Consider the following 69,279-nt stretch of genomic DNA (forward strand, 5'->3'; position numbering starts at 1 on the left):
CCTAGAATAGCTTTGGTAAATATTGTCAGAAATCAGGGTGGGCTAACTGTTTGTGTAACATGATACTAAATTTAATTTATATCAGCTGACAGTTTTTTGTTTTTTTTTAAATTTAAAAATAGATAAAGTTTTACAACTTAGTAACAGGCCGGGATATTTACTGTAAAATTATCAATAGTATAACAGGTTGTTTTCACTCTCTTCAACTCTCTTTCAAACGCTTAATCAAAGGTTCTACTGATAAGTAGAAATTCCTGTAAAACTGTAAAATGTACAAAGTAGTATCATTGTGTCTATGCGTTGGTGGGATGTCTATCCAAGCTTAATGCTATCTAGATCTAGTTTAATTCAATTACCATTTAATTTATGACCTGTCAGCTAAAGAGCTAACGAGTGGGTGTGCGAGTTATCCTGGCAACAACAAGTCTGTCACAGTGACATTTTAGTAGAATGAACTGTTCTCCCCTTTCATGTTTTTAATTTTCAGGATTTTATCTTAGTGCCAAATAAATGTATAATTCTTACTTTTAAGAGTGCTGTTTCCTCTGTGCTGTGTGATGGAAGGAGCACTGAGAATAAACTGGGAAGCTTCCCACCCACTCTGCAGTGTTGGAGGATGAGAAGCCGTGGAGGGTCAGTCTTCCATCATGCAGAGTGGGTTGTTGAGAGGCAAATACAGCCTTAATTGCAGCGGCTCTATTCTTTGTTGGTTTCCCACAGCTGCCAGAAGGAGGTGGATGGTGGAAAAAAAAGTAACATGATGCAACAGCTGCACTTCCTTTCCTTGAGCCATAACAGATATTTAGACCTAGATGTTTTCTGCCGTTGACTCGTGCATCTCCAAAGTCTCATCTTCTCTAACTTGATGAAGACTGATCTCACTGGAGTTTGAAAATTGTTAGATTAAACCCAAGATTTCTGTCTGCCAAAATGTCTCTCAGCCCACACAGGAGAATGTAATTTAATGTTGTTATGAAAACAAACATCAGTAAATATATTCTTTTTTTGTGTGTGGACATTTGGTTCTGTAGGTCAATTAGGTCAAATAGTCTCTCAAAAAACAAACCCCAAAAGCTCCCAAAACAAAGTCTTCTTCGCTGGTTACCTGCTGTAATAAAAGATGTAGATGAAAGCTGCAGACAAAAATATGTCTTTCTGGAGCAGTTTTAATACACATCATCTGCATGTTCTGCTGTGGTGAATTATCGTCATAGATAAACTGAGAAAATGTGTATTGTTATCAGTTGATGTGTTTCTTATGGGAATATAACCACTCATTTAGGCAAGGAACGATGTAAAGAGTTTGTTGTCACAATCAGTCATTGTCTTGGGAAGTGAGCATTCATGTTGAAAATGGCGGGAAATGTGCCTTTAATCTTGCCCTCCTTGGTCTGGGGGATATGAAATCTAATCAAGACAGAACAAGTCAAGGAAACCAATCTTAGCATCTTCTTGATATTATATCAATCTTTCCACAGCAAAATCAGATAGGTGAGACAGTCTCATGTTATTGTTTTGATGGGTGTAGACAGCTTAAAGGTTGGAGAAGTGAATTTGTGAATGGAAGATCCCTGGTAGGAAAACCCCGCCCTGACTAGGAAAGACTGAGAGCGGAAACTGGTTTTAGAATCAGGGTGGATTAGACTGTAATTGAAACTATATTGTCTGGCTGCCCTAAGTGAACCTGTGCAATGGAGTCTGTGAGAATTTTTCATTACTTTAAAAAGAATTTTTGAAAAATGAAAGTACAGAAATGTACAGAGAAATGTCTGTTTTTACTTCACTTAAACTCCGTTATTTCACTTTTACATACATTATATTAACATTCAATAAATAGTTAAAACACTATAATGTAGTTATAACCTGATATAAGGAAATATTAAGTGTTAATTAGTGCATTTGTCAATAATTAATATTAAAAACATGAACTAGTGTATAAACAATTAATAAAAACACAGTATTCATTCACAGGTGGGTTTAAAACTATTTATAAATGTCTACTTACCATTTAGCTGGCCTTTATTAGTATAGTATTTACCCAGTATAATATTTTATGCAGCATTATACTTCTACTCTCTACGCAACATTTCACAGGGAAATATACTTTCACCCCACTAAATTCACACTGCTGCAGTTGCTAGTTACTTTTCAGATTAAAAATTTACAGCTATAACATAAGTTAAGATCATAAAATGAACATGAACTATGAATTTTCTTCTTTCTGACTCCATGGATTAATCTCTCAACCATCCAGATTGGTCTCGTGACCATGAGTGGTATATAAAATGATTAAAAGCATGTCTACCTTAACCAGCTACAGCAGTAAAATGCTGCTTAAACAATCAAGCATCAGTATTAATAATCTATATTATGAAAATATAGTGCTCACAAGGGCCATTCTTCTAAAACTTGAGTAGGATTTTTATTTTTCTTATTACTACTTCTACAACTGATCATATTACTATATGCTACTATACTATACTATACTACTATACTACTATACTATATCATTCGTTATTTGTTACAGATGATTCACATAAGACGTTGACAAATGCATTTAAAAACGCATAAAAGGTCCTTATTGTCTTACATTTTCTTACATTTCATTCACTTGCAGTATGAATAATAATAGTTAAAGTATTTGTTATTTGTTTATATATATTGTTAAATGTTGCATTTTCCTCTATTATTTAGACAGCCAAACTAATAATGCTATAAGCAGGCAGTGTAATGTTTCCCCTTTCTCTGCTGTGTCTGCACACTGTGAGGATGTTGTCAAAATCAGCAACATATGAACGGAGTAGTTTGATGAGAGGCACAAATATCTCCCGACTGCCAGGAGATCGTTTGTAGATGAATCAGCAAATGTGACTCACAGGTTCAAAGAAACTGAACACTGATTTGAATCACATTTAAGGGATCGTCACTCTTGTGAGGCAGTTAAGACCAGTGTCAATGGCCACCAGTATATATGACTGTCTACTGTCAGCTCTTCTATCTCTTTAAGTAATTTTGCTTGTAGAGACGCATCCTCCAGCTGAGCACATCACTCAGTAGTACTAGCTGCTCCAGTCTCCACTCCTGCAGACATACAGTATTTGATTACAGCAACAGGCTGATTGGATTACACGAGGAACTGACTCAAATACCTACAGCAAACACAGAGCAACTGGAGGACTTCCTGTCAGCCTGGCTTACCACACTGAAATGATCCATGAAAGGACACAGTCACAAACTATTAAGACTTATCAAAAACCCCTTGGCAACATCTAAATCGCCAATGTCATATCTTCACTTCAAAGGATTATTTCTCTTTCAGGCTGCTGCTGTTTGTCTCTGTTCTCTAACAGAGGTGTCCTGTTTAGCCTTAGCTCACCTCTTACCGGTGAACATTGTTGGTTTCTAGGTTTCAGCTGAATATCATTGTGACTGTATTATAACTTTTATTGAAAAGACTGTGATAGGAGCAAAGGACAGTTTATATAGGTGTAAAAACAAAACAATATTTCATTTTACTACAAGGTGTATTTGAGTTTGCCCATGTTGTAACATACAAATCAAGCTGAGAGTCGTTTAACCCCTGATGGACCAGTTAACATTTGTTAGACAGACAGTAATATGAGCATTTGGCATCTGCATTAAATGCCTGTCTGTATTAGTGCAACATGTGTAAACATAAATGAAAAAAAGAAAAATTAAATACACTTCGTCAAAACATCTACACCTAGAAAGCTAATGGAGATGATAATCAGAAAATAGCCCAACCACAAACTGTAGAGTAACTGCATCCAGCTAGGCCTACTGGTTTTATTTGGATTGCAGTTATTTTATATTAACAAACAATACAGACAAGGAACACATTCTCATTAACTTCTTGAGGCCTTTCACGATAATTTTTTGGCGTACAAAAAACACACACACCTGTCTTGTCCAGGTGCTGAGTCCCAACACTGATAAATACTGTACAGAATAATAGAGATTTTAATACATTAGAAGAGCCCAAATATCCAGCAATTATACAACAGTTAGTTCCGACCAAGTAATTTGATTGGATGAGAGGCATTCCATGAGCGCTGATAGCGTATAACAGCGCTAGGACTTTTAACTACTTGTATCACTCCGCTTCACAGGTGTTCCATTAACCGTTAATTAGTGTTACATTGACGGTCGTTATCTATGTTAGCCTGTAACAAACTTTGCACCGCAAAGATAAATATATTTACAGAAATGACATTTGAATTAAATGATGTGTGGTCGTCAGAAGACGATGAAGGGAAGAAGCCTGGATACTTCAGCGCACTCCTGAGGTAACGTGTAGACAAAGTGGCAAGCTAGTGTGCACTGTGCAGGTCTAGAAAATGTTTTTGTGTTAATTCGCAACAGTCCAGTACCAGTCCAGTTGCGGAACTAGGCCCATAAAAATCCTAATTTGTCGTTGCTTATTAAATATGGTACTTCTAAAACTGTTATGTATAAAAGTATAAAATGTATTAAAGCAATATCACACTCGAGGTCGTGATGTTGTACTGACATACAGCTGTAATTCGGTCAGTTACAGGCCCATTACCGAAGAAGACATCACAGCCGTGCTGATATTCAGTACATCACTCCCTCTCGTGTGATATTGCGTTAATAATCATTTTGACATCGTAACTACTGCTACAGACCTGAAAGGAGACTCTTGGAGCTTCTTTGCTGCCCTCATGTGGCATAAACAGCTTATAACATGCAGTGGCAGGCAGCTGTCATTTTCAGCCTATAGCCACAGATTTGCACACAAAGATTTTTGTATGAATTTGACCATACAGGTTTTAATTCCTTGTGAAGTTATGTTTTTTCGGCATTTTGGAGAATCATCTGGTGAGCAGTACCCACAAAACAAAGGATGCGTTTTTATTAATAATTACATTTTATTACGTAAATGACAATTTTGACAGTCTGGTCAAAGACAGTGCTAAACGGGTATTTTGGTTGGGTGGAACAAAACCATGCATGCTTTTGACACCACTCCTGTTCCTGTGCATGGGTTTATGTTTTTGTACATTTCTTGAATTAATTAACTGATTTGACCAGAGACAGACACCCACCTGCCCAGCCCGACCCCCAACCCCCCCCCCCCAATCCCTAGCTCTACAGAGTTTCCCTTCAGCCCCAGTTGCACTGGTCATCATCTGTATAAGTCAGGATGTCTGTGACCAGGCCGGTGCCGATGGTTCTGTTTCCGTCTCTCAGAGTGAACCTCTGGCCTTTCTCCAGAACCATTGGCTGACGGAGCGTCAGAGTCAAGGAAGTGTCCTCTCCCGGCATCACCATTTCCTGAAACAAGACAAGAACAACAAATAGGAGAGTTGTTGCTATTCTTTAAAATCCTGTTGTTGTACTATGCTGTTTACAAATGTGAGAAGCTGAACAGTACAAGAGTTTATGTTGGGAAAACTTAAGAGTTTTATGCTTTTTAATAAACTACTGTATGCCACCGCCATATCCTCATTTACAGATTTGATGTGACACACACACACGATTGGACACATCTACACCACCACACACACACACACACACACACACACACACACACACACACACACACACACACACCTTGTCAGCAGGCAGAGTGACTTTGCAGGTCATGTCCCAGGTGAGAGAGAACATAACGGGCATGAAGTTGGTGACAAACGGTTTATGTCTGCCTCCCTCCTCTTTACTCAGAATGTACACCTGTAAGACAAGAAGCACATATATGTCCACACACATACAAACACACATGTGGCTGGTCAAAGATGTGACTGTTGACCCATCTCTAGGTAAAAATGAGCCATTTAGATTAGCTGATTGTTCAGAAATTTTTACAAAGGAGTCAATGACAACTATCTGTATCTTTGTTCTCTCAGACCTGGGCTTTGACTTTCTGGTGAGGCATGATGGATCCTGGTTTGCTCATCACCATCCCTCTGCGCACATCCTCCCTCTTCAGGCCTCGGACCAGAGCACCCAAGTTATCTCCTGCCTCTGCCCGATCCAGAGACTTGTGGAACATCTCAATACCTGAGCCAGACAGGACAGACAGCAAGGTCAGATACTTGTCTATACACCAACACTCATACAATATAACATGTTTGGACACACCAGTACATCAGACACACAACCTAACTTGTCCTAGTAATCAGCTGCAATTACACATATAATGTTAACAAGCTTCTTCTTATAACCTATTGAGTGCTTGAGGCCACTTTCAAAAGTATTCCTGATGCACACAAACAAGTGAGACATTCAAGAAAAAAAAAAACACAAGAAAGTGTCTTAGCAATGTATTGGGCCACCTTTCATAAATAATTATAAATTCAACAATTTATGATATTATTTACCATTCTTTCAAAAGGAATTCCTTCATTGGTGTTTTAATGTAGAGCTTTCTCTTTCACTCACCTGTAACCACAGACTTGAAGCTGCGATTGTGACCTATAAACTCACAGTCGTCTCCTTTCTTGATGATACCCCTCTCCATGGTGCCTGACACCACCGTGCCCCTGCCTGAAAAACACAATTGATAACCCTCAAGTAGACATCAGCATCAACTGTCTCAGTGCATCACAACTTTGAGACAAATGTCTGCAATCTTGGGATACAGCATTTTACAGAGATAATATTTTGCCACTAAAGCTTAAACACTTTACACAGGGAACTACAACAAAGAAAAGTTACAATCTTATTATGAGAAACTAACATCCCCAATATTTGTCCTCAAACTGGGTTTAGCCTTACAGATCAGTGTTAGCAAGAGCTCTATGCATTCAGTATTTCCTTACCTGGGATAGAATAAACCCCTTCAATGGGCAGGAGAAAGGGTTTCTCCAGCTCTCTCTTGGGCAGAGGAACGTAAGAATCCACAATTTCTAGCAGTTTCATCACTGCATTCACACCCAGCTCAGGCTCTTTGTTCTGAGATGGAGCAAAGAAAGAAAAAACATTCAATCACATCACATCAAATGTTCTGCAGTTAGTCAAATTTTGGCTAATTCTTTTGCTGACTGAAGTAGCTAATTGATCAAACCCCACTGAAATTATCAACTGCCAGTATGTCCTCACCTCCAGGGCGCAGAGGGCAGATCCTATTACAACAGGTGTGTTCTCGCCATCATAGCCAAATTCTGTGAGCAGCTCGCGGATCTCAATCTCCACCAGCTCCAGCATCTCCTTGTCCTCCACAGCGTCGGCCTTGTTGATGAAAACCACCACATGCTCGACACCAATCTGCCTGGCCAACAGGAGGTGCTCGCGTGTCTGAGGCATCTGGCCATCGGTGGCTGCCACCACCAGGATGCAGCCGTCCATCTGAGCTGTGCCTGTAATCATATTCTGAAAAAGGAAAGCGGACCTTATTCTAATAAGTTCAAAATGACAATGAGGCTGCATCATATTCAGTGTTTTCTTGGTCTGGTTGCATGCAGGTGGAAAAAAATTGCTGATTACCTTGACATAGTCAGCATGACCAGGGCAGTCTGTGTGAGCGTAATGTCTGTTGGCTGTGGTGTATTCTACATGAGAGGCATTAATGGTGATTCCTCTGGCCTTCTCCTCAGGGGCATTGTCAATGTCTTCGTACTTCTTGTAACGAGCACCACCAGCGTCGGCAAGCACTAAAGAAGGGAGGTCACATCACTCAGATCATGTTTTGGCACTAGAAAACTAAGGAGGTCAGAGGTCAGTGTAAGGAATTCATGCTCTGGGCTTAATTCAGTTATTAAATGTGTCAGATTTACATTCATTTGGGCGAGAGCAAAAGCTTGGACATCAATGATTCTACCTTTTGTGATGGCTGCAGTCAGGGTGGTCTTGCCGTGATCAACATGGCCAATTGTTCCAATATTCACATGGGGCTTGTCTCGGTTGTATGTCTTCTTAGCCTCTGCAGCAAAGGTTCGCCGACTCAGAGGCACAGCACACTACAGACAAAGACAAAGTTATACAGTTAGAAAATAAATAATAAACAGTTGGTAGACTGCAGTTTGTGTGCATACTCACCAATCTGTAGGAGCTGTGCAGGAGGCTTGGTGAAGAGAGCTGAAGGGCTAAGAAGAAAGAATCAAAATATGAGAATTTAAAAACAAATAACGTAGTTGATGCTGTAATAAACTGTTTTTTTTTTTGTCACAATACAAGCATTGAAACTTTGTGAAGGTATTTTAGGCCCACGACTGACATTAAACTATTATTTTACTCTTTCAGTCTCAGTGCAAAATACATTCATGCACAACACCCACTCAATTTGGCCAGCAGGCTGTAAGGGACTGAACGTTTTGTTGTTCCCTCTATATCTGTTTCAATCAGTGCAGACATCTCTTAATAGAGATGCCTCCCACACCCTATTAGCAATGAGTGCCTCACACATCTTTGCGAACTATCCGATCCAAATCTCTCCCAGAGTTCGAAACCACAAAGTCACAACTCTCACATTGGGATGGAAAATCTGGCGCTCTATAGGCAACTATTAAGGAAAAATTAATTTGAGGACCTCTGAAATAATCAGACTCTGAATGGACTTTTGCTTCAGTCACATTTTACTACGAAATTATATTATTAATTCATGGCCACAACCATAACTACTAGTTGTCTTCTAGGAATGTACTACATTCCTTTATGAGAGGGTCACATAAGCTACATTCATTTTATTTAAAAATAATAAACACTGTTATATAAACATAACTGGGAATCTAAAGCTGCAAGGCACATGCATTGATAAATGTCCATCATAATGTACTGATGACGGGAATAGGACTAATTCAGAGTTTTGAATCAGTTTATAAAACCATGCAAGTTACATCTGCAGTTTCAAGCAGCTCTGCAGCAGCTGAAAGTAAGCTAACAAACCCTTTGAACCAGAGGGGAGAACTCGACTGTGTCATCCTCCCTCAAATAAGCTGCTGTTAGTTACAGTTAGAGAAGACTTCGGTACCTGCCCAGCTGCTTTTAATATAAATATTATTTTAATAACTGTTCAGCAGCCAGACGTTATCTTCTGCTAGATGTATCGTTAGCTAACATTCAGTGGTAACGTGACCTTGCTCTGCTATCAGAAGAGACAGCATCATCTTTTTGTACATGTTCGTATATTTCTATGGGTACAATCAACCTATCCTATTATGTGCATAATAAAACAGGGCATTGTGAGTCCACAATTGTCAGAAATGCACACAGAGACAGATTAAGTAATTAAACAATTTTACCGGAGAAACATGCTCGCAACCCCACAAGCGCCGCCATCTTCAATGGTTAGACAAACCAAAGATGATCGAGACCAAGATAGTATCCGGCCAACTCCAAAGCTGTTGCTTAAAGCAGCAAAACGTCGATGCAAAATAGAGTTTTAAAGTTGTTGAGATTAATACCAAATAAGGAAGTAAGATGTTGGTATTATTGGTGTTGAAATTTTATACTATTTATCAGTCGTGTATTTTAACATATAAAATAATAAGCGATAATAACATGTAAATTGTCACATACATTGTAACAGATAATATTGCATATTTGACACGGTTCTTCTGGGATTATTATGAGGTAGTTCTCTTACTTTGACTAATAGTCTCTGAATGTCGCTCGTGCAAACGTCACTGATTTACCTTAAATACGCTGATATGATCAAGCTTGCCGTTGTGACTTTTAAATTACGTTGTCGTACTGCTGTCAGTTGTACTATATTGTAATTTTTGAAGGACTAAATTGACGTAGGAAATGCGAGGACAAAAATGACCCTGTGCAGAGAAAAGAGCACGGAAAGAAACCCTTTTGCATGCCGATTTAGTTCAACATTTACGGTAAAAAATGGCAGCCTCCTTGCCACTCGTGCTAGCTAGAATGTTCTAGCATATTCATGTTTCTGTGTTTACAGGGGGAGTAAAGTTGTTCCTAAATCAAGCAGAACCCGTGTATCCATTTATTCAACTCATTTGTACAGGACTCTTGAAAAGGTGAGTTGAGAATAATCTAATTCTGCTAACGTCATTAAATGGTATCCGTAGCAAAGTGTGAATCTTTAATGCTAGCATGTTAGATATGTCAAGCCTCTGTGTTAATGTTGTTTTTGTTAGTTAGTATAACTCTGGTGGAAACTAATTAGCTGTTCCTAACTGTTGTCCTGGAAGTAGTGCTAAGCCTCAGCAGAGTAGAGCCAGGTAAACTTGTGGATTAAGTCAAAAAGCTGACTGCTACGTTTCTGAAATCCACACTCATTTTTCAACTTTTTTTTTTCCAGCAGTACACATCATGGCAGAAAACAATCAGAACAGAAGATATCCGCAAAATCTTCAGGGGGTTCTGCAGCTGGCAGTAGAGGCTGGATCAGCTGCAGAGGGACCTACCCCTGTTGAACCCATGTCAGAGGAGGTAAGTGCCATTATAAATGTCAAACCTGAGAAGGCTTTGGGCAGATACTACACATTACACCTTGTTAGGTCCAGACTTCCGAGTTCACCTCAGGACATAAGAGCAGTTTGATAAAGACATGTAACATGTTTTTTTTTTGTTTTTTTTTATAGTGAAAATTCTAGCATGTGTTCCTTAACATTATGATGGTACTTGACAGTATATATAGAATATGTTATAGATGAGTAGAGCTTAAACAGTTAGTCAATTCACAGAAAATTAATCAGCTATTATTTAGATAATTTATTAATTGCTTTAACTCACCGGTTTCACACTTTCCCCCCAAATTTGAATATATTTTGGTTTTCTTGATAATGGTCAGCCAAAATAAGCTATTTGAATATGGCAACTCAGTCTGTGGGAAATTGTAAAAGACAGCTATTCTGTCGTCATCCATTACTTCCTCTGAAATCAACCCCTTTCCAAAATGAAGTCCATTTAGGCCTAGATCAGTTACTCTTTAATTTGATTTTAAAAAGATAGGTTTGGGTGAGACAGTTATGATTGCCTGAGTACTTTTTTTAATTTTATTTGGACCCATAATGACCACCACCTTGCATCAAAGGTAATTGAGAAACATTATCACGCTCCTTTGTTCCAGAGGAAAACATGGCTGAGAGAAGCTCTTGCAGAAGTTTGCAAAGGGCCAATGGATGAAGTGGAGCAGATGAAGCAGTGCTTGGCAGTCCTATGCAAAGAGGGAATGAGTGAAAGTGAGAGAGAGGGAGAGGAGGAGAGGGATGAAGAGGAGGATGAAGATGAGCGAGAATCAGCCTTTGAGATGCTGTCAGAGTTGTGTGAGAACTTGGACAATGCTAGAGGTTTGTATTAAATGGTATTGTATTTGATATTTGATATAACCTGGAGTGGCTATACGGAGGTAATAAGTACAAATGCAGTTTGTTTTCTCTGTCCTGAACTTGTCCTCTCTTCCTCTGCTTCACAGACCTAATGATTCTGGGTGGGCTGGAGTTGTGCCTCTCCAAGTATCTGTGTCATGTCCAAAGTGGGCTAAGGTGGCGTGCTGCCCAGCTGATCGCTTCCTGTGCACAGAACATGCCCCAAGTGCAGGAACACTTGCTTAGCATGGAGGCACTGCCAAAGCTGCTGCAGCTGACGGACTCAGACCCCCACCCCACTGTCAGAGTAAAAGCCCTTTATGCTGTCTCATGTGAGTATCTCAAGTTAACTCACAGGTAGACGGTGCTGCAACAATTTACCATTTAACATTTAAACTAAATTGAAATGCTGTCTGCATTCATGCAGGCTGACATTCAGCATGCAGTACATCTCAGAATAAAACTGTAACTGTATCCTGTTGTGACTTTAGGTCTGGTCCGAGAGCAGGAGACAGGTCTCCAGGCTTTCCTCTCCCATGATGGTTTCTCAGTGTTAATGCGAGGCATGCAGTCTGAGAATGAGAAGGTCAGGACCAAGTCAGCTTTCCTTCTGCTCAACCTGCTCACGTCACATCCTGAACAGAAAGGTATGAATGAGAGAGGCATTTAAACTGCACAGTGCCTTTTATACTAAGCAGATAATGTGATAATGCAATCAAAAAGCCCCAAAGATGATAGTCAGACCATCATACAGTCCTTCAACCTTGCAATCAGTAGTAAAAAGCAACTAAATATGAATAAAAATGAGCTTAGAAAATAAAACTGATCTCTGCTTTTATCTTCTCTAGCTGTTGTTAGAAAGGGACCTCCATTTTGGCGGTGAAGGACACGGTTCTTCATTTTACAGTTTAATTATAGAAGATCATCAGCTTGTAGTGTCAGTAAACCAGTTTAATAACGTAATAGTAAAGCTCTCACATATCACTGGTCTTTATACACTCAGGCCAACTGGTTCACTCTATCCTCCCCCAGATCAGTGCACTGGCACACATTCATCTATGTGAATCTATATTATATAAAGTCTGTGAATAGCTATGTTGTTTGTCGTCAGCTATTCTCTTAGTGAATTAAAATCATCTACTGGCTGCTAATGTTTTGGGGTAATTCAGAGTAGACTGTAGTTATTTTTGTGGTTTTAGACACTCCTGTGTTGTTTTAAGGTGCCATTTAGGTTGTTTTTAAGTTTAGGTTTTTTATTTTATTCATGATTGCATTTGTTTGATTTTTGTGGCATATTTTGTGTTTTCTGTCTTATGTTGTTTGTTTGTAACACATTGTTAATGCTGTATTTCTAAGCCATTTTTAATTTCAATGAAGATTTCCTAGTTTAATGTAGATAAAAAAGAGAGCCATGCAGTTAATGGAATAGATCACACCAAATTGTGCCACAACAGCATTCTGGTACAATCCCTATCTATGCTCACTTTCAGCCCTATTCACCCCTACACTGATAATACCACACTTAAGCTACACTGTATCCCTCACTCAGACATAAACATTAAGTGTTTAAGTGATGTTTTTCCAGTCAGTCAGACTTTGCCTTGTTAAGAATGGTAGCACTGACAATGTTAGATTGCTTCTTTCCTGAACTGATGATGCTGATGCTTTATTCATTGTGTGCCTGATATATCTAAACCCTGTTTCCTGCTTCCTGCAGACACAGTTGTCTCCATGGGTATGGTACAGCAGCTGGTATCTGTTCTCCGCACACCTCACTCACCTTTTCATGAGCATGTGCTTGGTGCCTTGTGTTGGTAAGAAACACTGCCAGTCTTTCAGTCTTCAGCACTGACAAGTTTACATTAATTCATGGTTCACATTAGTAATCATGGTCATCCTTGTTTCTATGTGTGTCTAGTCTGGTGGAGGACTGTCCACAGGGGCTCAAAGACTGCATGAATCCTGCTCTGGGTCTGGAGGAGCTACTCAGACAGCGAGCCAGAGAGCTCCAAGGAAAGGAAGAAAGTCAGGTAGTTTATACTGAGCCTTTAGCAAAATACAACAACCACTACAACACATTTAGAAATTACAGGCCAATGAAGTTAGCAGACTGTTACCTGTCCAGGAGAAGTACAGCAATTTCACTCCATCTCTGAAACAATTCACTATTATTGACACATATCTATCTGATGAGACGTGCACACGCATCTGCATTTGTAGAGCAGCCGATAGGAACACTCTCTCTCGCTCTAAAAAGACCTGTGATTGGTGAAAGTCTCGTCATGGGCTAAATTTTCTAATGCATGAAAACAGAGCCAGGAGGAGGTGCAGGCATGTACTTTGCTCTCAGACCACTTGAATTACAATATGCTGAAAGGTGATTTGCCCATTGACACCAAAAAATGACTGCCTACTGCAGCTTTAGTGGTTGAAAATTCAAGGCCAATATTTAACCAAATTAATAAACCAAAATATTGGTCAAAAGATATTCATAGTATAGGCTTAATCCCTGTCCAGGAAACATCTTTTAAAGTCACATTTTTGTTTACCGCAGGAAGAACTGGACTTCTGTGACCGCTTGAGGGTAATGTGTTTTCGCGGGCAGCAGTCAGATGACAATGGGATGGATCGCTGAAGTCTTATGTTCCTCACCTGTTTTAGTATTAGTGTAAGATGTAACAGAAGATGTTTGATGACCTGGATCATGGATGTTAAGCAACGTCCTTTTCTGTTATGACAATTACTGTCCATATTTTGCATGTACTCCAGGAGCTGGATTTTACTGTGTAAATAACTGTAATGTATAAAATACTTTTTCCAGTCATTTCAGTCCAGTGCTTTCAGTTCTTCATATCTTCTAAAACCAAGCATCTCCATTACAGGTAGTACATATAGTATCCACTATTTGAATTGTCTCTGAGCTAAAGTATTTTCATTTACTTTCAGTTGTTTGTCTCTAAAAACATGGCTCAGAATTACAGACATTGTTATTTTTTTATTTTTTTACACCATATTTATTTATTATTAACAAACCAAATGGTATTTATATACATACAATGGCCAGCTGACAAGTGGAAAACAATCACCACCACATGCACAACCTACACAAAAACATGGATGTCCAAATCACTGATTAAAACATTTTCTCTCAAATTGGAGAATACAGATGTTATTCTAAACTGATATTCACTGAGTTTCTATCAGTCTTGTTTGTAGATGTGTGATGTTTTAAAATGTTACAAAATATGACTACCAGTGTGATAATTGAAATATGAAATACAAACAGGAAACTCATAATAATGTATCTTGTGTTGCAAGATGCTCTTTTTCTCCATCTTTCCCGGTTGTGAATCTTTGAAGTAGTGCACCAGTCGGAGAACTGTGCTTGTTGTTTTTATCTCTTTTCCTTTTATTTGATGGGTTCTTTAAAAAAAAAATCCAACACATACAGGAAGTACTCAGTTGTATTATTAGGATTTCATCAAATAAGTACATGTGAGGAGGATTGTTCAGACCCCAGAGATGCTGTTTAGGACCTCTTCCATTTTGAGAAGTCATCATTGTTTTCAACTGCCTTTATATCACCCACTGCGATTAGTAGCTGTGCCAAATAATATGTCACCATTACAATGACATGGCTATGCTCCATTGGTGCCGTCACCTTGAAAACTTGCAGAGCCAGTGCGATGTCAGACACCATGAAGGTCAAACTTCCTAACAGTGTTGCTGCCTGGCCAGTTCTAATAGCTAATGTCCCCATAAGAGTGATTAAGAATACGTAGACCCCCACTGCTGGAACTAGTAGATCTGAGTCTGGTGCCTTCTTCAGGAATGGATATAGGTAGATGTAGAAACCTCCTCCTATAATGAACAGGATCAAATACAGAAAACGGGTCCAGGAGGAAGAGGAATATGTTGAATAACGACTGGAGAGGAAGGTGAGTGAGTATATCAGATGAGCCACAGCGAATGCAGCCATTCCTGAAACAGATGTGTGACATGTTGAGGATATACGAAAACAAATGAGCAAAATAAATTAATTACAGCTTTTGTTATAACTAGTGACTAGTAATGGAGAAAATGGTGTCTACTGTATTGTAATTTGCTTCTATAAAATTTGTGCTTCACTCCTGTACAAACTAGGCTCTTACCGTGCAGAAAAAGCTCAGGCCATATCAAGCAACAGTCACCAAGAGCAGAGAAGAGCAGTCCTCCTACAACTCCCAGGACACTCTGACCTCCATTCCAACTCAGCACTGCTGCAGCCAATAGCAGGATTGGTGCTGATTTCACACCTGCGGACATGATGGACATGGGCGAGTCTGGAGTCCACATGTAGAAATACAGAGCTGCGGACAAAAAGAAAGGCAAGAGGGAGAAAAGCAGGGCACAGGACTGACAGAGAGGGAGGAGAAGAAAGAAAGGCGGAGATATGTTCCAACTTGAATTTTCTAGATTGATGATGATTTTAGACAATTTAATTCTTGTCGAAAAGGTTGTAGTAAGTAACATAAATAACTCTGAAGTAGCAGTAAATGGTTTTCAGGTACCATATTTCTCTTTTGCCTCCTGTCATAGGCATCTGTCTCAAGGATGTCCATCTTCTCAGATTCAGCACTGACGTGGGTTCTCACAGATGTCTCAGTTGGATGAACCTGTCTTGTTAAGCACCTTGTATTTTCTTCTCGGTTACCAACACATATAATCCTCAGTGTTCTTGTGTTGTTCTCCTGTTCCCCTTGTCTCGAATCCCTGCAGCGTCTCCCAGTCTCGGTCTGTTGGTATTTCACAGCAATGAACTTTGGTCTGATCCTTGCTGTCTGATTGCTCTCTGATAATCAATGTTCTCCCTGTTTTGAGTTCTCATGGGCAAACAGCTGACCTTTGACCTGTCCAGGTGGAATACACTGGTGACATCAACACTTGAAGGGCAAAGTTGAACTGGGTAAATAACTGTGTATGGCGCACTGTCACATCTGGTTATGGTTTCTTTCTTTACAATTGAACTTTAGGATTATTTGTCAGTATCTGTGTAATATGTAATATATGACTCATTTGTAGGGGTTGTGATCAAAAATTGATTTTAAAAAGATTAAAAAATGAATTTCACATTGCATTGCCTATGTTCACTAGGTGGCCACACTGCTTCACGTTTCTCCAAAAAGGAAAGAGCCACACCGCATGATGTTCTAATAGAAAACAATCTGTGCAACAACAGAGCTTTAGACATAAAGCAATATATTTGATTTTTCTTGAAATGAAGCACACAGTTGCATTGTGCATGTTTAGTTTTCTTACACTTTACAACTGACTCTGAATGTATCTGAAACTGAAATTGTTTAAATGAATGGAGGAGGAGCCCTGCATGAGATATTTCCACAGACAGAAGAACAGACAATAATTAACCGTGGCCTCTCTGAGTCAAACTTTGTACTGTGTTTTCCCATAATTCTTAGAGTCGTGGGCCAGTAGTTGTGCTTCAAGCTGGGAGACACACAGCTCCGGAAGCGTGTGGGATTATCAAGTGAGTAGAGCAATAAATGTAGTGACGATATGTTAGATTGGTTAAGAGGAGATTGAGGGAGATGAGATATGAAAGTATGTTGCAGTTGCTTTTATCAGCATGTTTGCTTCCTCTGCAGAGGACATGGCAACCAGCTCTTCTTCCCTAAGGATTGGAGTCGTAGGATATGGACATCTAGGTTGGAGCTCCCCTCCAAACCCAAGACACACACTCTTTGAATACTTTGCTTAAATTCATGAATCCTTCCTCATATCAACAATCTGCGTGTGTGTGTGTGTGTGTGTGTGTGTGTGTGTGCGTGCGTGTGCGTGCGTGCGTGCATTCGTGTGTGCATTCGTGTGTGTGTGTTTTAGGACAGTACCTGGTGAAGAGGATCCTTCAAGATGGAGCTGCTCTTGGTTTCACTCTGGCTTTTGTTTGGAACAGAAATTCTGACAAGCTCAAAGGTTTAGTCCCTGACGAACTGATACTTGGTGATCTATCATCTTTTGCAGACAGGTGCGCACACACACACACACACACACACACACACACACACACACACACACACAAACACTGCAATAAAAAAAACTCAAATGCAAAACACAGTACTACCATACAGACAACATGTGTCTAATGCTGCATGACATCTTTCTAAGACTAAACACTGTGCTTTACAGGCGATGTGATGTGATAGTAGAAGTGTGCCATCCTCAGATAGTGAAAGAATTTGGGCTTCACTTCCTGTCTCAGTCTCATTTCATGGTGAGCATCTCATCTGTTTGTATGGGAGTTGAGTGCAAAAGCAATTTATTGATTTATTTTTCTAAACAAAAAACTCTGTATTAACAGTTTTTTATATAAAACTCAATGTTTGTGAGGGATTTTGTTGTATTTAATATTGAGACAGATCAATTTGCCTTGATAAATCTGCAGTCTTTGCTTTTTATGTTCCTACAAGAGTAAGGCAGATGACAAGGTGTTTTAATGGTCTTTCACTGGTCTACTCTAATGAGGAGATAACATTATTAAATGGTTTGGTATATTTGAGGGATTTCTAATATATTATGGCAACTACAGTATCTGATAAGGTATGTGTTTCTCCATGGTAGCAATGCTGGCTTCATTATCTTCAGTATCTATGCATGATTATTGGTAAAAATTTATGTTGACATATTTCCACTTTAAACCCTGATGTTTAAATTCGTGAGTGCTAAATAAACTAAGTAAATAAAAACACGCAATATGGTTAATCATAGTTTTATCCTGTTTTATACCTTTATTTCTCCTCCTCTCAGGTGGGCTCTCCCTCTGCCCTCTCTGATGCTGATCTGAACAAGAGGCTGCGTCAAGCAGCTCAGCAGTATGGTAGGACACTCTACGTCCCCAGTGGTGCATTATGGGGAGGCCAGGACATCCAGAGGCTCAATGATAGTGGAGCCTTAAAGGTAACACTGGGCTAGTACGGTGTGGAGTTGGCATGCAAGTAGGCAAGTTTAGACTGTGAGCTGCTTTGTTTTCACTTCGGCTCTGTAGATGAAAATGGCTTGAATAGCATCAGTATTGACTCGATTTTGTTTTTGCTTGAGTTACAGAACATGTCAGTGTCTCTGGTCATCATTACTGTGTTCTGATTGAACTTCTCTCTGGCGTAGGCGTTGTTTATAAGAATGTCCAAGCATCCATCCTGCTTCCGGCTGACAGGAGACATCCTCTCACACTGGACGGAGGGAGAGGGCAGACGGGTTTTATTCAGAGGCTCAGTGGCAGAGTTGTGTCCACTTGCTCCTAACAACGTTAACACTATGGCAGCAGCAGCAGTGGCAGCAGGAACACTCGGCTTTACTGGTGTTCAGGGAGAGATTGTGTCTGACACAGCGTGAGTCTCACTAAAAATCAGGTTGACTTGACGAAGCCTTTCACATCTGCTTGAATTATCCACTCTCATACCTCTTTATGCCACAGGTTGAGTGATTATCATGTGGTGGAGGTGGAGGTGACTGGGCCTGACGGCTTCTCAGTACACACAGTGAGGAGGAACCCAGCCAGACTCGGAGCTGTAACTGGCAGTGCAACATACAACTCCTTCTGGAATAGTTTACTCGGTGAGTCCAGTGTATTGTTTCAAACACTTTCTCAAAGATCCTGATGTAAAGCACAACAAGGCACCTCTTCGTCATTGTAATAGTTTTTACTGTTTCAAACAAGCAAAAGTTCTGAACTAGGGTAGGGAGGGTTGAAAAGAATAAGTGCTCCTCCTCTACTGAAATTTTTTGCCAGCTGTAGCTTTGCTGTAGAAGAAGTACTCAGATCCTTTACTTAAGTAAATGTACCAGTCCTGATATCAAAATCTAATGCTAACAGTAAATGGTAATAATGCTTAAAGTATCAAAGGTAAAAGTACTTACTGCAGAAAATGGCTCCTGTGACTGATATGTTATTGTATATTAAATTTTTAGATTGTTAATAATCATGCATCAAGTTATAAGGAGAACTTTTTACCATTGTGGCTAGTTTTTACTATTTTATATTCAGTGAAGTATTTTAGTCTAGTTGGTCTCCCTCCTCCTCCTCTTGATGGTCAGAAGATAAATCTGAGGGATCATGAGATGATTAAGAGGGTTGGAAACAAAATAAAGTTCTCCCACACAAATTTGAATACTTTCTCCCTTTTTTTAAAAAAAAAAAAAAAAAACCTTTTTAAATGAAGCAGTCGGAGGTTGTGGGGGGAAATGTCTTTGGTGAACACTGCTAACAGGTCTTAGACATCCGAAATGTGACAAAGGCCCCAACCAGACACTGTTTTTTTGTAAGGGGTCACAAACAAAAAGGTTAAATCTTTAACGATACATAGCCCCTTATAATATTATCATTTGTTTTTAAATTAAATATTAATCTAAAAAGTAACTGGTAACTTCAGCTTTAAAATAAATGTAGTATAATTGTATGTACACATACCTCAAAATTGTTCTTAAATACAATACTTGACTTTTTAGTTACTTTCCTTATTCCAAATCTGTGATAAAATAAACAGATTAAAAGTAAGAATTGAATTTGTGTGTGTGTGTAAATAAGTGCCATGTAATTGAGATTCTGGTTTTAACCTTTACTTTCTTGTTCTTCTCAGTTTGCAAAGGTCACGGGGGCCGAGTCTACTTGTGTTGAGGCAGGTGAGGACTCCGGAGGCTAACCTACAACACAGGAAGAGAATCCACTGCGAAATTCCTGGTACATTAGATGGTTTATGTTGGATAAGTTGTGTGGATGGTGGATCAGTGGGTCAGTATGTCACTGAGAATTTGAAAACCCCTGGATATGTGTTCTAATAAAGTGCATGCACACAAAGAAAGAAGAGCCAGTTACCATTTGTAAAGCACAAACAGGTATATTATATATTTAAACTTTATTATAAGTTCATCTGGTGCAGGACTGTAACAAATGATAAAACTATTACAGGGAGTGTGAGTATATGCCTGGTAAGACCATTTTCCCTTCTTCCATAACAAACAGTCAAGACGTACTTTAGCTCTCTCATATCTTTCACCTGAAAACATGGTTGCCATCACAGAACACAGTCCCTTTTTTCCTCTGTCTGTCTCATCTCTTTTTCTTTCACAAATAAATACTTGCCGGAACAGGCGAACCTAGAAATATCCATCTCCACAAAAGCACACACACAGACATACAGGATTAACAGAAGTGTGAGGTTGTTTATCAATGATCGTCACTGAAAGGCTGTGATTAAAATAAGGCACAGAAACAAAATGAAAACACACACATGACACTATTCATGCCATAAGTTGTTGTTGTTGTTGTTGTTGTGTGTATGTGTTTTACACTTTATTTCCATTCTGGGAAGTTTTGTAGTAAACAAGGCAGAAAAAAATGCTACAATAAGGTCAATATCACACTTTTAAGCCATACAGTAAAAAGAATACGTGATACTTTGTGGCTACTCACAGCAACTGACACCGTCTTTTCATGGGCATTTTTTAGCTAGAAGTAGCTGAACCTGCTTTGAATGTAAAGATGACATGCTGGTAAAAAGGAGGGTTATGCTGTTTTCCCTGCTCTGACCCTTTGAATCAAGTATAAAAACCCCCTCCAGAGTTATTTTTTTTCAACGCTTTAGACCTATGTTATCCAGTGTTAGTACTCTACAAAATCCAGCAATCCTGATTTTGTTTTATCCATGATGAGCTGTCGTTTAGCCCTTTCTAGCTGCTGCATTTACTCCACAAAGCGAACCACTGGTTGCACTGCTGGTATTACTGAAAGAAAACCAAAACATATCAAACTTTTAAAAATTCTGAGGAACGCACAGGTTGGGAAGACACTGACAGTGATGCAATTTTTCACAACAAGCCAATATTAAATTTATCACACCCATTCACATCTGCACTCATTTATAAAGTTTGTGAGTATGGATGACTGTAACGATTTCCACAAGATAAGGTTTTACTAGTGAGGTTTAGCATGTACTGTATGTACTGTATGTGTGTGTCTGTGTGTGTCTCAGTTTTTCTCGCTTATAACACCGTTGCTGTTCCCGTTGGCCCCGAGGACAGACTTGTTTTTGAATGGCGGGGTGTAGGGCTGGCGGATGTTCACTCGGTCCTTCTCTGCCTCCAGATCCTCGTCGTAGCGTTCGTCTTCGTCGTTGTCCTCAGCCTCGCTGTGGTGGGGGGAGGAGTGGCGAGACAGAGCTGGAGATGGCGGCACAGAGGCAGGTCGGGGGTAACGGAAGCCTGAGGTCTGAGGATGAGAACGAAGGCATTCAACTGTTTATGAAAAGATTTGACTTCCATGAATGCAATAAATAATGTTAAGTAAGTCTCCCATCCAAAGACACACAAGTTAACTTACTGAGGTAGGCTCATGAGGTTCATATAAGTAAGTGTCAGGGAAGGCTTTAGCCAGGGCCATGTGACGAGCAGCTATATAATACTAGTGTGGAATAGAAGAAGAAACAAGATTAATTCATTTCAAAGATGTCACGTGAATAAAATTCATCTTTGGGATTTGTAATCTCACCCTGCCGAGGTATCTCCAGTCCAGGAGGTCACTCAGGCGCTCAGTCCTGTTCCTTTGGATGATCCTCTGGCGCCGGCTCTGCTTGCAGAACTGGAACAGGAAGGACGTGAGCTGGTTACACGACTCATCGATCCCCCGATACCGCCTGTCCAGGATGTAAATACCTGCAAAAGGTAAACAGCATGACATTAAAGTAAGCACCAGTTATCCCTCTTTACCCTTTTAAGGAAATCTCTAAGAATAACTGAGAATTAAAAAGATAATGTATCAAGAAACACACCATAGGCTGAGGGGTCTGCTATGTGTTCCTCCATGAAGCAGCCAAAGCCTGACAGGTTAGTTGAGATAGATGGAATTCCCATGACTGTGCACTCAGCTGGAAATGACAGAGGCAGTGAGACCCGATTAACATTTTAATATTATGCATACATGTATTCACGTGCATATAACTTGTCAGCATGTGTGAGTCATACCAGGTGTGTAGCCCCAAGGCTCATAGTAAGAGGGGAAGACACCAAGGTGGCAGCCTCTTACAAACTCCTCATAATCCATTGGAAGTAAAGGAGAGGTGGACGAAAGGAACTCTGGATGGAAGATTATCTAACAGATGGAGAAACCATTCATTATCAGAGCCTGTTATAGTATATAGTATTTACCATAACAAATAGTGTGATTAGCAAGCTATTGAACTGAAAAATGAATGATTATTGAATGATGATTATTAGCTGTGTTGAGTGTGTCTCCAACTGTTAAAAAAAAAAAAACACAAATACCTAAAGAGTTGAGAGGAAATCCTCAGGGTTGCCATTGTGATAATTTTTTTATGCACTACCAACTGACATACCTTGACACGGTCAGCAGAGCTGTTGAAAAGGCCAATGCGGCGGACACAGTTAAGGATGGGGTCACTGCTGTCCTCCAGCATGTTATGAGTGCAGATTGGAGGCTGGCACTGTCTCTGAGTCGCAAAGATGGCGCGCTTCATGATGGTGAAATCCTCTTTGTCCAGCATCTTTGACACATCTGGCAGCTGCCCACTAAATTAAACAAAGTGTTTTAGACCTCATGATGAAAGGAAACTAATATACTACTATACTAGTATATACTATACTGCTATAACTAAAACTTGATTATTTTGGACTTTATTGTGTAAGACATGTATCTGTGTATCAAACTTCATCAGTTTGTTACACATTAAGTACCATTTCAACAATGTTGATACTGAGTCCACATTTTATACAGAATCTAAGAACATTTGATGGCCTGATGTGAAACATATGGATTTTATGTGTACTTTGATAGTTTTAATTTGATGCTCTGATAAGACAGATTATTCAATATCTTACAGGTTTCATGAAGTGGACCGACAGTGTTCAACTTACACCAGAAGTGACTCATAAAGTTTCTTTCCAAAGCGTTCCTTCACAGTCTGAGCAGTATCCCTGTCAGAGACAAAGATAAAGAGAATGCAAGTATAATAAGATAAAAGTCAAAGTGTCTGATGATGAAGAGAGATCAATATCTGTCTCAGTATGGATGGGTCAGTGTAGCACTGTCTGCCTGTCTGAATCACAATCTAAACTTTTACTTAGATGCTTCATCTCGATGCCTCGCCTTGTTTAACATAAGAAGAAACCTCACCAGAGCTGCTTCCTGACTGCCTGGCCCTTTAAGGTTTCCACATTAAAGTTGTTTGTCCGAGCTGGCATGATGAAGAATGCGATGACGGTCACATCACTGTGGTTGACCTGCGACAGGTAGACCACACAGAAATATTGAGTTAAATTCGGTATTCACCTTTCTCCTCCCTCCCTCCCTCTCACACACAAACACATAAATGCTTCTACTACGTCTGTTGACACGATAACACCAACACACACTTACTCTCAGCAGATAGTTGAGTCTTGCTAAAGCCTCCAAGAAGATATCAGCTCCTTTGTTGGAGAACTCATACCTTCCAGCTATGAAGAGGAACAAACACTTGTCCAGGTTGAAGTCAAGGTGCCTGATGAATACAATCCAAAATCAGTGTAGCACTTACACTTACAATTTACTTATCCCTATTTTGGTTCTTTAAGATTTTGACAGGACATTAGGAAGAAGGTGTTTCCTGGTAAATTCAACATATACATACACACAATATACATATAACATAAGATTGACTTTTATTATTTACTCTATTTCACCAATGTTCGACATTTATCCTCCCTCAACATGCTGCTACAGTCTAGGCAGTGTTGTGATACTGTGAAGTGTGTTGCAGGGTCGCTCACCCATAGAAGTGTCCCCTGATGAACTCCTGAATCCGATTCTTGCTCTGGGCATGGAGGTTTTGAAACTCGTGCATGGCTGAGAACTTCTTCACATTGAGCCCGTTGGGAGTGACAATGTCTGTGCACGATGGGAGAGATGAAGGGCGTTCAATGCAAAATATGGCAGATACTAATTCAGACCGTCAGTAAAAAAGTGGTGAGAAATACATTATATCCATGTTTAGCGAGACCAGTGATAAATAAGAAGAGAGTGAGATATCAAGGGAGCCTCTTCTCTAATGTCATACATCAATTCACCTCCACACACCTGGTTTCCTCTTGAGCAGGTACTCTGCCTCGATGGCTGTAATTTGTGACACAGTGGTGAAAACGTGAGCGCAGTGAGTAGCCGCCCGCTCCAAACAATAGCGGTGGTAGATCTGTCTGTCGCCCGCTTCCTTATCCACGTTGAACTGAACAAGACACAAAGACAACAGAGAGTATAATGAGGTTGATTTGTTCTTGAAAACATAATCCACTACATGTTTAAGAATAAAAATTACTTGTTTGATTATGGATTTATTGTGGCATTATATGTAGTGCACCTATCTATCCTTTCCAAAATTTGTGAATATGTAAACATACTCACACACACCTCTGAAAGCTTATTATAGAAGTCCACATTTCCAGCGCACAGGTATCGTCCCAGCAGTGTAGCGTGAGTGGTGAAGATGGTTGCGACAGGCAGCTGTCTATGTCTACACAACACTAGGCCCAGGCCAGCCAACCACTCATGGAAATGAGCCACGATGTGTGGAGGCTCCTCACTCTGAGCTGCGTACTGTGATATGGGAGAGCACAGAGTCAATGTGAACAACAAACACACACACAACACAGCTTTAATTTCATGTTTATGCACGTTTTTTTTTTAGTTGCGAGGCACTCAGCAGAAGCTGCTGACCTCTCCCAGAAGCCAGGCCGTCAGGAAGCCGAACAGCACAGCGTCGTTGGCCTCACGGTCGAACCAAGGCACGCCGATGTCACAAAGATCCCAAAGCTCGCTCTTCCAGCGGTCCAGAGACCACGCAGTGAAGCCGACATCAATCAGAACAACGTAGGGACTGCCCTCAATAAGCCAGCGCCCAAAGTAGACCTGTGTGGGGGATGAATGAATGAAATGAAAGAATGCGAAGCAGAAAAGTTACTTAATGCGACACCTCACCATGGATGAAGGCATATTTTTTACTCTTTAAAATGACTAATTTAATTCTATTATGTGGGAAAAGTTAAATGGCTTATCATTTTACAACAAAAATAGTACAAACCATTGAAATCTTTTAAGTTAAAGAGTTGCAGCTGTAACAGCAACTCCTACTTTTTTGTTTGATGCAAAAATGACATTGCATTCATTCAAAGTTACATTTAGTAGTTACATACGTTTGTTTTGTTTTGTTGATACAGAATCGCAGCAAACGAATGTGGCTTAAAGCTGACTAAAGTGGAATTGACAAGTTTAACATACAGGATTTGTCTTTTAAGAAAATTAGTTGGCATTTTCAGCCCAACTAATTGTGCTCTGGTGCTGGCCTGTAGTGGAGTTTATAGGTTGTGTGATTTGAGGTAATCTAGGCAGGCTGTGTTGAAAAGGCTGCACTATCCCTTTAAAATAGAATCACTACCACTCCAAGCCTTGACCCATAATTCCACAGCACTCCCAGAGTGACACAGCACAAAGCATTAAAAGTATCACACACACACACACACACACTGGCAGTCATCTATTTCTGGAGTGTGTCTGTGTGAAAGAGTAAGAGACAGAGAGACATTGATACAACCTCTAACCTTTGCAAGGAAATGTCACGGTGTTTGGAGATGTGGGCAGGGACAGAAGGCTGAGCAGAGGGCGAGTGGGTCAGATATAAAAGAGAGGCTAAGGAAGATCTCTAAATGGGTTTTAAGTGTAGTGCACATTCACCGCATGTATTCACAAATGTCTCTCCATAACTGTAACTCTCTCTCTATGTCCTTGAGTGTAACACAAATTTAACTCAGAAGATGTGTGTGTTTACTGTGTTCGTGTGGTAGTACCTTACACCCACTGGAGTTCATCTTGTCAATGGTTCTCTTCAGCACGGGGTTGGTGGGCTCGATCAGCTCCACCTGAGTGCGCACGTTGCTTTCCACATAGGGACCCACCAGGAAATAGTTCTCCCCCCATTCCTCTGAGGTCAGACGGGCTTTGGTCTGGATGACAGTGTAGATGCCTCCAACTTCAAACATGCAGCAAACATGCCACACGTACGCACACAAAGTGGAGACAAAGATATAATGTTATTCAGCCTGATATATATATATATATATATATATATATGTGTATCGATATACATGAGATATTAAGATGATTGGTCTCTCATAAAAACAGGAATAACCTGTGTAAATAAGATAACAAGAAATGAGAAATACTATTTTTAAATGTTTGTTTCAAAACTTTTAAGAGGAAGTCCACACACAAATGCACACACTACCAAACACTTGCCTTTGTTAGCGACCTCCCAGGCAATTTCAAAAAGGACGGCATCTTCCAAATCAAACTCCTCATCCCACTCCTCCAGTCCTGAGAGGGACGTGACAGACAGGCTGCGAGCCAGCGGCATGCTGGGTAAATAAAGAACACACTCATGTGAGACGGGAGCACCCTACATGATCTTAGATGGTGGCTTTTGCCATTGTAACTTATTGTACTTATTTATTGCACATTTGAATATAAGACTTAAAACCAGCCCATCTTTGTTTAATTACTTTGCAAAGAAATTTAATCAATACTTTTACAATGGGACTTTAAACCAGTTGCTTAGGACAACAGTAATTGAATGATTTTAAATTTGCTTTGTAAACCTCAAGTATCAATGATACATTTTTTAAACAATCTAACTTTCTCTCAACAACCATTTCCTCACACACTCCCAAGAAAGAAGTGACTCAAACACCTGATTTCATAACTCCTATTACATTATACTACTGTGATGTAAAGTCTTTCTCAATCTCAATTGTTTTACAGCTTGAACGATCTTCATTCTCTCTGGTGGAACTCTGATGATCAAAATGCAAGTAAAGATACTTATCATACACTATTGGTCAAAAGATTTAGAACACCCCCATTTTTCCAGTTTTTATTGAAATTTCAGCAGCGCAAGCTCAGCGAAAAAAATTGTTTAGGTCCAAAAAAGAAAACTGAAAAATCATGTCAATTTCATAGAAAACAGGCCATTTTCATGGATTTAAGAAGTTGGTTAATTTACAGTTTCCTGTAGCTGTGGAAGAAAACTTCCTACAGGTGACTTTCAAACTCCTTGTCTGTACAAAGGCAGTGTTGGAACAAACTGTGTTACTACAACCTCAAATTAAGACAATACTGTACTACAGGAAGTAGTACTGTATATTGCTTTCATCCTACAGCAAGATAATGACCAGTACCATTAGAAGAAAAGAACCAGATGCTCTGGGACGAACTGGACAGAAGGGGAAAGCAAAGCAACAAGTGCAACACATTTGTGGGAACGGTGTTGGGACGAGCTTTCCAAACGTTTCATTTTCATTGTAGAAAGAATGTCACATGTGAGTTTGGCTGCTGGATGAGTCTTTAAATATTTATTATATATGAATAATTATATACATATATATATATATAAATATATATAATATATAATTTCAGAGTACACTGAGACATTACACTATATTTCAGTAACAACTGGAGAGATGGAGTTGTTCCAAAAACTTTTGATCGGTAGTGTATATGTTTTTCATTTCTCTAGTAACTTAATAACTTAACCTTTAGCTGTTCTCATGTGAAACCCTGGTCAAACAAACAACACAGAAATGATACAGAGCCACACTGAGTAACAGGGATCCAACATACATGTGTGCATGTGTCATGTATTTGCTCAATCTGAGATGGTCAAAGGGCTTCCTCTGGCTACATAACATGCACATGTACAGCCATGCATATCGCATACTATATACAAATCTGCTCTGTGAGAACGACACATTCATCCTGCACTAGACCTCCACTGTAAGGAGCAAGACTCAAGTTTCTAAGTTTAATTATCTGTCTTCCCATCAGCAACGGAGACATTTAAAGAGAGGACTACATTCCTCTTGGCTGAGTGTAAGAGGAAAGCTTCAACTGTGTTCAGTTCCTGCTTGCCAATATCGTGCAACCTCCTGAACAAATGGGTGAGTAGCGTGAGAAAAGATGCAGAGCTGAAGGAAGGTACAGACAAGGGCACATGTCAGGTATAAACTTGATCCAGCTGTTTACATTGCGCCACTTGTTGATATGCACAAATATGTCGCAATACCTTGAAGTTCAGGTGTGTGAAAAACTACAAAAAAATGAACTAGTGAATGAACACTACACATTGGCAGAGGGGAAATGCTCTTCCACCTGTAGAACAATCCTGTCCACAACTTTGTTCACTGCTCCCCAAAAATTTAATCTGTGTATATTCTACTGGTGAGACAATCTCAAATTCATAAGGCATACAGACAGCATACCTCTCAAATAAAATGTCCTCCATTTGCGTGTAGTACCACAGAATTTCAAATCAGATTAATCCAAGTTACGCACTTAGACACACCCTACTGTGTCTGATGTTTTTCCAGAAAATAATTTCAATTAGCCTACCTCACAAGTAAATCCTTGAAATTACATCTACTCCGTCTCCTTCATTGTAAAATATCTGTCATTTCCGAAGATGGACTGCTGGACACAAGAGGTCTCCTTCTTCACTGAAACATCTACTCTCAGTGGATGTGCTCTAGAGGTTTCAAGTTTCCACATCACACTTGAACCATGCCTGGCTTCCAAACTAGTTGTGATATCTCAAAATCCTGAATCCTCATACATCTTAAACTCAACTTTAAGGTAAACACAGAGAAACTTCCCCCTCCAGGAAATAAATGTGAAAAAAGTCCACAGTGAAGCTCCAACATCCAACAGAAATGAATCAATCATTTCTACACATACTTAGTGAGTAAATACCACAGTGCCTAAATGGGACTATTTCTTCGGGGACCCCCTGGGCTCTGTGTGGGTGCCCTCACATGGCTTGGGACACCACTTTATGGAAGCACTATAATGTTCTACTAACACTCACATGGACATGCAATCACAATAATTACCATCACGCCCTTGTCCACTATTATGGATATTTACATTGTGCAGTCTAGTGGGCCTCAGGTCTTGAAGAACACCAGAAATCGTCCCAAATCAAGCTATGGAGGACGCAGTGCTCGTTCACTTCGGGCAGTGGCTGCTCGTCCAAAGACCACAGGCAATAACAGTATCAAAAACTGAGCTGCCGGCTGCACATGAATGCTGTTACATGCATATACTGTGTTTTCTCATGAGTTGTGGGGCGAACGTGACATCAGGCACCTACTGCAACACAGCTGCGGAAACGCGCAAAGGACACAGCGTCCTGATGCGCGTCCGCAACCACTGATGAAGTATTCAACTATTATCATTGTAGAAAATTAAACACAGATGTCGACTTACCCTTCGGTTTGTCCCAACTTTACGAAGATGAGCTATAAGCAGCTGTCGTAGTCAGTCCATGGAAAGGATAACAGCGGAGAGTGGGGGAAAGGGGGCGGCGGCTTTAGTCAAATGCCAGCGACTCACATTGGTTTGGTGCGTTTGCTGTCATGTTGAGGGACGGGACGTCCACGGCCTGCGATTCAGGAAGAAGGTGGGGTTGGTGAATGCGGGTCGCTGCTGTCACATTATGCATGAGGCTCACTCTCATTGGCCTCAGTCTCCTCTTTGTCTCCACCTCTGCACACAACGTGACGGGAACTGGGTGTTTTCCTCAGCTGAGAGACGCTATTGGCTGGGCAGAAGTTAAAGGGCGCTACAGTGGTTGGTGAATTAGCATTTCATCCATTCAAAAGAGGGGAGTCATTGGCACCTTTTTCTTTTTTTCTGTTAGCAGGGAGAAGTGCAAGAGAGTTATTTATAATGTCTCCTAAGGGTCATGTAGAACATAGTTTGGAGAAAACAACATGACCGGTGACATTAAGACACCCAACCCCTCCACATATCTCTGTCATCTATCCTATAGTAACCTTATAGTTATTTTCTAACTCCACCACCATCCACCCTTGAGAGCCCTGACCACATTGGCCAAAAAGTCAGGGTCTATGTTGGTAAAGCTGCTGAAAATAAGTGAGTGGCTCTGCGGTCACAGCATTGGTATATCAGACCGCTGATTCCAGGACAAATCTTCCCTGCTAAAGTGTCTCTGAGAATGGTACTATCCTCCTGCCAAAATTGTTGGATGTGGCAGGACGTGACCTCTGACCTCACTGTGTTTGTGTCTCTGGAGGGGGTGACAGAAGGCCCCACCAACTGTCATAGATAAGTACAGTGCATAGCACAGTGATGAGTGCACTGATTTATATGAAAAGATCAGATTATCATCAGTGACATCTAGGAATCAGCATACCTGTGTTTTCATGTCTAAGGCATTTCTATGTCTGAGTTTCTGGGATATTTTACAAATTTGAGTTTAAAGAAAATAAACATGACACCAGATCACAAGATATGTTCATCTTACAAACTCTGAGCTTGGCATGACCGGCTTTCTTAATCTGCTGATTATTTTCTTAATTAATTGATTCATTTTTTGGTCAATAAAACATCCAACACAGTGAAAAATTCCCTTGAGCCCAAAGTCATGTTATCAAATGTCTTTTAATCCAACCAAAAACCAAAATCAAATTATTTTCACTTGGGCACCTAGGATCACCATTTTCAACATGTTTGCTTGAAAAAGGAACTAATTGATACATTGATTATCAAAAAAGTTGGCAGTCATTATCTATTGATGAATTTATAGATTAACTGACCAATCAGTTAGTTAGATACACACTCTGAGGCACTGATATCTTTAATAGTTATTGATTTCATTAGTGTGTCCCTGTGTGTGATGATAATATTGTGTGACCTCCAGTTCAAACTGAGTTAATCATAAACCTAAACATTGCCATTTAAAGTAGTTTGTAGTCATATCTGTGAAACATGAAACACAGTTGCCTTCCCCATACTTACTGCATTATTATTACAATCCAAAACCTGATATCAGGTAATGATGTCAGATTATCAAATAAAAATTAAGAGGCACGAAAATATTCTAGTCATGAGGAAATATAGTTACAACTGTTTTCTAACAGTTACAGAAATTCACACATTTACAGCACTTTCTTTCTTTCTATCTATCTATCTATCTATCTATCTATCTATCTATCTATCTATCTATCTATCTATCTATCTATCTATCTATCTATCTATCAGTGTTAAACTGTTTATCTCATTGTTTGTAGGATGGTTGCTGTGTGTATAATTTCATGCCTTAAATAAAATCAAAATAGAAAAAGCGTTCAGTTTTAGAAAATAACATTTAAAGATTTGTTTGTGTATTTGTGGAGCCGTTTTCCCTCCCTCTCTGCTGCGTACATTCTGACGTAATTTTGCCGCGAACACACGGTCTTTTTAACGTAGTAGGTTTGGCCTGGCCGCGTTCAACTTCCTTCTCATTTACAACCGAGTTTCCGCCTTGCGTCTGTCGTCATTGTCCATTGCTTTTATTTTGTACCCAGTAACGAAACGGAAATTTTCCGCGCTTTCGCCGGTGAAAGTTCACAAATTGAAGAAGAGTGGCGGGAGCTTTTGTCAACCGGGGTCTGGTGACAAGAGGTAACTTTGATAGGTATTATACCTTCGTTGGAAACGCACCAGCCGCTGACAGTTTCGTGGGCAGATTTCACAGAGTGGTCGGTAATACAGTTCGATAAGATCAGCCTTGGCGCGAGACTGTTGTGTGTTTACACTCGCGCATGCTAGCTTGTTGCTGTAGCCTGTTACAAAAGAAAGCAGCTGCCCTAGTTTGAACAAGAAATAAGTCGACATAAATTTTTACCGCTGGAACACTGAGGTTAACACATGCTACGTCTTACAGAGAAATGTTGAATTTACGCCATTCATACGCGGATAAGTTGTCAACGTTAGCCGCGAGTGCACTTAACTGAAAATAGCACCGAGAACCTCAGGAGGAAGAGGACACAACGTAGCTAACTACAGCACTTAGTTGAGAAGCTGTAACCTTACAGAGTTTTGTGTTAAGAGTGGGACAGCAAAAGCCATACTAGTTACATGCCTTATGGACTACATTATGTGCAGAATGGAGGAACGTCTCTCATTTGACCGAGGCCACTTCTTACCAACCACATGACCTTTTCTACATCTTTCCTGCGATGATTGATCATGATGTATCAAATTTGTCATTATCGTTCAAAAAAGTATCATTATCGCTGTGTCGTCGTTTACCTTACTTACACTACTCTTTTCTCCTTTATGTTATTACGTTACTTCACCCCCTTTCTAAGTAAACAGAGGCTGTCTGTCAAAAATATAAACTTTCTTTGCAGGTGGTAACAAGCGTTTAATGTAGCACAATCGGAGCTTGTTTTGATAGTTCTGCATTATTCTGAATATGCTATCATTAAGGGTTTATTGTTATGCTGTCATCAAAAATATCCTCTCTAATAATCTTCCCTAACATGTCTTCTGTTTACAAGGTTCGTTGTAGCCATGGAGTATAAAAGACGCAATGGTTCCCCTCTTATGGGGGGTGTATCTCAGGCTAAACGTGGTAAAACAGCAAGTGAATGGGAGGACAGTCCATCGCAGTTCGAAGAGGAGTTGTCCATGTTTGATGAAGCAGAGATGGAGGGGGAGGAGATGGAGGGACAGGCGGGACATGATGTTATTCCCGTAGGTGAGTGTTGCACAGAGAAGTACACAGTCATAGGTGTGTAGCTTTGCATTGTGAATAATGTAACTATGTGCTAATAATAAATAATGTAACTATGTGCTAATAATAAATAATAAATGATTATTGTGTTGGTTCAACTTCTGATAATTCTTAGTTCTTAGATGTACCCATTGGCACAATAAATAATTAATTTTGGTCCTATTTCTGTCTTACCTCCTTGTTCTGTCAGGTGACCTCTTCTCAACAAACATTAACCCTCGCTGGCAGCGGCCTCATGCTCCTACAGTGGACTCATCATCTGATACTTTGGTGTTTCAGCAGATTGACCTTGACTATTATTTAGGTAATTATCAAAGACGACATGTGTTGAAGCCAAAACCAAGATGACTTGGACTTAATTCTGTGATATATCTGTAGTTAGCAGTATTAAATGATGGTAATCATAGTATATAGAGCTGTTCGGGATTCATATAGGTTTTTTTTCTTTACAAATATTTCACACATATTTGATTTGTTGCTTCGATCTAAATAAGAGTGTAGAACATATCCACCTACTCTGATGTTCCACTGTTGTATGTGAGAAGAAATGGTATCAAAGTTAGTTTCCATTTATGTGCTATGCAGGGCCTGCAGTGGCTGGCATGCCTGGCCAGTTACAGGGAAAAGTCCCGATTATTCGGATGTTTGGAGTGACAGACAGCGGCAACAGCGTTTGTTGCCACGTTCATGGTTTTGCACCTTATTTCTATGTTCCAGCACCAAGTGGTGAGTAGTAGTTGTGGTGTGTCACTGTCAGTAAATATTTAATAATTGTCTCAGTTCAACCCATTTCTGTCATCTGAGCTGTCACTATTATGTAATTAATTCTTATTAATCCTGAAAATTTTCCCTCTTTCTACTTCCTTCGAAAAGGGTTCACATCTGCTTTCCTGGGTGATTTTAAAAGAGAGTTGAACTCTGTTGTTCTGAAGGACATGCGCTCCAATAAGGACAACATCTCCATCACAGTGTTGGCTGTGGACATCACCCGCAAAGAGAGTGAGGACAAATAATGTTTAAATACTTATTGGAATTTGTTGTTAACTTGGCAGATCAAACTAATGCAAACTGATCTAATCTTAGCTTCTTTTTTCTTTTCCTACAGACATGTATGGTTACCATGGGAAACGCATTATGGATTTCTTGAGGATAACCATGGCGATGCCTCGTCTCATTGCCCCCGCAAAGAGACTGCTGGAGCAGGGCTTTAAGTTTGGACCTTTCCCCATCCAGAGTTACCAGTCGTATGAGGCCAATATAGATTTTGAAATCAGGTGTGTGTGTGCTATACATATTGTACTTAACACACTATGTCTGTGGTTTATTTAAAATATCCAAGGAAAATAAAAACATGGACATGCATCCTAGAAAAATATTTACTGTATATATTTCAGTCACAGTAGAAGAAATATGTACCTCAATTTATTTATCAAGATTTTTTATTACGTTATGGTGTTGGCACAGATTGTGGTGTTCTTACATTTGTCAGGGTAAACAGGGTATTTGCTGTTGTTAATCCTCAATTTTGTAACCATATTCTTATGTTTTCTTTATTATATATCTTCTTACATTTATATGCAGGGACACCATTGATATCTCGCTACCTCTAGTCTTGAACATGTGATCATGGAAGCCAACCTGTAATTTACTTAATAATTTCTTATAAATGTCTTTCTTACAAAACGGCTGATAAGTAGATATGATACTGTATCTTTCAGCTACATGAACCTCTCTTTGTTGTCAGGTTTATGGTGGACAGTGATGTGGTGGGATGCTGCTGGATTGAACTTCCCAAAGGCAAGTACAGGATACGTGACGAGAAGAGCATGGGGGGCACAGATTCTCAGTACCCGGGCAAGGTAGGTCTGGTTTATGTCTAAACCTCATGACACAATCTGGCTTTTGTTTATGCTGCTCAACTGGCATGTAGACTTGGGCGATATCCAAAATTGGATATCTCCATACAGCCCAGCAAAAATATCCCAATATACAATATTTTTCTTGTATATATTTTCGATATTATGAAAAATATTGCATATGGCAAGAAATATTGCAATATTTGATATTATCGAATGTCAGCCCAAGCCTACTGTCATACTACATGGGTCAGTGGTTCACTTCCCTTTAAGTGCCATCATAGAATTTTTGTATTGTCCAGCTTTTATCAACAGTGTTTTTTCTCCCCCGTTTTTTGGCTGTCAGGAGTCCTTGTGTCAGTATGAGGTGGATGTGGGATGGACAGATTTGATAAGTCACCCAGCAGAGGGAGACTGGCAAAGGATCGCACCACTCAGGGTCCTGAGCTTTGATATTGAATGTGCAGGAAGAAAAGGTGGGGTTCTTTATCTCTGGGATTCTCATTATACAGCATTCAATCTATTCATAGTTGATGGAAAAGCAAATGTAGAGTTTGATGTGGATGTTAACTCTTTTCTTTTCAGGAATCTTCCCAGAGCCAGATAAAGATCCTGTGATTCAGATTGCATCTATGGTCCAGCGACAGGGTGAGACAGAGCCCTTCATTCGCACAGTGTTCACCCTCCAGTCCTGCGCGAGCATTGTGGGCTCTCAGATATTGTGTTTCGCACAAGAGAAACAGCTGCTGCAGGTAAATATGCCGGCTTCAGGAAGGCACTGCAAAACAAACAAATTTTCATGTTTTCTTCGCTCCCACTTGTGGTTTTGTTGTTCATCTCCCATGTCGTTCTGTGTCTGTTAACGTCTGTGTGAACAGAGCTGGGCGGAGTTTTTGAGGACAGTGGACCCAGACATCATCACAGGATACAACATTCAAAACTTTGACTTTCCTTACTTGCTCAACAGAGCTGCTGCTTTAAAGGTTAGATGAAGCCACATTCATTTACTTTAGTTTGATCCAATACCAAAGCCTAAAATGTTCTTGGCAGATTAAGCATCATTGAGTGTCACTTAACTACCTCTATAAAGTGTGTTTGTAGTAGATATACTTCAGATCTCCCTAAGATCTAAACATCTCTGCTCCCCCCTCTGTTCAATAAAACATGATATTTGTATTTAGGTGAACCTGTTTCCCTACTTGGGCCGAGTACGAGGAATCAAGTCAGTCTTGCGCGACCTAAACTTCCAGAGCAAGCAGATGGGCCGCAGAGAGAACAAGACCGTTAACATGGAGGGCCGGGTTCAGTTTGATCTGCTGCAGGTCAGCACTTACTATTGTAAATTATGATTAAACAATAGTGATGTTACCATACTGGTAATATGTGGTGCACAGATTTGTTGTTTTCAGGAAAAGACAGACTGAGCATAAACTGGTTGGTGTGTCTGTCTAATCAGGTGCTCCTCCGGGACTATAAACTGCGCTCATACACACTCAACGCTGTGAGTTTCCACTTCCTGCAAGAACAGAAGGAGGATGTACAGCACTCCATCATCACTGATCTGCAGGTAACCTTGTTGCACCTGGAAAATAGCTGGTTGTCTTTCAGCTGCGCAGATTCGACTGCCCTCATTAATAAATATTTAAATATTTGGGTAATTTTTCGATAATGAAGTCAAAATAAAGATGTAAGCTTCTTGGAAAAAAACATGTTGCTTTTGTCACTCATCTGTTGTTCTCTGCTTGTCCTCCATCAAGAATGGAAACGAACAGACTCGTAGACGTTTGGCTGTCTACTGCCTGAAAGACGCCTACCTCCCACTGCGCCTGCTGCAGAAGCTGATGTGTGTGATTAACTACATGGAGATGGCAAGAGTGACAGGTGTGCCTCTCACGTACCTGCTGTCAAGAGGACAGCAGATCAAAGTCGTGTCTCAGCTGCTGCGACAGGTAACAAAGGCAAACACATGGGATGCACAAGTCACTGGATGCATGTAGATTTAAAGATGATAACTCTTAAGTATCTGTGTATCTGTACATGTTTAGGCCATGAAACAGGACTTGGTCATGCCTGTTGTTAAGACAGAAGGAGGAGAAGACTACACTGGCGCCACTGTCATTGAGCCAGAGAAAGGGTATGTAGGTCTGGTGTTTGGTCATGTGAATGTTTGACTCCACTCTTGGATTTTTTGGTTTTGTAGGTGCAAGCTTGTCATGTTTCTTCCATCACCGCCTTCTTCTCTGCATAGGTATTACAGTGTCCCTATTGCCACCCTGGATTTCTCCTCCTTGTATCCGTCCATCATGATGGCTCACAATCTGTGCTACACCACCCTGCTGCAGAGGGGCTCTGTAGAGAAACTAGGGTGAGGCAAAGATCTTAAGCCAGCCTACAGACTTTTGTACCTGACACACAGTATGGTGGAACTAGTTTAATTCATTGTTTTTTCATGGATTCATTGTGTCTTAATGTCCAAGTAAAAACTCGAAACAGTTCAAATGCAATTGTCTAGTATTAACAATCCAAACTAATAACTAAAGTGGTTGTGTGTCTATAGCTTGTCACCTGAGGACTTCATCAAGACTCCGACTGGTGATCTGTTTGTGAAGAGCTCGGTAAGGAAAGGACTTCTACCTGAGATCCTGGAGAACCTGCTGTCTGCCAGAAAGAGGTTCGAATTGTTTCAAATAAATAACAACAAAAAGCTTATTAATAACTTTTTAATCCTGTGATTCACAATTAGTGTTGAACGGTTCCTCTTTCTATAATGAACATTCAGATTTATTCTTTAAAAATACAAAAATGGGTTTACCAAAAAAAAAAACAACTGATGACCAAATCTCAAATGATCAAAACTCAAACGTCTTAGAAAATAATTATTTTTACGACCCTTTAAATAATATATAGAGCAGATAAACATGTTTTTGGTGTGCCCATAAATCAGCCAGATGTGACTTCCTTCTCACCTTGTCCCTCTGTCTCGCCACAGGGCCAAAACAGAGCTGAAGAAGGAAACTGACCCTTTCAAGAAGCAGGTGCTGGATGGCCGACAGCTGGCCCTCAAAATCAGTGCAAACTCTGTCTATGGCTTCACGGGTGCTCAGGTGGGCAAGCTGCCCTGCCTAGAGATCTCCCAGGTGAGCACCTGACTCTGTAGACAGCCTTAGAATAATTATGTTGTTCAGACCTGATACTGGTGACTGCACCTTATGTTTACATGTTTATATACTGTGATTAGTGTGAATAATCTTCAGCTAAAGAGCACTGTTGTTGTCTTTACCCTTACATTGGTTGGCAGAAGAAGAATGACACAACTGTTTGTCATTCTTGCTAAATGCAGTCATCCCCATTTGACTTATTGTCACTCTTCCAATTGTTCCACTCAGATGTGAAATCGGAGCACAAGCTGTAAACAGCAAAGATGTAGAGTGAAGATTAGTGTTGAAATAGAAACCACAGAGCAGGTGGTGGCAGAAATGTAAACAATTAAACACAAAGACCTACTGCAAGTGTAGAAAAATAGCTGCAACAGACTGCTTCTTGCTGCTTTGTGAAATGTTGACATAGTTAATTAAACAACACTCTCACAGAGAGTTGAGACAACTCTATGATCAGTTTTGCCCAGTAGCAAATATTTTTCTCAGTCATTGAAACTCATGACCTGTAACATGGCTGAAGGTTTTGCTCCGTGGCCAATGAAAGCTTTTTCCAACACCACAGGTAATTTAGTTATGTAAACTCTAATTAAATCTTTTCTTGTCTCATTCAGAGCGTCACAGGTTTTGGAAGACAGATGATCGAGCAAACCAAACAGCTAGTGGAGTCAAAATACATTATTTCCAATGGTTACCAAGGTGATGCCAAGGTGAGGAATACATGAGGCTGCCATCCACTTATACTGAACCAAACTCAGCTCATTTGGTTCCTTTTTTTCTGGTTAACATATCACATATCGGCTAACATCAGATTTGTTCCTCTCTGTAATGTAAACACTGACTTGTCTGTGGTTTTCCTTTTTAATTTTATTTTTATCTGTTAAGGTAATCTATGGGGACACAGACTCTGTAATGGTTAAGCTTGGAGTTGCAACAGTAAGGGAGGCGATGGATATCGGGAGGGAGGCAGCGGAGTGGGTGTCGTCCCATTTTACTCCGCCCATCAAACTGGAGTTTGAGAAGGTACAATTTCAGTCCAGTCCATTTATCAACACACTTGTCCCTGTGGAATTTGTAATTGAGGCCTATAATTCATGTGTTCCAGCCCAATTTGACATTTGAATCTATCAATTTGGTCTCTAGATAGACATTTGATACAATTTACCAAACAATTAACTGATTAATTGAGAACATATCAGATCACTCAGATTAATCTATGTAGGGAAAATCACTCTATTCCGAATGTACCAAAGGTATTTGTTATAATAAGATGTTAATGCAGTTGAAGAAAAGTCTCTTTTGCACACTTACATTGCTCATATCTCTTGTCCCTGCGTCTTATTTCCAAAGCTATGTTTACATATAAGTCCTTATCATGATGGAAAATAAAGTATGAAGCTTTGCGCAGTTGTGGTGTTAAGTACAACATAGAATTTGACATTTCTGATGTTATATCTCCTACATATTTCTCTCATTCAAAAAGTTCAATGTCCAGTCAAAAAATGTTCATGAAATATAACTATCCCTCTCTGTGTCAGATGCCATCTCTGTATTAAAGAACACTGCAGCCACATGAAGCTATATTTGCACTTGGATGTATACGATTGAATTGAATTGAATTTTTACCCTATAAATGTGATAAATGCACATTCATCTTTTTTTTGTAAACTGGAAACATTGAACATCTCATCTACACTACAATACATTTTGGTCTTCTCAAGAGAATATCTGTAGATCTTGAAACGGGGGACCTCAGGGTTCACAGGAGAAATAGATCAATGAGAGTTTATTTTTGTCACTTGCACAGGTGTACTACCCATACCTGCTGATTAACAAGAAGCGCTACGCAGGCCTGTATTTCTCCTCCAGTGCACACACACATGAGAAGATGGACTGTAAAGGCATTGAGACTGTCCGCAGAGACAACTGCCCTCTGGTGGCTAACCTCATCAACACCTGTCTGCAGAGAATCCTCATAGACAGGTACACACATGCCCATTCTTTTTAGAGGTACTCTGTGATATCGTCTTTTCATAATTAAATTTTTAATTCCATTTTGACATACTGAATATAACTCAATAGAATTGCAATAGAAAATAGCTAAACCCAAACATTCAGCCCACTTTCTCTTTTATTGCTTGCTTGAACCTAATCCAGAGCTGTTGATACTGTGCATAACTAACTCAGCTGATGTGATGTGTTGTCAGGGACCCGCAGGGTGCAGTGGCTCATGCCAAAGAAGTGATCTCAGACCTTCTGTGCAACCGCATCGACATCAGCCAGCTGGTCATCACCAAGGAGCTAACGCGCACCGCCCAGGAGTACGCTGGCAAACAGGCACACGTGGAGCTGGCAGAGAGGTCTGACACCAGACACTGAGTCACTTAATTTCAAATAACACTAAAAAGGAAAATATTCTGTGTGATATGGGTGAACTGGCTCATTAATATTGATGTTTTACAGGATGAGGAAAAGAGATGCTGGCAGTGCCCCCAACCTGGGAGACCGAGTTCCATATGTCATCATCAAGGCTGCGAAGGGAGCAGCAGCGTACATGAAGTCAGAGGTCTGTAGTGTTGTCTTTGATAGATTTTTAATATGCGTGTTTGTTTCCTTTCCTTATTGTGAATATTAAATCCTGGCAATAACCCTGATTCTTCCACATGTTGCTTCAGGACCCAATCTATGTGCTGGAAAACAACATTCCCATCGACACCCAATACTACCTGGAACAGCAGCTGTCCAAGCCCCTGCTGAGAATATTTGAGCCCATCCTGGGAGAGAGCAAGGCAGAGAGCGTCCTGCTCAGTGAGTCCAAACACACGCACATCATGGTCATTAGCTTTTGAGCATTTGACATTAGTCTTGACATTTTAAAGCATAAATTACTGATTGTGAAATCTATAAACTATTCATCAAAATCAGCATCTGTAGGGATCCCAGGACTCAAATGTAACATTTTTAACATTATAACAACTAAAATGTTAAAGCTGCACAGTTTATCCAATAAATGTAGAAAATGCCATCTTACTAGAGGTACTCTTACTCAAGTTTTTTGGATGTTAATTTTTTTATTTTTGTGGTGTGTTTCAGAGGGTGACCACACACGCTGTAAGACGGTGTTGACCTCAAAGGTCGGGGGCCTCATGGCATTTGCCCAGAAGAGGAGCACCTGTATCGGCTGCAAAGCTGTGCTCAAGACAGACAGTATGTGTGCTCAGTATTTTAAGATTTTTTTCTCTTCTTTGATATTCCCTTCATGAATTTAGGTGATACTTTCAATTTAACAGGATGTTTTGCTTTTGGATGAACAGTAGCTCTTCATTTCTTGGCATAGGACCAGTCCATCTTTATTTTTTAATGTCCAGTAGTACACTTTGGGTTGGAGTTTTATACAATATGTGCAACATCTAATGTCTGTCATTGCAGCGGCTGTGTGTGATTTCTGTAAGAAGAAGGAGTCTGAACTGTACCAAAAGGAGGTAGGCAAAATGCTAAATGACTTCATACTTGAATGTTTTCGTTTTCTTCACTAACAGTCCTAGCTCTGAATGTGCTTGAAGAAAAGCTTGAATGTCTTATTTTCAGGCAGTGGCTGAGTGTTTATCATCATATTGCCCTCTGGTGGCTCTTCAGAGCTCAGTGAATTCCTTAAAAGGAATATGATATAAAATTTATTTTGGTACATTGAGCTAAACAGTGCAGAGTCTAACTGGATAATTGTTTACTTTCAGGCTGCTATAGACCAGTGTGCTGGTTAAAATGTGATTCTGTTTTTCCATGTTGTCTGTTCCAGTGAAGCACAAAGCATTAATACATGTTTAGAATTTGTTACCAGAAGAATTAAGGGGGTAATATTTCAAAAACAAATGTCTAATGTGTTGCTAACATTAAGGTTTAAATTACAGATCTTTCACTTGAACACACTGGAGGAACGTTTCTCTCGTCTGTGGACTCAGTGTCAGCGTTGTCAAGGCTCCCTCCATGAGGATGTGCTCTGTACCAGGTACATAAATAGTACACAAGCACATATTTAACTGTGTGTTTATTGTGGAATAATGGCTGAGCACACACTAGCAGTCCTTTATGTCCACTAACACTGTCCCTCCTTGCTCTTCTGCAGCCGGGATTGTCCCATCTTCTACATGAGGAAGAAGGTTCAGAAAGATCTGGATGACCAGAGTAAGCTGGTGTCTCGTTTTGGATGGTGAGAAAAGGGGCACACAACACACTCTCATTCCTCCTGTGCCTCATTTCAGATAACTTTGGACTCTCATTGTTTTTCTACATCTTTTAGTGCTGTGAAAATGCATATATATCGCACTATTTCTAATATGAATAAAGTGACAATAAGTAGTATCTTTTTGTAAAATAAAATCAAAAAGCAATCTATTTGTTTTGGGCTTTCAGATATGATCATTACTTATTTAACGATGATTACAAAAATCCCTTTTGAAGTGGTTAAAATTACACACAGGATACTGAACCACACTGCCGTCAAACATGGCAGACAGTAAATGTACGTGACGTGTCCTGTGTGGGAAGAAGTTTGTATGAACCTGCCTGTTCAGATGTACGTTCCCCAATCTTAATTTGACATCAAAGTAAAAGTGTGGAGTTTTACAGAAATGAAAAGAGGAACTTGATTGGCTTCCTCTTCATCGTTATTGTCTGACCTCATAAACCACATCCCTTCCCCTTCACTGATTTGGTACAAAAACCCTGATCTTCTTTATGGTTTTATGGAGAACACTGGGTGTAGTATTTGCTCTTCCTTCTTGAAACATGTGAAAAAGTAGAGGTCTGTATATGGAAGGTTTACAAATCAGATCTGGTGTAAACGCACCACATTCTCTACTTGGTTTGTGTGTTTGACAAAAGTAACCAGTAAACACATTGGATAAACAAAACAGACCAGATGTAAAAGCTACAGACATTTACTTGTTCATTATACCAGAGTGCATTACAGATTTCATATGACTGTCAGTGGCTTCTTCAGATCAAATCAGTTACTCCATATTTTCACAATGGAATTACATTGAGTCCAAATGATGACAGCCTGCTGGTTTTATACCAATGAACCAAAGAAAATTAGGAATCCGTCATAGATGGATTCACTTCTGTTAGCACAATACAACTCAGTTGAAGTTAGCTCACTGAACTTTGATATCATTTTAGTAACTATGTGGACAGCAGTTAGTTAATGCAGATGCTGGGTTTTTTTTTTAAATTGGGAAAACTGTTTGTAATGATACAAAAATAGAAATTCAACCATCCATTATATTTACTAGTGATGGTAATTATCAAAGACAAACACTGCTATAAAAAACGGTTGCGCTACTGAATATGCTTATAATCAGATACCATGACTGTTGCTGTGAGACTAAGTTAAACACTGCTTTCAGTGGTTTCATGTATTACCACATGAATATTTGCACACACTACATTCTCTGGTAGAGTGTGGTGTAGCATCATCTGTGCTTTGACACAGTGACTTACAATTTGAACCACCAACAACACTTGGACTGACATAATAATTGCTTTAAAAAGTGGACTTTGGAATACAGCGTGACTGTGTGGAGCAAACAGCAGGGCCAACACTTCAAATGATAAGTTAATGGTGTAAAATATGGAAACAGGCATCAGATTTCAACCAATCATTTGACACAGCGCTCAGTCTGTTATTCCTCAGTTCCTGATAAAACACCATATTCCTGAGTAAACCTTTGAAATGGCACTACCACTAATTCAAAGTTCTACAAAAATAAACATATGATAGGAAATGAATAAAGTGCACCTAGGAATCTGGAACACAATTTTGAGGCTTTTGTTACTGTGGTGATGCTATCCTACTACAGCATTTCCTGAACATTCAATCGAAAGCACAAGGTCTGAAGTGCATGGCTCAAGTGCATTTAGGGTGTGTCCATATCCACTTCCACTATTTCAACAGCAGAAAAAACAGTCGCTGTGCCAGGCGCATGATTCAAAAGGCTTGTACTTAAACCAAATCAGAGTGCCATCTACCATTCCCTTTAAAAGCCAGGTGTGCTTGCACCTTGACACATTGCTATTATAATGGCGCAGTTTTTCACACAAAATTGGAGTCCATTTGTGGTGACTGACCAGTGAGCCCAGTCCCAGCACATGCACACAGCACGCTTGGGAAAGGAAAGGCTAAGCTAATCAATGCATTGTGCACAGCTCTACAAAGAAGCAACGGCACAAATCGGCACAGAGTTAGACATCTTTTATGTTATATTATAAGAAGTGTAAATACATTTTCGGTCCATTATGAACCTGTGGTGGGACAAATTTAGTCTAGGTGATGAATGGGAAACACTGGTGGATTTACCAGGTAGTAAGACAGAACGCTTCTCTGCAGAGCCTTATTTATGTCCAAGAGGCATCCATAACACATGGCAAAATATGCCACAAGGCATGCTCTGTCCTTCTGAGGCTGTATTGTGTTCCACCTGACATAGCCAAACATCTGAAGTGAACAGTTTGTGTGTAACAGGCAGCTGCTGTGTGTTGTACACTTGCCTATCTAGGCACATATTACTCTCTTGATGATGCGCCCTTAAAATAACAGTAAAATACTTCACTGACTTCAGACCAGGTTTTTGTTGGTCAATTGCGCAATCGCTTTACGCTACCTTAAGAAAGCAATGTGCCAACAATGCGCCTGACCGCATCAGATGCGCATGGATGCTGAGATGAGCGGAAGTGTATTTGCTATTTAAACAACGCGGGCACTGGACGGGAAAATGACAACTGCCTCAGTCTGAAACTTGTGAAGACACTTGCGGTTCGCCTTGCGCCAGGTCTAAGATAGGGCCCATGGTCTTTGTGAGGGGGAAAAAAACCCCAACTATCTATTGTTTCAAAGACCAGAGGACATGCCAACCTATGGAAAAAAAAAACAGAAGGGGAAGAAGAAAAACATCTGACTGGAGGCAAAACAGGAAAAAAGTATCCAAGTCACTTGGATACTGTTTTCTCATGAAGTGTACATTGAACAGCTTGTTACTGTGAGCCTTTGACCCCTAAGTTAAGAGGTGCTGAAAACACTGGCCGGACTATTTAAGATTAGAAAAAGTTATCTGTATGGACAACTTCTCATGGATTCTTGGAAAAAAAAAAGAGATCTTTCTACTACAGACTCAAATTAATTTTTTTCCTTAACCAAAAAAAAACAAAACATCCAACTTAAACTAGTTTCTAGATGTTTGGTCATAAAAACAAAAAACCAACTGAATTCACAGCGTTAAGTGAACACTGCACATTGAATGAATAAATGGCAAATCTTCTAGCAACATACTGTTAGTGGAAACTTTGACAGCAGTAAAAATGGATTTTACCGCGGCTGCTTCCCTGTCTGGAGCTGTGCTGGATGTCTCCAAAGTGACAGGAGGTGCAGTGTGTGAGAGGGAGCATGAAACAAGTGCCGTAAGGGATGCCAGTGCCGTGTGTGTGTGTGTGGTTTGCTATAGTATTATGCAGCGTCTCTGAGTGTTCTTCTTGCTCTTCTTGTTGCTGCGGTTGGTCTCCTTATATCTTCTAATCTCCCGTACCAGCGAATAGAAAGCTTCTTCTACACCCTGCAAAACAAAGAGAAAAATGCATTTGTAACATGCAAATTATATGCTGTTTTATTTTATGTGCGGATATTTTATTTGCTCAAACAAGGCTCATGCATGCTTCCATGCAAACTAACTATAGGTTGTCTTTCTTACATACCTGTCTGGTCTTGGCAGATGTCTCGACAAATGGCACGCCGTAGCTTCGTGCCAGCTCCTGCGCCTGTCGCGTCTCCACAGTGCGGGTACTCAGGTCGCTCTTATTCCCCACCAGTACCATGGGAACACTGTCACTGTCTTTCACCCTGTTGATCTGCTCTCTGAGGAGGAGACACATGCAACAGCATCGCAGAGATTGGGGTCACCCTACTTTCTGAACAGTGGGTTACAATCACTTATCTGGGTCAGCTGCATCACCTGCTCTAAACTGCATCATGCCCCTCAGGGGGCATCTGCTGACAATCTCAATTATATTATATCAATATGACTGTAGTTTCCAGATGGCCCTAGTGAACTTGTAACCACACTCAGCATGTCTATAGATGTGTGTTACAGATAATTACAAGTGCAGTTCTTTCTGGTCAGGAAGTAACCTTGTAGTGCTTGGCTGTTCGAACCTGCATAGCACAGTATGATGCAATAGTTAAAATAGACAATTGATTTGACAGTACTACTTCACCTTCTCTTTGCAGCTGTGTTTCATTACTGAAACAGCAGTCTGGTTGGTGTGTACTTGAACCCATGAAGCATCTTGTACCTGTAAAGGTGAACATCCTCAAAGGACTTGGTGTTGTTGATGGCAAACACACAGAGGAAGCCCTCTCCTGTCCTCATATACTGGTCCCTCATGGCGCTGTACTCCTCCTGACCTGCAGTGTCCAGGATGTCCAACAGACACGTCTCTCCGTCAATCACCACCTGTTTTCTGTACGAGTCCTGTAACACAGCATCAGCATGAACATGCGAGCAGTGCCAAACATGTCTGCCAAGAAATCTGACAGTGGATTGCATCACATCGATTGCCATGGGTTTTTTTCCTACAGTCTCACTGCGTGGTCATGTGGCAACAAGACCTTGTTAAATTAAATGTTTTGTAATGAACTTGCTGAAACCTGAACACTTTTCAAACATCAAGTATGACATAATACCATTACCTGACTTACAGCTTGACATATTTAACTGTCTGAAAAGAGATTTACAACCAACTTGTGCTGACTTTTAGGCAACAACTTGAGAAACAAAGATGTCACAGTAGATTGGTGACAGTACAATCTGTTGTTTGCTATTGTCCTTTTTTTTTTTTTTTTAAGGTTTAACGCCCTCAGTGTATGAAACAATTAAAATTAGATCCATCTTAACTGTAAAATGTATATTGCATGTTTATGCATCAGAGATAATAATCTTATCTACCCATATGATTCTTAATACTTTTATTTGTTACTTTTGAATTCAGAACTTGTAATTAAAAATTTTGTACATTTATTTATTGTGTAATACACATAAAAATGGCCATCCCGCATTAACTTATAAGATACCAAAAATGCAGCTGCAGCAGTGAAACATTTGCCTCATATGAATACGATCGTGTAGTCTCGTATAAAACTTTAAATTACTGTTTTTTTTTTTTTCGCTTATATTACACAAAACGTTCCCCAGGACACACACTTATCTAATAGCTCCTTTCTCACCTCGATGGTTGGATCATATTCATCAACGAAGTGGTTCTGGATGAGCTGGATGGTGAGAGCGCTCTTCCCCACACCTCCTGCCCCCACTACCACAAGCTTGTACTCGGTCATGCCTGGAAAGGATTAAACCAACAGGTTTCATATCGCATTATCCAGTTAACAAGAATAAAGGTGATCTAACCAGCTGTTATTGCCTTCTTCCTCCCTGCACTTACATGGCGAAGAGGTTGACCCAGATTTAAACTTACTCTCTGCTGACGGTAGTTATCTTCATGTAAACTATTCCTTATTCATGTTAACTAGTTACTGAATCGATATGAATGAGTATCCATAGTAAAAATCCGAACTGTTTAAACGTACTTACCTTAGTGCGGGATTTATAACAGTCTGAGACGAGAGATAGCAGAGTTTACCAATGGATAAGTGAGATTAGCTTGCTACATAACGTTAGCCTGAGATCATTTCCTTGTTCAAAACACTTGTAGAAACACTTCGGGATCTGTCTGCAACTTGTTTTCCTGCCTAGAAATACGTGTGAAAATATGAACTAAAGGTTTTCGACGCTACTAGTAAAAATCAAACTTTATGTTATAAATAAATTAAAGCCTGAATTCGTGCGAGCTCCTATTTAGTCTCCATTGTGATTCATTGTAAGCAGAGCAGTTTTCACGTTAATCCCCTCCTAAAGCAACCAATGAAACAACGGCAAGCAGACAGACGTTGCAAAGGCCCATTCACAGTATAGTACTAGTTTGTAGCCCCGCCCACAACTAGCAAATACGTCCAATCACAAACAGGAGCAGCCCTGACCGGGCGTGGCCTCTCAAACCTCACTTCTCTCACAGATGGTTCCCCTCTACTCCACATCCCTTAGTAGGCAGATATCTATACTTATGAATATCAATAACGGTATTCACACCCATGTTAGAACTAATTTAATCTTTTCTCTAATCTCAAACATTATGAACCTCTGCCTCATGTAACGCAATTCAATAAACAGTAAATACTATATTTGAGAACGTTTTGCCCTCATTTAAACATTGGGCTGTGGTCAGACCATTAGTTACCGCCGGCCTCTTCTGATCATCTTATCTTGAAAGTTTTTACCGGAAGTCTTTGTGTGGTATTATGTCTGAATTAACACTCGTGAATAATGAGTAAATCATTAGTGTTCACTGCCCTCCACTGGTCACATTGTGGAACTACGACAATATATTTAAATTGGTGGCTAATGCACAGCAATAATCAGCCTATACTGGCCTGTATAGTCGTTATTAATAACAATACGGACAAATCATTATTAGTGTGACTACTACAAATAGCACCAGTAGCATAATAACATTAATATTATGACATTAGTTACAGAAGTATTGGTAATAATTGTATTGTTTAGGAGCTAACAGTTTTCTGGTGTGGAGACCACTTTTTGTTCATAAGAGACATGGCAGTTTATGGTAGACCTACTTGATATTATAAGTGGTGTATGCTGTATGTAATGCTGTATTATTTAATACAAGAAATATGTTTGAGGTGAAAGGTGTCACTCATAGTGATGAGCCCACAGAAAAGCATCACCAGACTGCAGTTCCCATTAGCTCTATGGGGCTGAAAGTGGTGTGGTAAAGACAAAAAAGCAGTGAAGACATAATAGCATGATACCACTTCCGGTAATTTCTTTCAAAATAAACTCTAAACTGAAGGAATCTAAAACGAATATGATTATGAAATAATTTTGATTAAATAATGATGAAAATTACTTATTAAACAGGATGACTGTACAACTAATCCAAATTATAGATTTGTTCGAATCTGAAAATTGTAATAAAATTCACTTTGTTCATGTGAAATTTATACTTCTAATTGAAAAAAGCAGTCACACATGAATTTAAAAAAAAAAATGGTTGAATGTGTTTTCTTGAGATTTAGCTTCAGTTGCACTGATCTGACAGAGGAGACACACACACACACACACACACACACACACACACACACACACACACACACACACACACACACACACACACACACACACACACACACACACACAGAACAGGCATCATGCCCCACCCTCTGGTCCATCATCCTCACTTCCCTTGTCTGTGACGTCCATGTTTCTCGCTCACTCTCCCACCGAGTGCATCTGCTCTCCTATCTAATCTTTGCCTAAAATCACAGAGATAATCCCACATCCATCTGTCCTGGGAGAAAGAGAGAGAGAGACAGAGAACTGACATTGTGCTCATGATGTAAAAAAATCAATGCTAATATAATGCATCATCATGCTGTTTTGGTGTTAAATCCTGATGACATGAATGTGCTGAAATAGTGACATCATCTTAAATTGCTTAAATTTTATTATACACAAGGATATCTCACATATACATCTTTTATACATAGAATATTTTTCACATTTCTGCATGTTTACATATTATCATTTCCTTTTTTATTTTTACACTGATTCCCACCAGGTTATCACACATTTCATCAAGAAGGAGGAGGACAACACTGGAACAGCCATAAACTGAGACAAAGAAGAAACTTGATTGAAAATACACTGATACAACACTTAAAAATGAAATTGTTCACAGGAATAATCATTCATGTCTTTAAGACATTTCACTCAAAACAATATGGTAATTTGCCTTTGTCACTTTTTAAAATAATTTATTAACATACCAACATATTTTACCATTAAATCCTCATTTAATTCAAAGAAATCCGCTTTAACATTCCAGCAGTGTATTTTTTTCTCACAAAAGTGCACTCAAATCACAGACCTTCTATAAGTGAAATAGCAATAGATTCTTGATCTGAGAAAGAACTGTCTGCAAATATACTTTTGAATTTAAGAATAAATTACTTTGTGTTAGCATGACCTGTGGGTACAAGCAGAATGCAGAACTGTGTGTGTGTGTGTGTGTGTGTGTGTGTGTGTGTGTGTGTGTGTGTGTGTGTGTGTGTGTGTGTGTGTGTGTGTGTGTGTGCGCGCGCGCGCGCTCGTGCTCATGTTTCATGTCTGAATCTGTTGGCCCTGTCTACGTTATGTGCAGGTGCAAAAAGTTATTCTGTGCATGTTGCACAATATGGTGGTTTCCCTCCTGAGAATGTTAGTGTCCTCTCAGGAGAAGCACCTCTGGACTCTCCACTCCACTACCCAGCTGTCAGTGCATTAAGATGGAGAGGGTACTATGTTTAAAGGGCATTATAGGAGCTGATGTGATTGGCCATGATTGTCAAGAAACCTCAACACACCCTCTCACAATGTATGATAATGAATTTTTGCTAATCCCACCCTGTTTCCCTGCGCGCCATGGGTGCGCTTTACTCCTGCAGGCACATGAATACCAAATATTGTGCCACCACTCCCTCTGCTCAGTGCGCGTGGTGCACTTGACTGTGTTTGCATGAAATTAGCACCCTGTATGTGTGTTTGTGTGTAAAAGAGAGGGATGACAGGGTACTGCACTGCTGTGCTCATTAAAACATGCTCACCGCACAATGTTTCAGCACCTGCACCCTACACAACAACACACTGACTATCACACATACACACACAGACGGTCTGAAAAGCTCTGACCCACCAACTCAAACATGACTGACATTTACAGACATGGAAACAGCACCAACAGAGATTAAAGACCGAGAAGGAGCAAACAGAGAATGTCCTGATGCACACAGGGAGGAAATGGAGGGCGAAGCAGCCACAGAGAAACAGAAAAATGCAGAAACAGAGGCAGCACATGCTGTGATGCCTGGGAATATTATACTGTCATTATTTTTCTGCACTGGTTAAGCAGTGGAAGAGTTAAGCAACTATCACACTCTACTTGTCATTCTGGGCCACCTCTCCAATGGGACCACACACACCAAATGGAAAGTCACAAGTGTCAGGTGATTACTCATGATATGTGCTTTGTGACCCATAAGCCTGGCTGGACATGACCTAGTTAGGTCAGACCCAGGTGAGATTCAGCTAGACACCACATGCAGCTTTGTGCACAAACTCAAGCACACGCCTTTGCACACACAACTGCACACACACACATTAAGGGCAGCCTGTTTTAACAAAAGCATTACAACTTTACAATCACATACACAGACTTATACAACACCTAAGCACCTTTTTCCTCTTTGAGTGAAAAGTTTGAAATTAGTCACTGAGGGTTTGAAACCGATGACAGATTCCCACCACATACAGGCATACTTTAACTATGCATGCCATGGGAACATAATGTTGCTGTGGTGAAGCAGTATTAACATGATGCATCACCAGTGTCTGGACAAAATTGTCCACAACACTTTAAATTTAATTTGTGTACTGATTTTTATCATCTGATCGTTATGATTTCTTTGATACCCAAGAGCCTAAAGTAAGAGGGTAAGATAGATAGATAAATAGAGATCGAGCTTTTATATTGACATTGACAATATTGTAAGCTCAAAAGTTTTACGTTTTATAACCGAGGCCCCAAGGGTGCTTTCCCAGCAAAAAAGTAAATGTGTGGCTCACGCATAAAAATTTAAATACAACACAACTCCAGTGGCTTGAGAGACTTGCTGTACAGGCAAAAAGCCCACACACACACACACACACACACACACACACACACACACACACACACACACACACACACACACACACACATCATACATACATACATACACATACATACACATAATCACACACACACACACACACACACACATAATCACACACGCACACAGAATCTCCTCAGTGATGTCGTGGAAACACAACTCCTGACCAATCACAACGAGCCCAGGAGCAGGAAGGAAGTCTAGGAGATGAGTTCATTTTTTTTCCGCAAATGAATACTGTATGTGTTTATGTACATTAACGACTCTAACACCTGCATGCACATGCTTACACACACACATACACACACTCGCACACAAGCGCGCACACACACACACACACAATGGAATGAATCAGATGCATACTTTTGATATGTGCAATTTGTAAATATTGTACAAAAGCACAGAGGAGGTCCATTCAGTATTGCAGTGACACTCTCTTACAATCCCTTTCCAAAAACAATCTTCTTCTTTTCTTTATCCTTTCTTTTTAAACTTGTATCATGTCAATCTTCTATGTCAGCTCCCTCTCCTCTTCTCCCCCATACATATAAGAGTTGTATCCAGGCGGCTGAACATACTCCTCAGATTTATCCCAGTCCGACACCCATCCGGGTCCAGCTCCTCCTCCTCCTCCTCCTCCGGCCCCTCCTCCATTGGAACCAACCACTGGTTGGCTCATGGCCCCGTACTGCCCACCTCCACGGTAAAGCTCCTCTGTCTCATTGGCCAGTTCATCCTCATCTATGATACCACACTTCTCATCGCTGGTGTCTTCTATGTCTGCCCATGCCTGCTTTTCTCCTGATGCAAAGAGTCCTATTTAAAAAAAAAAAAAAAAAAAGCACATTTTAGACCGAGTTCTTCTACACAAGCCTCACAAAACACTGACTCATCAAAACACAATCATCATTCATAGTCATACCATAGAAAATCACTCCTCCATAATGAACGAGGGAAGCTATAAGGAAGACGCCCTGCCACTCCTCACGTGTCTGAAATCATGTAAAATAAGACTTTACTTAGTTTCATTGTCCATTAAACATATACAGAAATTTCAAAAGTTTCATGCTTGGCATTGATAAGTTGATATAAGTGAATGGATATACCTTATGTTTGGTCATGGCTCCCACTATGAGAGGACACACCATTCCAGATAATGTTCCCACCCCGTTTGAGATGCCCATCAGTATGCTGGCATATCGAGGGGCGATATCCAAGTGATTGACATTAAACCCTAAGAGCATAAAAATACAAGCACAATATAATTTTTTCTTATCTCTTAAACTTTTTTTCAATGTTACTGAAACAGATGTTCATGGTTAAGATTAGAAAAAGGAAAGAAAACAGTGTTATTATTTCCTAAATTTTCAAACTGATCCTTTAAAAGATTGGCAACAACCCATTGTTCACACAGCATTTTTCTCACAAACTGTCTGTTTGATACTTCGGACTGAACTCGCTGTCGCTGGCAACAGATGACATAACAGTAGATCTGATTAAATTGGGCTTCAAGCTTATTTGTTTAAAGCATCTCTTACCTGAGATAGCAAATCCACTGAAACCCACAGCGAGGACCAAAAAGGAAATGGCGACACCTTTTGTGTGAGAGTATCCCACCACCAGCAGGAGGGTAGCCTCCATTCCAAAACCTGAAACACAGCCACGTACACACATCAAAAAATAACACAAGAAGGGAAGAATGAGGAGCACTATCACCAACACCAACACTGTAGTGCATTATAATTGTGTTGTATATCCACTATGTGATGTGATAGAAATTGTTTATGCACATGAAACAGACAGACTGGTCTGATCTTCAAGTTATGCAAAAATAATAATATGATAGCAAGGCTACACGTTATTTTTGTGTCACTTTCTTAGTCTTTCTATCAGTTCGGTTTCACTTCAGTCATTACTTTAAATGACAAAGATATTTAAAACAGAATAGACATTAAAAAAATTTCCCTGAAAAGTGACATGTGTTGACTGGATGCTTAGTTCCTCTAACAGAGAGAAAGTGAGAGAGGTAATAAGATTTTTTAGTCAATCATTTACATTTTTCTTTTTCTATAGCCTCTCAAAATATTCAACTTCTCTCAAACTCAAACAGTTTTAACTGCGTCATAATGTCATATATGAGAGGTTCTAATGTAAAATCAGTGTGTTATTCAGTTTCTGCTCCTGTTATACACTGTCATGATTTTTCTTTTTTTTCTCTCCATTGTTCTCATTCCTCCTCGCCCTCACCCTCACCCTCCTCCAACTCTCACCTCCACAGTTCATCATCTTCCTGACATTGGTGGTGGACATCAGGTTGTGGGTTCTCAGGTAGTCTGCCAACTGGCCTCCGATAGGCACGATGATTGTCATCACCAGATGGGGCAAAGCTGACACCATGCCCACCTGAAACAGGAAAGGGGAGAGGGAGCGGTCATGTACATGTCACAGAGAGAGAGAAAGAGAGAGAGAAAGAGAGGGACACATAAGAATGAAGGTTGAAAAAGATTGACCATCTCCTGTTGCAGTTTAAATTTGCCCTGACATCCAAACTTTTTCATAACTATTGATAATATCATGTTGATCTTGATAACAGTGACTGTTTAAGAAATGTTAACACATTAAAGAAAAGAGATGGGAGGAGAGGAAGCATACATTATATACAGTATAATGTCACAAGAAGATCATTTCCACTTAACTTTACTACTTTACTTTACTTCACACACACACACACACACAAAAGAATAATTACAGTATATAATCAGGACTAAAGTTCACACGACAGAAATGTTTTAGGGGGATTTTCCTTCAGAGTAATGGTCAAGTTCATTAATTGGAAACTTCACACTAAGGTGTTTTGTTGAAATGAGTTTGGAACTTTGAAAGAAGTTTCATTCCCTGAAACAGCTCATAAAAGTTCAGTGTGGATCTCACACCAACTAACACGTTTTCTTTTTCTCAAAACTACAGCTGTTCTGGCTGTGAGTCATCTCTGTTTGTAGAGTTTTAGGAAACACTTGTCAAAAGTGAAAATGGTGCAATGCAAGCCCCTGAAAGTTTTCAAAATGAACTTAAATTCGACATGAATTGTTTAAAATGCTTGAGTTCATAGTGAGTACAAAGTTATCATTAATCATAGTAGACACTATCATGAGAGTTAAACCCAGGTAAAAAACTAGACAAAAAAACAAAACAAACCAACAAAAAAACCCTGACTCTCCTTTAAAAGCAGCTTTATCGTCCTTGAGTGAGGCCCTAGCACCTAACCACTGCAGTGAAATTGCAGCTGGCTACAGTAGGAGACTGTACGAGAGCTGCTGTACGTATGTGGATGATACGATCTCACCTTGCTGATCTCGAAGCCAAAGACTTCTTCAAAGTAGGCTGGCTGGCTGATGAGCAGTAGGTAGAAGGTCCAGCTCCTGCAGAAGTTGGCCACGATGATGGCATAGACTGGCATGGAGGTGAAGAAGTGTCTCCATGGAGTTTTAAATTTCTGCCACCAAAAAGGAAGAAGATATTAGTTGGATCCACTGACTATTGATCGATCAAGAACTGAGTATTAGCTGAATGTGTGGGTGTGTGTGGGTGTGTGTGTGTGTGTGTGTGTGTGTGTGTGTGTATACATATATGTGTTTGTGTGTAGGTCTTAGAGCTTTTTAGTGTTCTATTGATAGGCTACACGTGCGCATCATAAAGCGCCATACTTGGAGAGGATTGAGAAATCCTGCAGACTCTCCGATTGCATCTTCAATGTACTTCCTCTCCTCTGGTGAGATGGTGGGATGTGCTGCGGGGCTCTCATACGACACCAGAATCCAGAACAAATACCAGAATATCCCAAAGCTGCCTGGGAGAGGAAGTGAGGGGAAAGCAAAAGACACAGACAAGGATACAGAAAAAGAGAGAGAGAGAGAGACCGAGTTAAAGGCAACAGTTCACATCAAAATTTCTTCCAGGTTGGTGTTGATGCTGTGGAAACGCTATAAGGAAATCAGTGTATCTTTATGGAAATGTAAGAGAGGACTAGCTAACAAAGGTAACGTGAGCTCGCAAGTACACACACACACACACACACACACACACAAGCACCAAACCTTCCACTTGAATATTCTGAACACCTGATGCAGACACATACAAGTCCCTGATGTTCACATAAAAGCTCTGCCATTTAGTCGTGATTGTGAACAACAGAAACAAACTAGGTAATGGATTTGAATACATTGGCATTTGAAATAAAGTGTCCTAGTGTATGTATGTATGCAGTAAACCAACACAAGAGTACAAAGATACTAACCATATACGTAGAATACTGAAGGCCACCCAGTGTACTGCACCAGTATCCCAGCTAAAGGCATGGCCACCACAGCCCCTGCATAGGATCCTAAGAAGGAATCAAACATGAAGAAAAGCAACAGATCATTTATTTGTCCTTTTTTTTTTAGCTGTACAATAATTTCTACACTCAAAATGCTTAATGCATACTATTACACTGCTAAGGAAATCCATGTCTTTTACTTTTAATCTTTTCAAATTTGCAGGAACCCCACAGAACTTAATTCTAGCAGAGAGCCCAAAGTTTTTGTTGATATCACAGATATTTAATTTTTGGGGAAATGTGTCAGTGTTGAAACTTTACCACAAAAGGCTGTTGTGGCTAATCGACTTCTCTCCAGAGGAGGTGCCCACTTGGCCCAGATCCCGTGGCAGGCTGGGTATGATACACCCTGAAGGACAAAATACAGCCAGGGAGTCACTCATCATGTATGTAGGAATAGTTTAACAGACAGCCCTGCAAACACATGTGCACAGAGAAACATGCTGTACCTCAACAAGGCCCTGGCATATCCTGACCAGTATGACGCAGCTGTAATGGCAGCGAGCGGCAGATGGAATCAGCATGTTGAGGGTGGAGGTGGCCACTATGGCGAAGCCAAACACCCTTAAACACACAAAAGACAAACAAGTTGCCTCAGATCAAATATTCAGTGGTAACAACAGCAGCACAAGATACACTTACAAAAGATGAAGCGTTTCTGTCTAAAACTAATTCATTATTGTTTTCTATTGAACAGAAGCTTTTTCAGAGCGTGTGTGTGGTTTGATACTGCTTAGTGTCTGGGAACTGATGCCAAGAAATTCAGTTTTATTAGAAAAAAAGAAAATTATTCTTTTTTTTTTATAGCTGGCACAGTTAGTTACCCAAATCAACCAATTTATAGCAAGCTCACATTCAGTATCTTCTACAATATCTTCTCCAGTATGGAGAAAATTATTCTTTTCCAGTATGGAGAAGATATTGTAAATTTGAAGAGATTCACCTGTTGGCTGCAAATTTTTGACATATAAAGCCACCCGGGATCTGTGTGACGATGTAGCCCCAGAAGAAGGAGCCGTGGATCATCCCCACTGTCTCAGGATCCCAGGTGAACTGTGCAGCCTGGAAAAAGAAATTTTATATATACATATGAGTTTAACAATTAAAACTGAAATGTATACAATTCGAAACAGAGAAGATAACAGCCATCAGAACTTGTGTCATTTCTTCCTCTGTTTTGATGTACTCTCAGCCTCTACATATATTTTGTACATCTACTGGTATAAATTTTTTTTCCCAAAATTAAAAAGTAAAGAAATATTTCTTAGCAATAATCATTAGTGGCATTAATTGGGTGCCTTAACAAAAATAAAGAAAGCATGTGATGTTTGACTAACAATGCAAACATCCTTGCCAAAGACAGATAACGTAAAGGTGCAAAAGCTTTGATTTGTGATGTGCCACTTACCACAAGTACTTCCTTGTTGCCTCTGTACACAGTGTGGTCATTGACCATGCTAACAATGGCTACACCCAAGTTGCACCGGATGCCAAAAGAGATGCAGAATCCCAGGCCAGACAGGATGGCGATGATGTACCGCCTTGGCAAGCCAAAGCAGGTACAGTCCACCACTGGCAGCTCCTTCTCCTCCACCAGCTCAGGACGGCCCTCTGCTGATAACTCGATGGTTTCTCCATTGGCCTGCCGCTTCTCAATAAGTCTGAGGTGAGACACAGAGACACAGAGTTCTGCACTTCAGAAAATAATGTGGGTCCAAAAGTTCTCAAAGATATTTAAGGGTTTCAGGAAATGTGTATAGAGTTATACAAAAGACATAATTACATTTGATATAATGTTGATATAATGTTTGAAATTTAAAATAAAGCTTTGCAGGTCTGAAGAAATCAACATGAGTTTGCAGTGACAGACCCAAAGGTGAGTCCGACACAGTTTAAGAGGTAATGTTAGCATGCATCTTTACACAGCCTGATTGGGGTGATCTGCTGTAACAGTGCAACACTATGAAGATATGTTCTGGAAAAATGTTATTCCTTGTCACTTCTAATTTGCTGACTTCTAATTTGAAATGGTTCAGCGGAAATGCCTGCTAATTTGAATAGTCAAATGTGGACTGGCATTTCCCTTAAAAAAAGAAAAAGAGGAAGAGCAGGAGAAGTGACAGTGAGGTGACACATTGATGCTCACCTCCATTTGGGACAAAAACTTGCATAACATGGAAGCAGAGGCTCAAAGATGGATTTCCTGTGAGAATGGGGCACATATCTGGTTGCTTTAAAAGTGGGAAACATGGTGGTGTGGTGTCAGCAAACATCTTTGAGCAAGAGTCTGAGTGTCCTCTTCATTTTTTGTGTACATCTCACTGACACCACACGGCTCTGTGCATCTCTCAATGATGAGCAATATAAGAATTTCACATATGAGAGGTCATAGATTTTTGTGGAGTTACCATGTTATTTTAAGGCAGTGACAAAGAGCATATACCTTTTTTTTTCACTACAGACATGCTGTAGTGTTTGTCTCTCACAGACACACAAACGCTAAACACCTCCATGCAGACAACATGCACCATATTGGGGTTGGATCTGACTCAGCGTGTCCCAGTGTGTGGAAGCAGCTGTCACTGGCCGACGAGCAGAGTTAGCTATGACAGCACATTCCCCCAGTGTCCGCTCCTTCAGGACGCCTGGGACCTGCTGCCATACTGGTGCTGTTCAAGATGTCCACTTACTCAGACACAAGCAGGAGGTCTCCGGAGACTGACATTTAACCACGTAATATCAGTTTGCCCATACTGATGTGCATTATGTAGATTAACTGAAAAGGAAGTTTTGAAGAAAAGGAGAAGCATTTCCAGATTTGCTGTACTGCAAAATTTGCAATTTGCAAAAAATGTTTGAAGTGTTATATGCAAAATATACACCCATTTCATAATACACACTGATTTTCCTTGTCTAAAATGTCTTTGTCAAACGAGGACCTTCTGTATTTAAGTTATTTAAATTATTCCTTATTTTTCTTAGAAAAGACCGACATTTTTTTGTTATTTTAGGCTGCTACTGAATTCATGCAAGGCCATTTTTTCCACTTTTTTCCACAGGAGTCAAACAGAGAAGTCAGAAGAGCGACCATCTGTGTATTACAACCTCCACCCCCACCCCCCAATAAACACACACACGCACGCAGCAGTCTAAAGTAAATGCTAACTACGGATACACACGTTCCTACAGTTAAATCAGACATAGCGCCACAGTTTCCAGTGTATATATATTTTAACCTGATTGTGTGTGTGTTTGTTTTTGTGTAAATTCACAGCGAAGTGCACTCGTGTGTCAGCCGTCCACTTTCCATTGGGCTGATCCAGTTAGTCAGTGAGCTGGAGAATTATGCACAGAAAGAGGCACAATTACCACAAGGATTTGTTCCCTATGACGCGGATGGTTGCATTTTTAAAAAAGGTGATACAAATTTGAGTTTCGATACATCCCCCAAAAAAAGAAAATCAAGTGTTTGCTGCACTGAACACTCCTCTGTTTTTCAAGCAAGCATTCAAGACAATTCATCTCTCGCAGGCTCTCAGTGCACTGGAACTCCAAGATAACTTATTCACACACGAGACAAGTCAGACTCTGACACTGGTTAATTATTGATGTGGTTTTGGGTGAGATAAATAATTTACTCTAGCTTTTACACCATATTCTGTCAGTATCTATCTATCTATCTGTTGGCTTGTCTGTCTGCTTCTCTGCACACACACTGTCTCATCCATGCAGTCGTTATATTTCTTAGTTATGCTTGTGCATTCCACTCCCTCCCCCATTTCCACACAGCCCATTCTGCATAATCTCTTTATATGTTCATGCCACCAGTCAATAAACAACAACAAAAACAAGATATGCCAGTATAATGATTTATAAATTAAACCTGGATCCATCATGAGATATTCTTTGTAAGACACAAAGGACAACAATAAAGTAATACTTTGTAAGGCGACATTTTGGAATTTGTAAGAGATTAGAGAGGCTGGATCCTCTCTCTCTCTCTCCCTCTCTCTCTCTCTCTTAATCTGTCACAACATTCAGATTAGGATTACAAAAATGATTTACTTCCGGAAATTAATATGGAAGGATAGACTAGCACTGGGCATGGTTCAGCGTGCTTCTCTCTCCATCACGACACACTGTTGAGTTCATGCTACATTCAGTTTTTCGGTTCTTTCATACATCAGATTGTGTTCATTTAGCCTACAAACAGTTGTCATTTTCAAATCAAACTAATAATTTCTAAAATGTCCAGTATTTTTCCCTCTATTTTGGTAATATTGAACTAGTTTGACTGACGTAATGGTGTGACCAAAGGGCACGTGCAGGTACATGATATATATTTGATGGAGGATGCATTGGCCTCTGGACATGGAGCATCTTTAGCAGTAGTGCCACAGTGCATTAAACACAAGAACCACAGAGATGATGTTGTTCCAGATCCTGTGATTCTAAGCAATAAATTGATCAAAAAGCTGATGTGACATAAAGGAAGGTGTGCACGTGTTTTCTGATGAATCAGTTTCGTCAAGCTCACGCTGTTATCCTCTCTGTACCAAACAAATGTGCTGACTCGCCACCAGCTCAGTATCCTACTTCAGAGTTAGTGAAGGTTGCAGAAGGATCCTCATTAAACCTCAAGACAGATTGCAGCCCGACACCTACACATATGCTACCAGCTAACGAGGCTAGCCCACAGCAAAAATGACTGTTAATTACAGATGCTTCCCACTAAAGGGCAATCTCTCCCCAATGTGAGTGTAAGTGTCTCAAAAATAGCTGACTATAGCTGAGGGTCTCCCTCTTCTAATATGGTGTTTTAAGGTGGAAGTGATGGAGGTCATAGGCACTTTCACACTTTTAAATAAGCACGTCACTTTGTCTACCTGAAAGCTTCATAATTGTACTGGTCCTGAGCAAATAGAAGTAGATACAGTGAGAGATACATGAAGAAAGAGTTGTGCCTGCACATTTGCTTTTGTGTGAGACTCACATTACTGTGAGCTTCCGCTCAGCTGATGTAGCTTCTCTTGTTAGCTTAGCGAGGACCTGATTGGTCTCAGCTGGCAACAATTAATGAGCCAGAGAGCATGAGCAGGCAGGAGTCCCGTGACCTCAGGCTCTCTGAAATATCATAATTACAATAGTAACAGGCTCAGTGGAGACACTGCAACTATTCACACCTCTAACTGAGCTCATATCTGTGCTTTCCACCTGAGCACAAGAAGCAAAGTTCAACCTAACAAATGTACAAACTCAACCTGACAAAGTCAATTAAAGTGATTCAGTCTACAAAAAATAAAGAAAAGGACTTCAATGCCTTTACACACAAGACTTAACTCTTTGATTTAGTTGAGATGTTTTTAGCATATCTTACCTATCTATAATATAAGAGAATAATTGAAAATTTTATTAAGTATTGAATTCACTGCATTCACTGTGCACCCCAAAACACAATGTGTTCCCCATCAACTACAGATTATTTATTCATATTTAACATGACACTCCCTAAATTTACAGCCAGTATGACAGACCATCATTGTTTCTTTTAATAAGGAGGTGAATGGAAAGACCTGCATGGAGCTCATACAACTCTACACCAACTTTCCTTCCCTTAATAATAGTTGTCCACCTTTGCTATGAAATATTTAGAATTTTGCCTAATTTGAGATTTTACAATAATACACGGCTATGACAAAAATAAAACTGTGACTCTCACGTGCTGGTTGGTGACCTGGGAGTTTTGTTACTCTGTATATTAAATTCACCAATTCACAGAGCGTTCTGCGTAATCCTCTCATAAGAGGATGATAGAGACAGAGAGAGAGACAGCGAGGGAGGTGGACAGTAAAAATATTATATAACGCTAGAAGCCCTGCTCATTATTTGTCCAAATACGTGTGCTGATTGATCCTCCATTGTGCTGCATGTAAACCATGCTTGTCTTTCCCCATGTCAGCCCACCCACTTCACTCCTCATGTCTAAAAAAGATTTCACCCTCATTCGCCCTCTAGTTGTAGGTCAGATGTTTGGAAGTGTGGGTGCTAGCTTTAGGATTTTTTTTTTTTAATTTTTATATTGAAATTACTTCAGTTGCTTTGTAGTTTTGATAGTGGTGTCTCCCCCTTCCTCCATGAGCCTCTCACTCTCCCTGAAGTGAACAGATTGGGTCTCAGTGGGACTGTGTCACCCAGGGAGACACCCTCCTCCCCATCCTGTCACACCACTTTTTTTTCTCTCTCTCCTGTGGACACGCACACACACACACACACACACACACACGACATTCAAACACACACACGTGTGACCTTCATAGACTTATTATCTAAATACTCTCATAGTAAAACTCAATCACTTTGTGAGCGCTGACTGCATATGCACTCACACACAAACACACACTTCTCGTTACCTTTACCAAACAGTAAATGACAAACTGAGCTGGGTCACAACATGATCATAACATTTCATATTAAGATATAATAAGATATTTCTCTCTTTTTTTTTTTTTAAAGTTTTTAAACTCAAACCCAACAACACACAGAAGTAACGGAAACACATCTTGGATATAAACAGCATTGCTGCCAATAACAAGGCATGCTGAGTTATTCCAAACTACATAATCTATGAAGACCTTTCCATAGACTACATGTAGACACCCCCACACAACAACAACACAGGCAAAGAAACGCACTAGACTGACAGACAGACAAAATATAAAGATGGAGAACACAAGCTGTAGTGTCGCAAACGCAGTATTTTTGGTGTCTGTCTTTTTCATTTCTGTCAGTGTCCAAAATTATCCTGCCCTCTCCCACTGCTGAATGATGTTGTCCTGCCTCTACTACAATGATTGCCAGCAGAATCATCATCTTTAGGCTTAACAACCAGTCCAGTAGCTTTAATTTTATCACTGCAGTTGTCATATTCACTGTGATTAATCATCACAATCCTTTGATTGATGTGAGATATTCATATGTTTTTCCTAAGCTTTGGTTTTCACTGGTCTGTTTTTTTTTTCTGTTATCATGAAAATATTTACCTCTGGCTCTCAGACCACCTACACTGTGTTGTGTAATAGTGACTAAGGTAAGTCAGCTACAATATTAGATTTCAAAGGTTTCTGAAAAGATGTGCTACGAACCCCTCGTTCATCCAGAAACGAATCTGAGTTTGCACATACACAGAGAAGGAGAACCAAGTAGGAAAGCTGCTTCATCTCTGGGTGTATTTGAAATATTAATTTCAAGAACATAGTGTTATATATAATACAATGACAATACTTCTCAAGAATGTGTGATTAAAATAGGCCAAAAATGTTTGCAGTTCTTGCAGTTTGCCAAAGCCAACATGGTAAAAAAAAAGCTATAATTTCCTGTCATTTCTATTTGAATATTTTATTTAAACCACCTTTCAGACCACTGTGTAATGTCACAAGTAAAATTGATTAAAAATGGATTAGAAAATGAAAACATAAGCTCTCCTTGTGTAGCCATGCAATCCTGCAGATTCGTTTAAAAATCTTTTAATAAATATATGTGGTATTTTTATGAGATGCAAAATGTCAGTGGGATGCTATTAGAAACTTTTAGAATTTCACATGAAGCATGAATCTGTATGATCATGTTTCATGTAGTTCCCCGACACAAGGAGATGAAAAAGATTTACATTTTTGACCATTTATTTCAAGATGTTATAAGAGTGAATAGTCAGAGGAGAGATGTAGAGTGTACTTGACCTTACAGTGCTGAAGTTTATGCTTACCTAGTGGAGTTTAATATAGAAACAGGAGATGCATTCTGATGGAGAAAATGTTTAAATAATAGATGAACTCCTGGCTGCTTTCATCAGGAGGGATCACGATTTTGTCTGTGAGGTGGTGAGATTGCACACAGGCACACTCATACTCACACAGGAAGGGATGCTCTAATGCACACATTTAAACATACACACAAGCACACCTAAAAAAATACATTTTTCACATCAATTTGAACTAAATGTTCACTTTTGCTTTGGAAACCATTGCTTGTACTTTACACTGTGGCCTCATAAAACCAGAGTTCACTCGCTAAGCTGAGGAAACGCCCACTACAACCAATCTGACTCCAATCCGATACATCACATCTCTCATAGCATCAGCTATGACCGTGCACATGCATGGCTCACGACCAGTAAGAGAGACAAAGCCTGAGATTTTGCATGTCTGTTAATCTGCGTGACTCCGATAGGCGCAAAGTTGTCTGTTCTGGTCTCTCAGTGGATGGATGAATGGATGGAGGATGGAAGATGGATGATGGAGGAGGAGGAGGAGGAGGAGGAGGGAGCGGCTGGAGGAAGTGACATGGGCTGGGATGGAGTGAGTGGGAGGGGAGAGTTTAGGGATTTGCGTGGCTCGACAGCTGGACTGAAAAACAGGCTATTTCAGGACGGGATTTATACGTTTGGTTGCTACCTCAAATCCTGAGAGAGTGAAAGCTTAAAGCAAGGGTTATTGCATGAGGTTCTATCAGTGTCTTTAATCTCTCTTTTTTACTGAAATATTGTCTACACACCAACCTGTATTGTAACTTTTGTGTTGACATGCAATTTATTTACATATATCCAGCACTTTATCACATTTATAATCAAAGACTGCAGTTATATATGTTAATCTTTGCTTTAAAAAATACACTGGTACAGACATATACTTGTCAAGATCTGCTACTTCGTAAACTATCTCAAAGAGCCACTGTATGTATCATACAAAGGCTGTACAGGTGGTAAAGATGTACAGATTTCTTTATATTACAGCGCTGCAATTATTGCAGAAAAAATATCAGGGAATGATAATAAATGTCCACCAGAATTTCCTACAGTTCAAGGTCACATCTTCAGATTGTTTGTTTTTTCCACTAGGCAAAGATGTTACATTTTCAATCATGTCAGACAAAAGAAGCAAAACCTCAAAACTGAGATGTTTTCTTCCTGAAACCATTAGAGTTGTGAAGAGCCATAAAGAAATGGTCAGTTTACCTTGTGTATAGAATGATGCTTGCACTTTTGACTTCTGCTTTTTAATGTCATATGTGCCTTTGTGGTGTTGGACACTGTTGGCCAGCTATCGACTGGCCCCTTTTATAAATCCTGTTCTGTAAATATATAAACTCTTTCTAACATTTGTGTTTTTGGATAATTTTCATGTGTTTAAATAAATCATCTATGTGTGCTTTTGTTGGCAAACTCATTTACCTCAAATTGGCATGGCATATAAAGTATTCTAAATTGAACTGAACTGAATAGAACTAAATGTTTGGTATTTTTGGTTGAAAATAAATGAAAAACAAATGAGTATTGAAATAGTTGCTGATGAAGTTTCTGTTTAGTGACTAACCAATCAGTCCACTCATTGTCATTTCATTTCTTGTCATTGGACCCTAACACTCAAGTTCACTGTCTTATACATATGATGATAGTCACCAGTGCCGTGTAACATGTGATAGATAGATAGATAGATAGATAGATAGATAGATAGATGTAGGGGCTTTGACGGTTAATTTAGGATATGCCTCCATCTGGTCAGCCCTCTCATTCAGCCAGGTCGGACCAATAACGCACGGAAGTATTACGTAACCACACTTTCTCTAGTCTGAAACACCAATATGCTCAGTCTACTTTGAGCTCGGACAAATCTGACAAGAAGAAACAAACAGACAAACAAATAAACAAACAAATAAACTGGATGATACGAGATCCAGAGACAGCAGCATCATTCGTGATTTCTAAAAAGAAAAGTGGGCAACGGAAGGGAACGAAGCATTAACAAAAAGACTGAAGTCCTACAGGTCACTGCACTTTCACCGCACATTTCCAAAAAACAAACTCTCCATGAAATGAGTTTCAAAGATCCATCTCTTGCAGCATTTTACATCTACTTCTTTCAGTCCAATCACTGCATTGTGCGCTGCGCAAAGCTGGACTTTTACCGCTATACCGGCATAATGTTTGCTGCTTATATCCAACAGTCAGTTAAAATCAATAAGGAACAAACTTTTACTCCACTGGACAGTTACCGGTTGGAGGAGAGAGGATGGGACCTCGCAGCAGAATAATCTGCAGTTCCCCGCAGACCGAAACTATCCTCAACAAACGCGTGAAAACGAGGAGAAGTCAGAGGTGGGGGTCAGGGATATTTGAAATAGGTGGGTACCTGTGAATTTTCCCCAGAGTTTTGCCCGCGGCCGCCTTAAACCTGTCTGGTCGGATCTCCATCCTTGCAGCTCCTTGACCCGGCCGGTGTGCTGATGTCCCGCGCGCCCTCCTGTCCTGCCTGAGCGCGCACCGTCCTTTCTCTCTCTCTCTCCCAGTCTCTCTCTCTCTCTCTCTCTCTCTCATCCCTCCCTACCCGCACCAGCCTCCACTTCGCTCTCACATGGACCACAGAGGTGTAGGCCTCTCAGGATCACTTTATAAACCATGTCATGCAGTTTTTTGTTTCTGTTGATAAAGGATTTGTCTCTAATTTAAATGTGAACAGTGAAGTTGAATATTAAACCTGCTTGTAACAATAAACCTATGATCAATTATCAGAAAGTATTACTGTCATCCATAGCCTACAATAAAAGTGAAGTTGGAAACCCTACAACACACACTTACTACAGACACTAGGGGCAAAAAAACAGAATCCAGTGGGCTGTGGTGATTATTTTCCTCCTGTGGTTAAAGCATGAGTATAGGCTATAGCTTTGCATAGAGGTTTGCTTATGGACGGTAGGGGCATGTCCCTACCAATATTTTGGGAAGACAGAATTGTCTCTACCAATATTTGAGTGAACTCGTTCGAACTATGTTTGGAGTGAAGTCATATTAGATCATTACCATGAGCCCTCCAAGAGGCTACAGCTGTGTCCCAATTCAGGTTCTGTATCAGTAGCTTCGAAGGCTCCTTCAAATGCGGCCTACAAATACAGCCTTCTTCCCAGACATCCCAAGATTCATTGCGCGCCGGTAAAGAAAGCAAACCACACCGACAGAGAGCCACTTTTATATGTAAGTATTGTGTTTAAGCTCGATTCAAAAACCAATGGTACAACAGTTAAAGCCACGGGCCTTGAAAGTTTTTCTGTAAAAAAGTTTCGTGTTGTCAAGGTTGCGAGGCAACAGGGGCCGGTTTTGCGATACGACGGCGGTCACAGCTGGTGACCCACAGCTTAAGTCCTCCATAGACCAGGCCGTCGAAAAATCCCATGACTTTTTTATGCCTTACTGTACTATAATGTTTTTATGCCTTACTATACTATGAAATTTTTTGATGTTTTTTTATACCTTGTTATACAATGACGTTTTTTGACATTTTTATGCCTTACTATACTATGCTTTACTATACTATACTATACTATGACATTTTATGAAGTTTTTATGCCTTACTATACTATGATGTGTTTTTAACGTTTTTATGTTTTACTATCCTTTGCCTTATTATACTATGACGTTTTATGATGTTTTTATTCCTTACTATACTATGACGTTTTATGCATTTTATGCCTTACTATACTATAAAGTTTTTATACCTTAGTATAGTATGACTATATAAGGTGGTAGAATGGTTAGCACCATCACTTAGCATTCAGGAGGTTTATGGTTTGAATCCTGGTTCTTACTATACTATTATGTTTTTTGACATTTTTATACCTTACTATACTATGACGTTTTTATGCTTAACTATAGTATGACGTTTTTTGATGTTTTTATGCCTTATTATACTATGCCGTTTTTTGACATTTTTATGCCTCACTATACTATGCCTTACAATTCTATGAAATTATTTGATGTTTTCATGCCTTATTATACTATGAGTTTTTTTTTTTAACAATTTTATGCCTTACTATACTATGCCTTACAATGCTATGAAATTTTTTGATGTTTTTATGCCTTATTATACTATGACGTTTTTTGACATTTTTATGCCTTACTTTACTATGCCTTACTATAGTATGACATTTTTTGACGTTTTTATGCCTTATTATACTATGCCTTACTATACTATGAAGTTCTTTGAGTTTTTATGCCTTACTATACTATGCCTTACAATGCTATGAAATTTTATGATGTTTTTATGCCTTATTATACTATAACGTTTTTTGACATTTTTATGCCTTACTATACTATGCCTTACTATACTATGCCTTACTATAGTATGATGTTTTTTGACGTTTTTATGCTATACTATACTATGCCTTACTATGCTATGACATTTTATGATTTTTTATGCCGTATTATACTATGAAGTTTTTTGAAATTTTTATGTCTTACTATATTATGCCTTTTTTGACATTTTTATGCCTGACTATACTATGCCTTACTATGCTATGACATTTTATGATTTTTTATGCCGTATTATACTATGAAGTCTTTTGAAATTTTTATGTCTTACTATATTATGCCTTTTTTGACATTTTTATGCCTGACTATACTATGCCTTACTATGCTATGACATTTTATGATTTTTTATGCCGTATTATACTATGAAGTCTTTTGAAATTTTTATGTCTTACTATATTATGCCTTTTTTGACATTTTTATGCCTGACTATACTATGCCTTACTATGCTATGACATTTTATGATTTTTTATGCCGTATTATACTATGAAGTCTTTTGAAATTTTTATGTCTTACTATATTATGCCTTTTTTGACATTTTTATGCCTGACTATACTATGCCTTACTATGCTATGACATTTTATGATTTTTTATGCCGTATTATACTATGAAGTCTTTTGAAATTTTTATGTCTTACTATATTATGCCTTTTTTGACATTTTTATGCCTGACTATACTATGCCTTACTATGCTATGACATTTTATGATTTTTTATGCCGTATTATACTATGAAGTCTTTTGAAATTTTTATGTCTTACTATATTATGCCTTTTTTGACATTTTTATGCCTGACTATACTATGCCTTACTATGCTATGACATTTTATGATTTTTTATGCCGTATTATACTATGAAGTCTTTTGAAATTTTTATGTCTTACTATATTATGCCTTTTTTGACATTTTTATGCCTGACTATACTATGCCTTACTATGCTATGACATTTTATGATTTTTTATGCCGTATTATACTATGAAG

At 39.7% G+C, this 69,279-nt stretch overlaps 8 protein-coding genes across 13 annotated transcripts; 3 read left to right on the plus strand and 5 right to left on the minus strand.

Moving 5' to 3' along the window:
• Positions 1-5,123: 5,123 nt before the first annotated feature.
• tufm (Tu translation elongation factor, mitochondrial) lies at positions 5,124-9,265 on the minus strand. Its single transcript, XM_022756931.1, has 10 exons — positions 9,222-9,265; positions 8,020-8,066; positions 7,802-7,940; positions 7,468-7,634; positions 7,084-7,353; positions 6,804-6,936; positions 6,424-6,528; positions 5,891-6,042; positions 5,596-5,715; positions 5,124-5,316 (listed from the first exon to the last, which is right to left on the minus strand). Exons 1-10 carry the CDS (start codon positions 9,256-9,258, stop codon positions 5,146-5,148), a joined length of 1,341 nt encoding a protein of 446 aa, XP_022612652.1. The 5' UTR covers positions 9,259-9,265; the 3' UTR covers positions 5,124-5,145.
• Positions 9,266-9,619: 354 nt separating this feature from the next.
• Positions 9,620-14,079, plus strand: hspbp1 (HSPA (Hsp70) binding protein 1). 2 transcript variants are annotated; one of them, XM_022756993.1, is made up of 8 exons: positions 9,620-9,962; positions 10,250-10,377; positions 11,018-11,237; positions 11,363-11,587; positions 11,747-11,902; positions 12,973-13,069; positions 13,174-13,285; positions 13,810-14,079. In XM_022756993.1, the coding sequence occupies exons 2-8, from the start codon at positions 10,258-10,260 to the stop codon at positions 13,888-13,890; spliced, it is 1,011 nt and encodes a 336-aa protein (XP_022612714.1). In that variant the 5' UTR covers positions 9,620-9,962; positions 10,250-10,257; the 3' UTR covers positions 13,891-14,079. The 2 variants fall into 2 exon arrangements, with proteins under 2 accessions (XP_022612714.1, XP_022612713.1); XM_022756992.1 differs by having other exon boundaries at positions 9,621-9,962; positions 10,247-10,377.
• Positions 14,080-14,167: 88 nt separating this feature from the next.
• On the minus strand, positions 14,168-16,090 carry LOC111230304 (lysoplasmalogenase-like). Its single transcript, XM_022756994.1, has 3 exons — positions 15,806-16,090; positions 15,407-15,650; positions 14,168-15,236 (listed from the first exon to the last, which is right to left on the minus strand). The coding sequence occupies exons 1-3, from the start codon at positions 15,854-15,856 to the stop codon at positions 14,785-14,787; spliced, it is 747 nt and encodes a 248-aa protein (XP_022612715.1). The 5' UTR covers positions 15,857-16,090; the 3' UTR covers positions 14,168-14,784.
• A 602-nt stretch (positions 16,091-16,692) lies between these two features.
• Positions 16,693-20,097, plus strand: aspdh (aspartate dehydrogenase domain containing). The gene is made up of 8 exons (XM_022756945.1): positions 16,693-16,779; positions 16,898-16,957; positions 17,133-17,277; positions 17,439-17,523; positions 18,057-18,206; positions 18,414-18,637; positions 18,724-18,863; positions 19,886-20,097. Exons 2-8 carry the CDS (start codon positions 16,903-16,905, stop codon positions 19,921-19,923), a joined length of 837 nt encoding a protein of 278 aa, XP_022612666.1. The 5' UTR covers positions 16,693-16,779; positions 16,898-16,902; the 3' UTR covers positions 19,924-20,097.
• A 47-nt stretch (positions 20,098-20,144) lies between these two features.
• On the minus strand, positions 20,145-29,762 carry gys1 (glycogen synthase 1). 2 transcript variants are annotated; one of them, XM_022756943.1, is made up of 16 exons: positions 29,602-29,762; positions 26,581-26,699; positions 26,133-26,314; positions 25,006-25,197; positions 24,700-24,885; positions 24,373-24,517; positions 24,066-24,183; positions 23,677-23,797; positions 23,434-23,540; positions 23,175-23,234; positions 22,637-22,829; positions 22,266-22,392; positions 22,073-22,168; positions 21,793-21,956; positions 21,625-21,705; positions 20,145-21,513 (listed from the first exon to the last, which is right to left on the minus strand). In XM_022756943.1, exons 2-16 carry the CDS (start codon positions 26,696-26,698, stop codon positions 21,274-21,276), a joined length of 2,130 nt encoding a protein of 709 aa, XP_022612664.1. In that variant the 5' UTR covers position 26,699; positions 29,602-29,762; the 3' UTR covers positions 20,145-21,273. The 2 variants fall into 2 exon arrangements, with proteins under 2 accessions (XP_022612664.1, XP_022612663.1); XM_022756942.1 differs by having other exon boundaries at positions 24,694-24,885.
• A 1,965-nt stretch (positions 29,763-31,727) lies between these two features.
• On the plus strand, positions 31,728-45,074 carry pold1 (DNA polymerase delta 1, catalytic subunit). 4 transcript variants are annotated; one of them, XM_022756870.1, is made up of 27 exons: positions 31,728-31,800; positions 32,682-32,881; positions 33,108-33,221; positions 33,503-33,643; positions 33,791-33,916; positions 34,023-34,191; positions 34,662-34,776; positions 35,120-35,249; positions 35,359-35,525; positions 35,652-35,756; positions 35,955-36,095; positions 36,230-36,340; positions 36,531-36,722; positions 36,819-36,907; positions 37,022-37,138; positions 37,331-37,444; positions 37,763-37,910; positions 38,543-38,638; positions 38,814-38,951; positions 39,736-39,911; positions 40,136-40,288; positions 40,392-40,494; positions 40,604-40,736; positions 41,022-41,135; positions 41,358-41,410; positions 41,837-41,934; positions 42,052-45,074. In XM_022756870.1, exons 2-27 carry the CDS (start codon positions 32,695-32,697, stop codon positions 42,137-42,139), a joined length of 3,318 nt encoding a protein of 1,105 aa, XP_022612591.1. In that variant the 5' UTR covers positions 31,728-31,800; positions 32,682-32,694; the 3' UTR covers positions 42,140-45,074. The 4 variants fall into 4 exon arrangements, with proteins under 4 accessions (XP_022612591.1, XP_022612593.1, XP_022612592.1 ...); XM_022756872.1 differs by having other exon boundaries at positions 31,745-31,813; XM_022756871.1 differs by lacking the exon at positions 31,728-31,800 and adding an exon at positions 31,801-31,877.
• LOC111230220 (GTPase HRas-like) lies at positions 42,850-47,870 on the minus strand. The gene is made up of 5 exons (XM_022756876.1): positions 47,564-47,870; positions 47,200-47,312; positions 46,269-46,447; positions 45,672-45,831; positions 42,850-45,532 (listed from the first exon to the last, which is right to left on the minus strand). Exons 2-5 carry the CDS (start codon positions 47,308-47,310, stop codon positions 45,419-45,421), a joined length of 564 nt encoding a protein of 187 aa, XP_022612597.1. The 5' UTR covers positions 47,311-47,312; positions 47,564-47,870; the 3' UTR covers positions 42,850-45,418.
• A 4,000-nt stretch (positions 47,871-51,870) lies between these two features.
• LOC111230221 (vesicular glutamate transporter 1-like) lies at positions 51,871-66,479 on the minus strand. Its single transcript, XM_022756877.1, has 13 exons — positions 66,355-66,479; positions 57,579-57,831; positions 57,114-57,232; positions 56,620-56,734; positions 56,432-56,519; positions 56,090-56,176; positions 55,500-55,642; positions 55,139-55,288; positions 54,066-54,198; positions 53,334-53,444; positions 52,902-53,029; positions 52,718-52,787; positions 51,871-52,611 (listed from the first exon to the last, which is right to left on the minus strand). The coding sequence occupies exons 1-13, from the start codon at positions 66,414-66,416 to the stop codon at positions 52,307-52,309; spliced, it is 1,764 nt and encodes a 587-aa protein (XP_022612598.1). The 5' UTR covers positions 66,417-66,479; the 3' UTR covers positions 51,871-52,306.
• Positions 66,480-69,279: the final 2,800 nt, after the last annotated feature.

The sequence above is a fragment of the Seriola dumerili genome, unplaced genomic scaffold (assembly GCF_002260705.1).
Source record: "Seriola dumerili isolate Sdu_G_001 unplaced genomic scaffold, Sdu_1.0 BDQW01000260.1, whole genome shotgun sequence".
In the NCBI taxonomy this organism is placed as follows: domain Eukaryota; kingdom Metazoa; phylum Chordata; class Actinopteri; order Carangiformes; family Carangidae; genus Seriola; species Seriola dumerili.

Coding starts and splice junctions, on each gene's coding strand:
- tufm (XM_022756931.1), bottom strand. CDS start 9,258: ATGGCGGCGCTTGTGGGGTTGCGAGCATGTTTCTCCG. Junction 7,354..7,467: donor GTCATGCTGACTATGTCAAG/GTAATCAGCAAT, acceptor TTCCTTTTTCAG/AATATGATTACAGGCACAGC. Junction 5,716..5,890: donor ACCAGAAAGTCAAAGCCCAG/GTCTGAGAGAAC, acceptor CTTGTCTTACAG/GTGTACATTCTGAGTAAAGA.
- hspbp1 (XM_022756993.1), top strand. CDS start 10,258: ATGGCAGAAAACAATCAGAACAGAAGATATCCGCAAAATCTTCAGGGG. Junction 11,903..12,972: donor GTCACATCCTGAACAGAAAG/GTATGAATGAGA, acceptor TGCTTCCTGCAG/ACACAGTTGTCTCCATGGGT. Junction 13,286..13,809: donor AAGGAAAGGAAGAAAGTCAG/GTAGTTTATACT, acceptor TGTTTACCGCAG/GAAGAACTGGACTTCTGTGA.
- LOC111230304 (XM_022756994.1), bottom strand. CDS start 15,856: ATGGACATCCTTGAGACAGATGCCTATGACAGGAGGCAAAAGAGAAAT. Junction 15,651..15,805: donor GGAGGCAAAAGAGAAATATG/GTACCTGAAAAC, acceptor CCTCTCTGTCAG/TCCTGTGCCCTGCTTTTCTC. Junction 15,237..15,406: donor GCCTGAGCTTTTTCTGCACG/GTAAGAGCCTAG, acceptor CATCTGTTTCAG/GAATGGCTGCATTCGCTGTG.
- aspdh (XM_022756945.1), top strand. CDS start 16,903: ATGGCAACCAGCTCTTCTTCCCTAAGGATTGGAGTCGTAGGATATGGA. Junction 17,278..17,438: donor CTATCATCTTTTGCAGACAG/GTGCGCACACAC, acceptor TGTGCTTTACAG/GCGATGTGATGTGATAGTAG. Junction 18,864..19,885: donor CTTCTGGAATAGTTTACTCG/GTGAGTCCAGTG, acceptor TGTTCTTCTCAG/TTTGCAAAGGTCACGGGGGC.
- gys1 (XM_022756942.1), bottom strand. CDS start 26,698: ATGCCGCTGGCTCGCAGCCTGTCTGTCACGTCCCTCTCAGGACTGGAG. Junction 24,184..24,372: donor CCTGCTCAAGAGGAAACCAG/GTGTGTGGAGGT, acceptor CATCGTGCACAG/ACATTGTCACTCCCAACGGG. Junction 21,514..21,624: donor AACCTCATGAGCCTACCTCA/GTAAGTTAACTT, acceptor TCTCATCCTCAG/ACCTCAGGCTTCCGTTACCC.
- pold1 (XM_022756870.1), top strand. CDS start 32,695: ATGGAGTATAAAAGACGCAATGGTTCCCCTCTTATGGGGGGTGTATCT. Junction 35,757..35,954: donor ACAGAGCTGCTGCTTTAAAG/GTTAGATGAAGC, acceptor ATTTGTATTTAG/GTGAACCTGTTTCCCTACTT. Junction 38,639..38,813: donor GTTACCAAGGTGATGCCAAG/GTGAGGAATACA, acceptor TTATCTGTTAAG/GTAATCTATGGGGACACAGA.
- LOC111230220 (XM_022756876.1), bottom strand. CDS start 47,310: ATGACCGAGTACAAGCTTGTGGTAGTGGGGGCAGGAGGTGTGGGGAAG. Junction 46,448..47,199: donor AATATGATCCAACCATCGAG/GTGAGAAAGGAG, acceptor GCTGTGTTACAG/GACTCGTACAGAAAACAGGT. Junction 45,832..46,268: donor GAGGATGTTCACCTTTACAG/GTACAAGATGCT, acceptor TCTCCTCCTCAG/AGAGCAGATCAACAGGGTGA.
- LOC111230221 (XM_022756877.1), bottom strand. CDS start 66,416: ATGGAGATCCGACCAGACAGGTTTAAGGCGGCCGCGGGCAAAACTCTG. Junction 55,643..56,089: donor TTCAGTATTCTACGTATATG/GTTAGTATCTTT, acceptor TTCCTCTCCCAG/GCAGCTTTGGGATATTCTGG. Junction 55,289..55,499: donor GATTTCTCAATCCTCTCCAA/GTATGGCGCTTT, acceptor TTTTGGTGGCAG/AAATTTAAAACTCCATGGAG.